Below are 72,089 nucleotides of genomic sequence, written 5' to 3'. Positions count from 1 at the left end.
CAGTGACAAGCGAAGAAATCCCGCCGCAATCCAGGAAGAGACCGGGGAAACACTGCCCACGCTGCTGCTGGGTGCGATAACCGGCGGTCGCAAGCCGAGTGAATGACGTATTCATGGGCGGGGCCCAGTCCCAGAGCTGTTTTTTTTTTTCTGGTGCCCCGCGTGTACAAGTTGAGGGGGGAGAAAAGGAGTGTAATTTTTAATCGAAGTCTATGACTGTGTTGTTGTTGATGCTAGCTCAAAAATTCTTGTGACGTGTGGTGGAATGCCTATCTCTCGTCGGCCTTGCGTACCCTCAATTGATTTATTGCATAGCTCCTTTAAGTTAGCATCCGGATCCTCCAAAGATCTAGCGCTCGACTGACCGATGGTTTGGAGCCGTGCGGCACACCGGGCGTGTGACCTGCGGCCGTCAGCGTGAGGTGGCGCTTGCCTGGACTGTTTTCTGGCACGCTTCACCATCGAAGGCCGTGAAGAAGTCAATTACACGTTCATATTAACCTCAGGTTATTGTGTGATAGTGAGCTCGTAACGTTAGGCCTTTTATAATAAACCGTGATTAGATTCATAGCACTTCTGATGCAGCTTCGATGTGAAGCACGCTAGGCCTAATGATACTGGGTAAACGGCGCACTACTGTGGCGCCTGAGCCTGGCGGGTGGCACAACACCACAAAGAGAGAGAGAGAGAAATAACCTTTGTGCGCACCCGTTAAATATGATGGGGGAGAAGGCTTCAGCCTAAACACCCGTTCGTTCCTCTAACCATTGGCCGGAATCCCTCGGGGTGGTCAGAGTGAGACCGATGATTTGCGTTGCTGTCCTGCTCTGTGGTTGAGGTTTCCCAAGATTTCTATCCGGGTCGTTATAGGAAGGGCAGGACCAGACCATGTGGACTAGATCGTCAATACAAGTGCAATGCGTACATCTAGGATTACAGGGATGCCATTTACTGTACAGAGGAGGGTTTCGAAACACCCTCCTCATGATTTCCTCTTTTGTCTTATGACCAGGCTTATAACAAGAAATGATCTTGTGGAATGTCCTAATTTGAGTGATTGCATGCGCCTTCTCGTTACCCCGCAGGCACTGATGAGCTGGGGACCAGGTCTGTGAGATTTACTCTGCTGGTATTTGCCCTTCTCTCAGAATTTTGGCGGCTCCAGCAGAGATTCTGTCCATATCATAATTCTTAATTGCTGCCTTGTATCATTTTGTGTTATGAATAGAGCAATGGTAACTTCTGCATCAGTTGCAGTTGTGTTCTTCTTAACTGTGCAGCATGAATGAGACCGGGTCTCCACTCTCACGAACCACTACCGCTGTGTGTGCTGCCTTGCTATCATATTCAGCAGCGTCTGTGTGGAGCACATCGGATCTACCTTCAAATTTGACCTGTAGGGCCTATCTTTGCGTCTGCTTTCGTGAAATACCGATGCACATTCTTTGGCAGCGATGGAATTCTGAGTCTATCTCTAGTTGCTCTAGGTGCGTTATCTGTCCGTATTGAACACTCCGAGGGTTTTTGACCCCAGGCGCTCTCTTCCAGTTGTGCTTCTTGAAAGTGTGTGATGCTGTGACACCGTGGCGGCTTCATTCAGAGTGTCGGAGATACTGAAGAAGCTTTAGTGTCGAAGTGTTTGGAGGAAGACCCAGTGCAGTTTTGATCCCTTCTCTGATGACGATGCAAAGAAATGTGCTGCTAGCGCATAGTCTTTTCTGGGGCGAACGCCATGCATACAGGACGCGTTAGCAGCTCTGCAGCACGGCCTGCTCATGATTCCAGGCGGAGTGAGGCGACATATTGTCGCAGGCAGTTGTGGTCCACTAGCTGCCAGCGTAGCGTACCAGGTGGCCAAAATTATGCACACATGAAGAGCAATCCTTTTGGCTGACTTATTTTAATTTTTTCCCCCCGAAATACCGAAATACCGAAATCTTGCCTTCGCATTACATGCCCTGCCCAAGCCCACTTCTTCCTCTTCATTTCAACTAGGATGTCAATAACCTGCGTTTGTTCCCTCACCCACTCCGCCCTCTTCCGATCTCTTAACGTTACACCTATCATTTTCCTTTCCATACCTCGCTGCGTTGTTCTTAACTTCAGCTGAACCCTCTTTGTTAGCCTCCACGTTTCTGCCTCATAGGTGAGTGCCGGTAAGATACAGCTGTTATATACTTTTCTTTTCAGGGATACTGGTAAGCTACCATTCATGACCTGAGAGAACCCGCCATATGAGCTCCACCCTATTCTTATTCTTCTAGTTATTTCCCTCTCATGATCCGGATCTGCGGTCACTACCTGCCCTAAGTAGACATATTCTCTTACTACTTCCAGCACCTCGCTACCAATTGCGAACTGCTGTTCCCTTGCTAGGCTGTTGAACATTACTTTGGTTTTCTGCATGTTAATTCTTAGCCCCACCGTTCTACTCTGCCTGTCTAGCTGATTGATCATGCTTTGCAGTTCTTGTCCTGAGTGGCTTAGCAAGGCAATGTCATCAGCGAATCGCAAATTACTCAGGTATTCGTCAATAACTCTTATCCCCAGCTGTTCCCATTCCAGTCCCCGGAATACCTCCTGTAAACAGGCAGTGAAGAGCATTGGCGAGATCGTGTCTCCCTGCCTGACACCTTTCCGTATTTGAATTTTATTGCTGGCTTTATGGAGAACTATAGTAGCTGTGCAATCGTTATAAATATCTTCCAATATTTTCACATAGCACTCTTTCCACACCCTGATTCCGCAATGCCTGCATGACAGCTGAGGTTTCCACTTAGTCAAATGCTTTCTCGTAATCAATGAAGGCTATATATAGGGGTTGGTTATATTCTGCGCATTTCTCTATCACCTGACTGATAGTGTGAATGTGATCTATTGTCGAGTATCCTTTACGAAAGCCTGCCTGATCATTTGGTTGACTAAAGTCCAAGGTTGTCCTGACTCTATTAGCAATTACCTTAGTAAATACCTTGTAGGCAACGGACAATAAGCTGATCGGTCTGTAATTCTTCAAGTCCTTGACGTCTCCTTTCTTATGAATTAAGATAATGTTAGCGTTCTTCCAAGCTTCTGGTACTCTCGAGGTCACAAGGCATTGCAGAAGAATGGCCTGAGGGGCGAGTTGGTGCATGATGAAATGAACGGCGGCGCAACAAGGACACAACAAGAGAGGGGACACCACATGCGCACACTACCAACTGTTTTATTGCATGGAAAAGAGGCATATTTAAACATACAGCTCAGGCATGACACTAATCGCATTATCGCTCAGAACCCAACACGTGGAAAAGAAACAGCAACATCAGGATAAAAGACAAAAACCCTTAACCTGTGCACAAAAAACTAAAAGATTTTGATAACAGAACTTTGAGCAGGCCATCTCGTAGCAAAAGCAGAGTCAAACAATCGTAGCAAAGGCAGAGTCAAACAAGAGAAGCAAAGGCAGAGCCAGTGCTTAATGGAATAAGGATTCTCGGCAGGAGTCGCGATCAGGTGGCACGCGAAATTTTTGAGGCCTTTATGATCAATAAGAAGGGAAGCACTTGTGTTAGCGACTCCTCAGTATCCCTCCGTAGAAATGAAGTGTCCTTTCTTGACAGTTTTTTGTAACGCCATGTGCTGTGCATCTTTTCAGCCCTGCATTTCTAGCGGCCGTCTGTTGTTTGTTTTAGGCGCGTTGTTAACTTTGTTACTGTTTTTTGCTTTCCGTTTTGTTGTTTCTCGGGTTCTGACTGCTTTTGCTTAATACGTTTGACTCTGCCTTTGCTACGATTGTATTTTTTTTACTGCTTTTGCTTCTCTTGTTTGACTCTGCCTTTGCTACGATTGTTTGACTCTGCTTTTGCTACGAGATGGCCTGCTCAAAGTTCTGTTATCAAAATCTTTTAGTTTTTTGTGCACAGGTTAAGGGTTTTTGTCTTTTATCCTGATGTTGCTGTTTCTTTTCCACGTGTTGGGTTCTGAGCGATAATGCGATTAGTGTCATGCCTGAGCTGTATGTTTAAATATGCCTCCTTTCCATGCAATAAAACAGTTGGTAGTGTGCGCATGTGGTGTCCCCTCTCTTGTTGTGTCCTTGTTGCGCCGCCGTTCATTTCACAAGGCATTGCGTATGCACGGCGGCTAGTTTTTGTAGCACAATCCCTCCTCTGTCCTTCAACAAATCTGCTGTTACCTGATCCCCACCAGCTGCTTTCCCTCTTTGCATTGCTCCTAAGGCTTTCTTTACTTCCTCCTTCGTTACTGGCGGGATGTCCCATTGCTGTGCTCGACTGCCTCCCTCAGTAACTTGATGATTACATTCGCTACTGTATAGATGTGTGTAGAACTCTTCGGCTAATTCAACTATCTTATAAAATATTGCTGATGACATTGCCCTGTTTGTCTTTTAGCGCATACATCTGGTTTTTACCTATCGCTACAAAAATGAAACAAGTGAAAGGAGTAAACCGCTGGAGAGGAAAGAGGAAGCCACGAAGCTGGTGGAATATGGAAATTAAGGAGGCCATCGAACAACGACGGGTGGCTTCAAGGGAACACAGAGAAGCAAAGAGGGCGCAGTTATCTGAAGAGGAAATGGGCGAAAAAATGGAATCTTGTTGACAAAAGAAACAGCAAGTTCAGGTCCTAGTCTAGGCTAAAATAAAGCATTCCAGTGGTCACTGGATGGCTGAAGTTCACAGTGCAACTAAAGGAGGTCCAAGAAAATTGTGGAACCGTATAAGCTGGCTGGGTAAAAAGAATCCAAGAAAGGAGGAACGGATTCAAGATGCTGAGGGAAGATGTTTAGAGGAAGACAACGCTGTGAACTACATTACATCAGTTATAGCTGAGTCATTTAGGAGCTATGATAGGGTAACCTCCCCTAATGAGGGAGCAGCACAGGACAGCACAATAGAGAACAGCTTAGAAGTGACTAGGCAGGACTGAACAGCGCACACAGGACGAGGACACAGAAAAGAAGCGACAAGTCACGAGCGCTGTGTCTTGTCGATGCATTATCAGTTTTTGCAGAAGGGCCTTGGGGCACTGACAGTCGAGGACCCTTTCGTTGTGTCACACTCGTCTGCTCTTGTGGAATATTTGGCATGCCACAACCCTGTAGGGCCTTCAGTGTAGATGTTCCTGTAGTATTCGCTTCCGCATGACCATCTCTTGGCATGTGTTCGCAAATGTATAACAGATGACAATGATGGGCAAAACTTCATCCACATTGTTGGCATATCTGTGGAATCTTTCCTGGAACTGTTGTCCATATACTTGCAGTCCACATTTTTTCAGTTTGAAGGAAAATTGTATTTACAGAAAACTGGCGTGTGCATTGGGTCAAGTTTGGCACCAGCTTTGAGTGAAATTTATCTGTTGACAAGGGCGTCAATAACAACATACCCGCCATTGTAAAAAAAGTAATCAGGTACATCGAAGATTACCTTCTTTTCGTAAGAACGCTTGACCTCTCGAAATGCGTCGAAGGCATTCTGGAGATATTTCACGAATGTGGAAAAGGCTTAAATTTCGCTTTCGAAACCCCGTCTGGGGATATGCTTCTGTTTCTTGATTTAAGGTTGAATTTAGTGAAAAACCATGTTTGTTGGTTGTATGCACCAAAATCGAAGAAGCCTGTGCTCAGTTTCAAATGCGGCCATTCCAAGTTAGTTAAGTGCGGCATAGCCGTTTCATGCATAGGTTCGGCAGTCTTCAAATCCTGCGAGCATGCCATTAAGAGTAGCTTTAATGAGCAGGTGCACAAATTGAGGTCAGCAGGCTTCCCTGACGATGTGATCTTGCTCGCGTGCAGTAAGGTCCTGCAGAAAGTTAAGGCAGTTCTACTAGACGACAGGCATCTGAAACAACCTGTCAAAAAGAAGAAGCAAAATGTCGCAGTCATACCGTATGTCCATAGTATGTCGCATCGCCTACAAGTTTGACATAGGTACGGAGCAGAAGTTACACTTTCTGCACCCATTAAGCTAGGCAGCATTTGTCCTAAAGTAAACGGGAAAATAGATGTCTAGAAAAGCTGTGCAGAGAATGGCAAATGCCAGGTGGAACACGAAGTATCCTTTCTTCCGCGTGCAAAAGGGGTTGCGTACAGAGTTCCATTCACACGTGGCAAGAACTGTATCGGTCAAATAGGAAGGTGAACGTGAAAACTCCTTGGGAACAGCGTCCTCCTCGAACCTAGCACTACACCATCAGGAATGCAGCCACAAGCCCCCTTTGCACCTTCCTGGCATGCCTTCGTTCAGTGAGCTTTGTACAAGCACAGAGAAAAATTGACCAGGGAATTGAGAGAAGCCTGCCTCATTGCATAAGCACCCCTTCGGTCATCATTCAACCCCGCGAAATTGCATATTTTTTAAACAAAGCTGCCTGATGACAGGGATCCTATCAGCGAACCATGCGCACCTGGTTGTCGGAATGTTATTTTGTGCATATACATGTTACTCCAATTAACCGTTGAGTTGGTGGTCAGCACTCGTGTCTGGTCGCTTCTTCTCTGTGTCCTCGTCCTGTGTGCGCTGTTCAGTCCTGCCATGCACCAACTAGCTCCCCTCTCCGTGCTTTGACTGACTAGGCTGAAGCAAATATGCCTAATTTGACATCCGCAGGGATAGGCGAAATTCCAATCAAGCTGATTAATGAACTTGGCCCAAGATAAAAGCATTGGAGAGAGTCGTAACAAAGAGCACAACTGGAGACAAAGTAGACAGAGTAAAAAGAATTTGAGATGAACATGAAATCCTTCCGACCGCTTACGATCACATCTGTTATATACAGGCTGGCAATGCAGGCGGTGAAATTAAGAATGCAGTCGTGGGTGGAAGGTAATCGGATACTCGTAGAACTTCAGAACAGGTTCAGAGGGGTGAGGCGCTTAGATGATAGTGACAAGAAAATTGAAACAGCGCTAGAGAGCTGGACCCGAAAGAGGAGGATACAAACATGGCGCTGAACTTAAAACTGATCTATTTGAAGAAAGATCTCAATATATACCTACAAAAATGGGCACACGTGTGCACAGTAGTGCATCGAAGTTCCGATGAAAACTACAAAATGCCACAATAATCGCACGTAGCTATATATTGACATTGGCCTTCGCCCGTAAGTTGTCATCGAAGGCTCAGCCTGACGACAGACCAAGGTGTGCATCGGAGTGTGCTGACGCGGTAGCCAGTAGCAGGTGCCTTAACCATAGGTTTCGCTTGTTGGTGGATTTCTAGTGTGAGAGTCGTTTGTGCATCAGGCAATGCGACAATGAAGGCGTCTTTGTTGTACTTTCCGAGAAGCAATTTTCAGATAAATCATGTGAGGCCATAAGGAAACATTTTAGAGCGACTAGAAAGGATCCGGCACAGAATAAGAAAAATGTCGTTTCATTATTGAAAGGCTTTGGGCTTCTAAGTTTGCAAATAAGGTTAAGGATGCAGAGCATTCTGTGCTTGAAATCTTCTTTTCGGCTAAAATGCATAAGCCTGGCGTTCCATTTAGAGCGATAGTCTCAGTGTGTCAAACTTGGCAAGTAGTGGTATCGTCATACCTTAATAAGCATTTGTCGTCACTCTCGGAGGCAGTTGTAAATTTTCTCTTGAAAGAGAACCCGGCTTAGTGCTCTGGGTTTGGCATAGACGTGGTCGATTTATTTTATTCTCTTCCCCATAATCAACTCCTGTATTGTGTGCATCTCAGAGCAAAATGATGAGTGCTTATTCCAAAATGATTGTGGCATTTCCATTGGGTCCTTCCTGGAACTTTTATCCTTTTATTTAGAGAACACCTATGTAATGTGGGAAGGTAAAGTTTTTAAGCAAAAGTCGGGCGTGTGTATTGGTGCCAAAATTGCCCCAGTTCATAGCAGCATTTTTCTAAGTTATGTTGACAGGAAAGGAGAGAGTGACTGAAATGGAAGGTACATTCGAAATTTTCGGTATGTGGACGGCTTCCTGGTTCTAGTTAGGTCTCTGGGTGCTGAATGTGTGCCTGAGGTACTTGATGTTTTTTCACGCCATGGGTCTGGATTGAGGTTTACACGCGAGATCCCTGTTCTTAGACCTGAGTTTGTCCTTCTTGTCAAACCATGTGTGCTGGTTCCAGGAGTGAAAAGCCTCTTGTAAACTTCGCGTCTTGGCTTGTGACATTCGGAATTGTAACAGGATGTATTGGTATGGCCATCAAAAAAATCTTGTATGCATCAGATGTTTAGTAGTCTTGCAGTCGATGTAGGGAGGCTGGGTATCCTGATTCCGTACTTGTGGCTGGTGCAGATAAGATTCTTAGAGCACTGAGGTGTTCGGGACAGCCCAAAGAAAGTGCTGACCGGGAAGGAAAAATTGTTGTCATGCCTTATGTGCACACATTGTTTTAAGGTTGTTTTTTCTGCTCCTCATAAGCTGGGTGCGTTAGGGGCAGCAGTTGAGAGAAATCAGGAAGGCGTCGAACGGAAGACTGCCTGCAAGGTGAACAAGTTCAATAATTGCAAGATGGGCGTTGTGTACCAAATTCCATTATCATGTGGTCGTACCTACATAGGCCAGACCGGCTGTTGTATTAGACTTATGTAGCATGCCAGTTCATTGCAGAAAAAAGACACGAACCTGGCCAGTCACTGCAGTGTGTGTAAATGCGTACCATTCTTTGACGACATAGAATTGTTATTTTTTCATAGTGACAAGTCTACCAGAAAAGTCGCCGAAGCATTCCACATCATCAGAAAATCAGAAACGGTTGCGTCAGCAAAACTTCTTTAGTTTTGTCAGCGAAAGAAATGAGATTGCTGCACAAAGGGTAGCTTGGCAGGCAGGTACAACACGTGCAATTATACAACACGGCAGGTACAACACGTGCAATTATCGTGGCATTTTGTAGTTTTTATGTGAACTTCAGTGTATAACTGTGCACACGTGTGCCCATTTTGGTAGGTATATACATATTGGCATCTTTCTTCAAATAAATTCAGTTGTAAGTTCAGTGCCGTGTTTAGTCTCCTCCTCTTTCTGGTTCTCTTGTCTGGCGCTGTTTGGATTTTCTTGCCATCATGAAACACCAACTCGCCCAATCTGCCGTCCCACTTAGATGATAGCCTATTCATGCTTACCCAATGCCTAGAAGTCAGAAAACAGACCTCTGTCTTTAGTCTTCCTGGACGTCAGAGGTGCATACGACACTGTGAACTGGGAACTCTTGTGGAACATTTTAAAAGATGAAGTGGTCATGAGTTAATCGATTTTATACGGGAAATCTAACAAGATAATAAAGTTGAAATGCCATGGGAAGGGGTAAAAAGTACCACAACTGTGGGGGTGCACAAAGGATTAACGCAAGGCTGTCCTCTATCACCGCTGCTGTTCATGCTTGGTGGGATAAATATGGAAAGAAGGGTAGAAGAAAGTAATCTAGGTTATAATCTGTCGTAACGATACAACTGATCAAGTGCTTAATACAAGGCCATGAAATACCCAGAGTAGCCGAATACAAATATCTCGGGATATGGCTAAACGAAGGGCATGCTGGGATAATGAAACATGGGGCATTATGGGGGTACAACAAATATGAAGTACAAAGAGGCATTGGGAAAGGAATCATGGTGCCGGGGCTTACTTTTGGAAATGTGGTTCTGGGCTTGAGCGGAGAAGTCCAGTCGAGATTAGACGTAAATCAGAGTAAATTGCGTTGTGGGGCTAGTTGATCCATTGCTTGGTTTATGGTTTATTGGGTGACATCAATTTATCAGAACATGGAATAGTGTTGCTACTGCAGAAACTCTAAGTGAGCTCGGCACCTGGCCCAGACCACATACCGGATTACGTTCTAAAGAACTGTGCTGCTTCTGTTGCACCGTTTTTAGTATATATCACTTTATACTGGCGCCTCACCTGATGATTGGAAAAGTGCCAGTGTGGTCCCCGTTTATAAAAGTGGCAACAAAACTGGCAACTGTAAACTACCTACCTCTTACAAGTGTAATATGTAAATTGTTAGAACTCATTTCTCACACCAGTTTAATTAGCCATCTTCAAGACAACTTTTTTTTTCCCCGTGCAGCATTTTTAGGAAGGGCTTTTCCTGCAATATGCAATTGATAGAATTCACACATGAAATTGCCGTGTCAATTAACAATGGTAATCAGGTTGACTTTGTTTTTTTTGGATTTTCAAAGAGCGTTTTATTTGGCCACACACAATTTCCTGTTACTGAAGTTGTCTACAGTCAAAATTCCACGTGTCCTGCTGAAACGGCTGGAAGCATATCTTGTGGGGACCAAGCAACACATCACTGTCAAGGGGGCTGAGGCATTGGACATTGCAGTCCCCCAAGGATCAGTTTTAGGCCCTCTTCTGTTTTTGATATTTATAAATGAGATAGCTGGTCAGGTGTCTAGTGCATCTGCCGCGACGTCACTCCCATCCATTGCAGTCTGACCTCAGCTCTTGTCTTAGCATGGGGCAATGCTAAACTTTTCAAAATGCCGTGTTGTTCAATTCACAAACAAAAGCAACCTATAGCTACCCAACATTTTCTACCCAAGAGAAGCACCTCAGTTGTTTACCACATCGCTGCTAAATCTAGTTGTGTATTAAATTTTTTAAAGCGCAGTTTCAGGCAGCTGCCCTCTAAGTTGAAAGAGGCACACTCTTTTTGACAAATGCTTGTCCCATCTTAGAATATGGCTATGCGACTTGGGACCCTGAAACAAAAATGCTTACCGGCGAACTTGAGTGAATTCAGAAACATGCGGCACGATTTGTGTCCGCAAACTACGATATTACCCACAGCTCCTCTCTCTGGGGTGGCGCCTCGTGCAAGACAGACGGCTGAAGCTGTTACCTTTATAGGTGCCACAGGTTTGATGAAAGATGCATGCATTAAAGATCCCAGCCATGAGACCACACTAAGGAAGCTCACTCATTCTCTCCCAAAACAGTCCGTGATTGGAATAGATTGCCAGAGGAGGCCCTGTCACCATATCTACGTTTGGCAATACTTTGGCCTGTCTTTTCTTAAAATAGTATTTCTCTCACTGCTATGCATTTTGCCTTAGTGTGGAATTTCTAAACACAGTTTTTATCTACGAGCGACATGGTACCGTCTCATTTTAGCTGACTGTTTTCGGATAAGCCGGTACTGCATTTGAGTTTTAATTGCTCGCGTATGACAACCTAACTTTACCTTGCCTTCTTTTTTTTTACCCTCCCTTAGTACTTGTTGCCAGATTAGGATGTGTTGTATTGTTATATTTACTTGTGTTCTTTACTCTTTTCTACATAGTGTGTCATCTCTATGGAACTGTATTTTTTCCCTTGTATCCCCCCTACAATAATGCCCCCAACGGGCACTGTAGGTATCACATTGAAATAAATAACGTCCCGAAGCAAGCCAGGCCATGAGGGACGCCGTAGTGAAGGGTTTTTATTTTATTTATTTATTTCCACAATACTGCAGACCCTCATTTGGGTCCAGGCAGAGAGGGCAGAAAAACACATTCACACAACAGTGTAGCACATATACAATCTAAAATAGCTCACAAAGGGCGTTGTCAAAATCAACAGCCGATATCACTTGTAGAGGCAGGGCGTTCCATTCGTCAGTAGTTCTTGGGAAAAAAGAAAATTTAAAAGTATGCGCGAAGTATGGTGCTAAAGTGTGATTATGATGACGACGAGTTCTGCGCGTTTCTGAGAACTGCACATAGGGGGCTGGAGAGATGCCTAGTTTTCCATGGATGAGTTGGTGAAAGAAGGATAGGCGGGCTGTCTTGCGTCTGATGTGGAGAGGTTTAGTATCATTTGCTGCCATTAACGAAGATGGGGAATCAGTTCTGTTGTACTTATTAAAAAAACGTACTGCGTGCCTCTGTATTTTTTCTAATTCTCTTATGTCTTTTTTTGCATGTGGGTCCCAAACGATTTATTTTATTTATTTATTTACAAGTACTGCGTTCTCAAGGAGACCAAGCAGGTCGGCATGTGTTCAACATTTTCATTTCATTAACATCAAGTGATAAGTTACTCTCTTGTAATTCTTTGGGGGGGAGCAGCAAAAAGTGAACAAAAATGAACAAGTTCGCATTTCAGTTTTGCACAATAACGACCTCTGATATGATTCCAAAACTCTGATATGATTCCAAAAAATCTCTGATATGATTTCAAAACTTAGCAGGATTAGTTTTTATGAATTGCGGGAGACATTCTGTGAAGTATCGTTTCTCATATTTGAAGAAAGTTCAGCCACAGGTTCTACTAAAAGATCTGTGTTTGGCTGTTTCGAACGCTTTAGGCACATGACTTTACGTTTGAGATGAATAATGTGGCAATTCATCCACGGATTCTTTTTCTTGACGCGTTTCTTCTTGTCTGGAATGAAATTGAGCTGACAAAATTCACAGTGCTCGTTGAAGGTAGCCCTCAAAACCGAGACACCTTCACCCAAAAGTCTGTCGAAAGCAATGTCTAAATAATCAAGTACTCATTCATCATTTGCACGTGAAAAGTCTTTTGCAACTTTAAGCAAATTTTTGCATGGTTTATCACAAGAATAAAATATTAGAGAAACAAGTACCAGTCTGTGATCTGATATTCCCTCCAATACAGACGACATGTGCACAGAAAACAAGCGGCTGACAAATACCAAGTCTAAAACGGAACTGCTCATCCCTCGTACCCTTGTTGGCTCAGTTACAACTTGTTAGAGTGGGCGTGTGAACAGCATCGTGGCACGGTTGCTTGACAGCATGCGTTTGTTCATGCAGATAGCGGGATATCTTCAGATCTACATGGCATCGACCGCTCCAACAGACACCGCATGGATTGCTCCTGCACCTTATTGCTGTTATGCTGACCTGGCTTCACATGACCCGTCCTGGCAACCCTCTTGGACCGTGGCTTCTTCGCAGAAGTTCAGCTCATCGCCTACGACATCACCATTTCCTCTGGATATAAACGAACGCCAGCGGCCCGCGCCTTCCAGTGGGCGTGTGAACAGCATCGTGGCCCGGTTGCTTGACAGCATGCGTTTGTTCATGCAGATAGCGGGATATCTTCAGATCTACATGGCATCGACCGCTCCAACAGACACCGCATGGATTGCTCCTGCACCTTATTGCTGTTATGCTGACCTGGCTTCACATGACCCGTCCTGGCAACCCTCTTGGACCGTGGCTTCTTCGCAGAAGTTCAGCTCATCGCCTACGACATCACCATTTCCTCTGGATATAAAGGAACGCCAGCGGCCCGCGCCTTCCAGTGGGCGTGTGAACAGCATCGTGGCCCGGTTGCTTGACAGCATGCGTTTGTTCATGCAGATAGCGGGATATCTTCAGATCTACATGGCATCGACCGCTCCAACAGACACCGCATGGATTGCTCCTGCACCTTATTGCTGTTATGCTGACCTGGCTTCATATGACCCGTCCTGGCAACCCTCTTGGACCGTGGCTCCTTCGCAGTTCAGCTCATCGCCTACGACATCACCATTTCCTTTGGATATAAACAAACGCCAGCGGCCCGCGCCTTCCAGTGGGCGTGTGAACAGCATCGTGGCACGGTTGCTTGACAGCATGCGTTTGTTCATGCAGATAGCGGGATATCTTCAGATCTACATGGCATCGACCGCTCCAACAGACACCGCATGGATTGCTCCTGCACCTTATTGCTGTTATGCTGACCTGGCTTCATATGACCCGTCCTGGCAACCCTCTTGGACCGTGGCTCCTTCGCAGAAGTTCAGCTCATCGCCTACGACATCACCATTTCCTCTGGATATAAACAAACGCCAGCGGCCCGCGCCTTCCAGTGGGCGTGTGAACAGCATCGTGGCCCGGTTGCTTGACAGCATGCGTTTGTTCATGCAGATAGCGGGATATCTTCAGATCTACATGGCATCGACCGCTCCAACAGACACCGCATGGATTGCTCCTGCACCTTATTGCTGTTATGCTGACCTGGCTTCATATGACCCGTCCTGGCAACCCTCTTGGACCGTGGCTCCTTCGCAGAAGTTCAGCTCATCGCCTACGACATCACCATTTCCTCTGGATATAAACGAACGCCAGCGGCCCGCGCCTTCCAGTGGGCGTGTGAACAGCATCGTGGCACGGTTGCTTGACAGCATGCGTTTGTTCATGCAGGTTAGTAATGACGTTCCTATGTTTGCAAAGAAATCTAGCAATGTTTGTCTTGTGCTGTTCCCACGCCCACAAGTGCTATTAGGTTTGTTTGTACAGTCATTTGATGTGTGTGCTCAGCTGGTTCTGCAGTCGGGTGATGTCGAACTTAACCCTGGCCCTGGTATGCGTTCTAAGAACAGTGAAACGGATGACTCTGTACAGGAAAAGCTTAATGACGTGTTAACTTTACTACAGGACGTTAACTCACGCACTGCTAGAATGGAAACCGAACAGTTACGCTTAATTGCTTCCATATCTGAAATAAAAGAAAATCAGCAATCTATGAAAAAGAATATCTCCGATATCGATGCGAGGCTGTCGGCAGTTGAACTTCAAGCTTCTGCTTCTGACGAAGCTCGACAAGAGCTGCTGACCCTGCGCGAACTCGCTGATAACCTGATTAGCGAGAATGCCAAATTCCGGCTTAGTCAGTCACAGCTTGAAGACAGGCAGCGAAGAGACAATCTATTGTTTTTTGGCTTACGTGACAGTCCAACGGAAACATGGGAAGGAACGGAAGACGAGCTTTTGAGCGTTCTCTAACTGCTTCAGTCCGGCGCTTACGAAGGATGCGTTTGAACGTACCCATAGGATTGGTACATTTACGGATGATAAATGTCGCCCGGTCATCGTGAAGTTCTGCTCCTTTAAAGCAAAGCAACAAATTCTATCCCGGTCAGCCAAACTTAAAGATGAAGGTATCACCGTAAGTGAAGATTACTCATTGGAAACGCGTCAGGCCAGGAAAAAGCTGCTTCAATTCGCTAAGGGTCAGGACTCATTTTACAAGCTTAGGTACAACAAACTGTACATTAAGAACAAATGCTACAGCTATAACCCTGCTCGCGACTGCGTTTTCATGGAAGCTAATCTTCGGGCATCACCAACCTCTCCTGATAGTAACTCAAGTCACGGTGTCGCTGCTTCGTCACATGCTGAGCAGACTGATCGATTGTCTCCTTCGCCAGTCCACAATCAGCAGTCAAATCACGGTACCTCTGGCTCGACCTACACGCCGTAGGGCTGCGCGAGGGGCAGTGGGCCGGTGTCCAATACTGGCAACTCGCTTTCTTTTCTTTTTTCCAACATACGAAGCTTACTACCCAAGCGCGATGAACTTAATCCTATCATTGATTCGTGTGATGCTGATGTCGTCTTACTAACCGAAACATGGCTTTCTTCGAAGATAGCGGACATTGAACTATTTGACTGCAAAAAACGCTATAACGTGTTTAGATCTGACGGAAGTGAGAGATGTGGAGGAGGTGTTTTAATACCTGTCGCGGATAACTTTGTAGCATCGCCTATTAATATTCCAACTAGCCTGGAACTGGTTTGGGTGGAACTTAGTGTACGTTTTAAGAGAATAATTTTGGGTATATGTTACCGTCCCCCGTCCTCGAGCCCAACATTCGTTGATTATTTGCATGATTCCCTTAACATGATCACTGTACGATTTCCGAGTACACCTATTGTCTTAGCTGGCGACTTTAACTACCCTAGTATCGTGTGGACTAGTACATCACCTTATCTCAGCTCTTTTTCTACTGAGTGTAAAAAGTTTTTGTCAACTTGTATGGATTTCAATCTTTCGCAGTTAGTCTCTAAAGCAGCATAGCATAGTGGGCGAGTTGGTATTGCATCTTTAAGGAACGAAACAGCGCAACTAAAACGAAGGACCAAGAAAAAGAGAGACACGAACACGCGCTGACTTACGGCTACTCTTGAAAATGAAAACAAAGAAAGAAAAAGTAGCTGAAAATGACACTGGAAGTAAGAACAAAGGGGTGGTAGTCCCATATGTGCATCGGCTGTCTCACAGATGGAAGATAGCGGCGAAGTTTGGGGGCAAGGTCTTGTTTTCAGCGCCTAATAGGCTGAGCAAGGTTCCGGCGTCAGTGAAACGCAAGAAAGAAAACGGCAACGCCACAGAAGGGTGCGGAGTCCGTCATGCCACTCAGTTTGTGCAGTGCAGAGTTGGAGTCGTTTACAGGATTCCATTCTCGTGTGGCCATTTCTACGTGGGTCAAACAGGCAGGTGCCTGAACGAACGCCTTTTGGAACACGCTAATTCTTTGCGTGGCTCCGGTTCGTCAAAACTGGCTGCACATTGCAAATCTTGCCTATGCACTCCGTACTTTGACAACACTGTTGTGCTGTATCGCCATAAAGAACAACTGGTACGGGAAGTGGTAGAGGCGTATCATATCTGCACAGAAGGTGACTCTTGTGTGAGCAGCACTTCGATAGCCTTGTCTAAGCGCGAGATATATCTGTTGGAAAAGCGTGGGAGCCTGTAGGTGCTTACCTTTCGCCAATGGTTTTCCTTTCTTTTTATGTTAGTGGTTTGCGATGATGACGTGAGCCTGTGACGCCGCGATTAGAGATATGTGGTTTATATTTATATGTGGTTTTCCGATTAAAACAGTCAGTTGTAAGTCAGCGCGTGTTCGTGTCTCTTTTTCTTGGTCCTTCGTTTTAGTTGCGCTGTTTCGTTCCTTAAAGATAGTCTCTAAACCTACTAGAATTACTTTATCCTCATCGAATGTTTTAGATATTGTTCTAACTAACGTGCCTGATCTTATCCCTTCAATTTTTTTACCTACCTGGTCTCAGTGATCATTCTTTGCTGCATTTTGATGTACAAATTCCTGCGTGTATCCGAGTTAGTCAGACTAAACACATTAGAGATTATAAACGGGCTGACTTTAACGATACTAACTGCGAACTAGCTGGTTTTTTGGATGATTACTTACTAGGCTTTTCACAGCGTTCTCTTTGCGCTAACTGGGATTTGTTCAAGGATATCGTTGAACATCTCATTAACACTTTTGTACCATTAAGATCTTTGAAGTGTGATCGGGAATCACCTTGGTTTAATAATGTTTTAAAAAGACTCTCCAATAAAAAGAAGCGCTTGTTCCGCTCTGCGAAGTTGTTGAATTCTAAACAACGATGGGAGGCCTACTTTTCGGCAGCTGCAGAGTACAAAGGTGCGCTAAAAAACGCAAAGGACACATTTTTTAACCACACACTGCCTGCTATGCTGGTCAATAATCCTAAACAATTTTGGAATGTAGTTAACAAGAAAGACCCTTCCACAATACTACTTACTTCTTCTGATGGTGTTGCCTTTCCTCCATACGAATGTGCTTCTGTTCTAAACAATATATTTGCTGCGGCATTTTCTACCAATGTTTCTCTTGTTCATCGCGTGTGCCCTGTTTTTGATGCTCTTCCTATGGATCCAGTTACATTCGACGCGTCAGGCATCCAGTGCATCATAGAAAATCTTAAGGCTTCCTCTTCCTGCGGTGTTGACAACATTAATTCGAAGTTTTTAATTAATACAAAGTACTATTGTTCCATAATTCTTACTAAATTGTTTGAACAGTCCCTTGCAACAGGTTGTATTCCCAATGATTGGAAAATTGGGAAGTTGATTCCACTGCATAAGTCCGGAAGTAAACATTCTCCTGATAACTTTAGACCTATATCGCTCACTAGTATTCCGTGCAAGATCATGGAACACGTCATATATTCTCATCTTATCTCTTTTTTAGAATCTAACTCCTTTTTCAGCATTGCCCAGCATGGTTTTCGTAAGTCTTTTTCATGCGAAACTCAGCTAGTATGTTTCACACATGACCTTCATTGCATCCTTGACCACGGGTCTCAGGCAGATTGCATATTTTTGGACTTCTCGAAAGCGTTTGACACTGTTTCACATGAGCTTCTCTTTCTTAAATTAAGCAATCTTAACATAGACCCTAATGTCCTTGCATGGCTACAATGCTTTCTTTCTAACCGTTCACCATTCGTAACAGCGAACAATATAAACTCTCATTCTTTTTCTGTCCGTTCCGGCGTGCCTCAGGGGTCAGTTCTTGGGCCCCTCCTTTTTCTCATCTATATAAATGGCTTACCGGCTAACATTTCTTCTTCAATTAATCTTTTTGCCGATGATTGTGTTATTTACCGCAAAATTAAAGATGGTAATGATGTCTCTTGTCTTCAATCCCATATTAACAAGGTTCTTGACTGGTGTTTTACTTGGAGCATGCAACTAAACATTAATAAGTGTAAACATGTACGCATTTCTCATCTCTCTAATGCCCCTTCTTCTTATCACATTAACAACGTGTCTCTCGAAACCGTGTCATGTTATAAATATCTGGGTGTTTACGTTTCTTGTAACCTGTCTTGGAAAACTCACGTTGAATACATAATAAATAACGCTGATCGCATGCTTAGGTACCTTCGCAGAAATTTCTCACGTTCATCTACTTCAATAAAATTATTACTTTATAAAACATTGGTACGGTCCAAGTTAGAATATGCTGCATCTGTCTGGAGCCCTGGCATCGATTCACTCGTTTCAGATTTGGAAGCTGTGCAGAACCGCGCATGCCGTTTCATTCTTTCTAATTATCACCGAACAAGCAGTGTTACCGCCATGAAATCAAGTTTGTCCCTACCACTTCTTTCCCACCGCAGATCAATAGCCTCATTGTGTCTTTTTCATAAAATTTGCCACAACAGCCTTCTCAACCCTAAGTTATTGTCAAGACCATGTTACATATCAGCACGCATTGATCACCGTCATAAAGTTGCAATCCCATCTTGTCACACCAAATGTTTTCATGACTCATTCATACCCCGAACTTGTGTCAGCTGGAATCACCTTCCCCACGACATCGCAGGTATTTCTGATAACAATGCATTTCGTAAAGTCCTTAATGTTTCTTTCTGAGTATGTGTCGTTTATTACTGTATAAAAATTGCCTTTCACTGTCTACACACTGTTTTAATATATCCCCACTGCATTCTAATCTCATTGCCTTCCTGTGTTTTCACTATTTATGTATTCCTGGTTTATATTTGTTTTCTCTCCTTGTTGTTGCTGTTTAGGTTGAATTTATGTATTCCCACTCCCCTCTGTAATGCCTTCGGGCCCTGAGGGTACAATAAATAAATAAAAAGTCATGAACAATCATTAGGTCTGAAATTAAGTCTGCATTTTCAGAAGTTTTAAAAGATCCAGTAGACCAATTCATGTTTGGAATATTAAAGTCTCCACAAATAATGATTTTACTGTCCCTAAATCCATGCATGTGATCCTGCAATTTGTGCATATAACTTGCGAGTATGTTTTTGCAGGCTAGTTGGTGCCTAAGCATTCTGTGTTTTTTTGCGCAAAAGACATGACACAAAAGAAACGAGGTAGACAGGACAAGCGCTTACTAACAACTCGGGTGTTTATTGACGGAACATTTGCTTAAATACAGCAGCTGCGCTTCTTTCCCTCTTCTTGTTTGGTAAGAGCAGCTGCTGTATTTAAGCAAATGTTCCGTCAATAAACACCCGAGCTGTTAGTAAGCGCTTGTCCTGTCTACCTCGTTTCTTTTGCGCAAAAAACCCAGAATGCTTGTGCATATAGTCAGTACCAGAATCTGGAGGCCTATACAGTGCGCCCAGAATGAAATTGTGATCAGCGTAATGAATTTCTGGAGCCCTCCACTACGGCGTCTCTCATAGCCTTAGTCGCTTTGGGACGTTAAACCCCATAAACCAACCAACCAACCAACCGTAATTAACCTTTAGGAATAAACTTTCATGGCGGACATTTCAATCAGCGGATATATTTTCAATCAGCGGATATATTTCAGTCAGCGGATATATTTCAATTAGCGGATATTTCAACCACTTGGAGTTCCTTGACGGGCACTGACGTGCACGGGCAGGCCTGTAGAATTTCTCCTCCAAGGAAATTCAGCCGCCGCTGCCGGGATCGAACTCGTGTCTTTCGGGCCAGCAGCTGAGTTCCGTGACCACTGAAGGTGCACTGCATTCTCAGAGATCTTTTAGTGCACAAAAAAGACGACACGTGAAGTCGGGACAGAGCCCTACTTGCAACTGATTTTATTGGGAAAAAAATCAGTCGACTTATAGTGTACCCCTGGAGGGATGGACAGGCACATGCCAGGGCAACAGATCAAAACCAGAGAGGGCTCAGCTTGAGTTGCTGAGCATGAAATGTTGTGTGAAAGCACGGTTTTTTGCAGGTGGACACTGTACCTGAAAGTGTGGTTGAGGTGTCCACTGACCCAGGAAGCCACGCCTCTAACATTTTCATCGTCCGTTTCCCCATTTACGCCTATGCTCCAGTGCTGCATTTCTGCTTGTCCACCTAACTCTGTCACTGCCACCACATAGCTCGAAGCGCCAGTATTAGTTTGGTATTAGAGGATGAAGATGTGCAGTGCACAGCGTGTTGCAGTTTAACACGAGGCTAGGTGATGAAGTTGGCATCCCAGACCACAAGCAGACCCAACGGAATAGTGCTTTTGTGCAGAGAGAGGCTGGCAGCATAGCAGTCTCTCCTGCCATCATTCACACATCCTTCCAGAGATTGAGCACTCATCACAGGCAACCATTCAACTACATAGCTGGAAAGCAGCCACTCTTTCGTATTGTTCACTCTGTGCATGTTGGCAGAAATGCCGACAAATGTCTTACCTTTTCCTTGTGGTACCATGGAAAATAAGAAGATGGATGGTCACACCACTCAGAAGAGGCACTGTCAAAGCACTGGATGCGAGCAATAGAGAGGCACAGGGGATGGTGGACACAGAATGCATGCTGCAAAATCAGCGTGGGCAGCTGCAGTTTCAGTCAGCTTCCTACATTTGCCCCGATCGAGGCTTTCTCCTTGGGAAGTAAAGGAAGCTCACACAGAGAGAGACATTGCTGTGCACATGCTGCTTCAAAGGAGCGGCAGCCATGGAGTGTGATTTACTATTTAGCAGTGGACATGCGCTCATTGATAAGATGAGCAGATGCAGCCATGCGTTGATGCTAGATCATACTGCCATGTTTGTGCAGCTGATGTCAATGCTCTATGCTTCTGGCATCTCTCTCTCTCTCTCACTACCGCCACTTAGCTCAAAGTGCGCATATTAGTTTGGTATTAGCAGGTGTATTGCGCGAGTGTCTTAACACAAGGGGTGATTGGCTGCGGCGATAGCCTCTCGTGCAGTGGCCAGCAGTGCTGAACTGTTTGCATCACCACGTGCTCGAATCCCAGTCACGACAGTGTTTATTTGATTTCTTTTTACTTATATTTATTTATTTCACTTTGCACAACCCACATGCATCACAAGGGGTTTACGCATCGGAGCAGGGCACAACCACCCCACCAATTCAAAGGGGAAGCTCCTGTCTTCCCCTTTGTCCCACATGCGAGCAGATAAAGCTCGTTTGCTCAGAAAGCCGTCAACGTCCTAGTTGTAGTAGTTGGCACAACGTGTCGGAAATAATCGGGGGCTGCGTAAAAACATTCATATCATGCCAACCGTTTGCCGCATAATATTCTGGATGATGTCACATGAGTCAGCGTTTCCTGCAGAATAAACTTACTAGTTAAGTTAGAGCCTAGCTCATAGCAGAGATTTGAACCGGTGACAACAAAAACTACCATGTGCTAAACTCTGTTACTGTGGCATTTTGTTTCCTAAAAAAAAAATTTTAATTTATCCAAGGGCAAGGCACACTGAACAGGTGATGGGGTCCACTCTGAAAGCTGAAGCTTAAGCGTCCTTCTTCTTATTTCTTCTTTCACTTCCTCCTTTATCTGTCCATTTCCTTTCCTCAAAAGTCAATTTTCATTTTTTTTTATTACGCATTCCATCCATCCCCACAAAGTGGCCACTGGGACTAGTCTCATTTTGAAGCCAAGATGTCCAGGTTACTTCCTGGTGCAGTGGGAGCAGCTTGGCTGTTGTCCTTTTTTTAGTCTGTGCTGTCGGCTGCTGCTGGTGCAGGGTCATCGTCCCCCCAGGCGCAGCGCAGCTCCAGGCCCCAGTCCATGTGCGAGTGGCGCCACCTGGCCAGGGCCAGGACCGGCGGCAGCACCTGCGACTTTCCGGTCAGTGCTCATCGCTTGCTTACCGCCTATCTATGCACTTGCACTGCACAGCGCTCACTCTCGGGGAACCAGTGCGGGTGAAGTCGAGCGGACGACGTGGGCAGGGCGTGCAATGTGAAGGCAAGGGGATTCCCTCAAGGAGGGGATTGCCAGAGGAGGGGGCGGCAGAAAGTTAGCTGGGCAGATGAGATTAAGAAGGACAGGGATAATTAATTGGCACTGACCCCACCTTGCGCCAAACCAGATAAGCTGCACCGTCCTGATAAGCATCTCGAAAATTGTGCCAAATTGCTCCAGACTTGATGCTTTCAAATTGGGCGGCACCGTGCGCCAACTATGCAGGCTGGCATAGCCTTTGGTGTTGTGCCGTTTTTTTTTTCATTGCCTCCACGGAGAATTTTTTTTTCTTTTTATTTGTTGCTTAGACATTTGCCTAAGAAGGGGCTGAAGCTAAAGGCACGATGTTGCCTGACAGGGCCTCAGCCCCCGACTACATGATAAACAAACGTACAAATTACAAATTATAAAAGTCCGGTGGGCCAGTACAGAATAGTATCGTTGATAAGGAAGAAAAAAAAACAAAATCAAAGAAAAGTAGGCACAAAAGTAAGCGCTATACAGAGGAAAATACATACGGAAGAAAATACATACAGAGGAAAATATATACACACTCAGCAAAAAAAGACAGAAGCGCTTGACAAAAATTCGCATCATAAATGTACGATGAGTACATGAATAGGAAACAAAGACCAAGACATACATGAAACACTACATCAAATAACAAAGTTCTACTTAAGGCTTATATTAGCCAAATGAAACACAAGGCATTATTGACATATAAGCACAAACAAGAGTACAGAGATGCGAACACAGAATCAGTAACTGTGAAGAAAAAAAAAAGGACTACAACTTGCTTGCATAAGAAATTTTAGCGATTGCTATAGGTGACATCGCTACAGAGAAGAGCTCCCTTACATTCATTTTTGAAAGTGGAGAAGGGTTTGCTGTAATTAATATCTATATCTCTTGTATTGAGAATTCTGATAACTTGAAAAGACAGTGCTTGATGACCACAATTTGTCCTTATCCTCGGCATCTCTATTTTCGGGTCCCTGATAGCGTACAAGTTTACTCTTTCTGTGGATTTTCTTTCGTTCAAATTGCATAACCAACTAGCCCCGCAACGTGTTTTACTAAGTGATCTTTCTGTGGATGTGACATACAAACGATTTTTATGTATCCATTGTAGCAACTTAAAGTAGTATACCTTATCTGCGCTCAGCATATTGTATTTTTAAAAAAGTGGATGTGTTCTTAGTTCCCTTTTCTCGCCATGATAATTTTCGCATATGCGTAACACTTTCTTCTGTAAAGTAATTAATTTTTTGTATTTGGAATCAGTTGTGGTACCCCACACTAAAATACCATAACTTATTCTAGAATAGAATAGCGAATAATATAGTGTCTGCTTCATCCAAGATGGAATCAAGTGCTGGAATCTGTAAAGACAACCAGTGACTTGTGATAAATCGGACTTAAGGTCGGTGAGGTCTATTGAAGTCCACTTATAACGAACAAAGTTTGCAGTAAGTGGACAAAAACAAATGTTGCAATGCGGACTGCTATGATGATTTTTTTTGTTATATGCATGCGCAAGCTTTCTTTAGACCTGCGAAGTTTTGATGCATGTTTTTGAGCCACTGTGCATTTCTTTCTTGCTAACAAAACCCGAGCAGCACTTGCATCGAGATGTGGGCCAATTGTTGTCCTCAGACTTGCATGTCTTTAGAATCTCTCTTTCATCGTCGGGACTCTGACTGGGATACCGATTAGGCCTAGTATGAGTGAAACGATCGAAGGCTGTAGCGTTGCAGTTGTGGTGCAGATATAAGGCGCGTTCGATTCACCTGCACCAGTTCTCTGAAGCGGTGCCGCTTTGCGAGTGTGCTGCTCCAGTTCAAGTGCAGCCGGGCACTGGCTGCCTCCAAAGCTGAGTGCAGGCCTGGCCGTCCGCTAGTCTTGGCATCGCCAGCAAAGTGCCACCCACTGCAACGGCCACCAGCATTCCAGACCGCGTGAAGAATTTCCGAACACAACATTGTGGGCTACCAGCCTCGATGCATGGGCACCTCACAGCGGCTGGTGCAATACGTGTGGGGCCCTTTGACTCAACGCCCCTGAGGTGTGCGCCCACCAGTGTGACTGTGATGGCCAGCAGGCGGGGCATGGTAATGTTTGCAGCGCAGAAGTGTGTACACACATGGTGTATGCGCACACGGGATGGCACAGCTCACTGTGCTGTATTACCTCAGGTAGTTACAGCCCTGATAAGCCCCACTCCTTATGAATCGGGAGGAGCACTCTTCTCGAGCAAACCTGAGGTGTGGCTATTCTAGGCTCCCATGGCGACTGCACTGAGTTTCCCTCTCTGCATTTTTTCAAATGAATGGCATCGTGCAGAGGGCACTGGTGAAACAAATGGCTGAGTGAGAACCAGTTCATGTAGTGCAGCTGAATCGAACGGAATGATAATTCGGTGGTATAATCCACACAGACAGATATGGCCATTTCCGCGTATATGGCACACTGCATCTACCAGAATTTATTGTCTTTGCTAACTATGGTATTCCTGTATACTGTTACAGTTTGGGTCAGAACAAGAAGACACCGAAACCCGTTTCTCCGGCCAACCGCTGACCACCGTCCTCCTGCCACTCTTTACCTCGAACACGCGCTGGCCCCCGCGCTTTGTCCTCCTGCTGCGGCACGGCCTCTTCCTCTTTGTCCGTTACATCTGTCCACCGGCCGGGGGGTGGAGGAGGGCCAAATGTGCCCGGACACACTCGGACACAAAAGCACAGACTACCCAGGGAATGGCAGAACAGAAATCCTAGTCCGGGGAGGCCGTCCGACTACCATGAGGTCCCGAAGCGATGCAGTCCCACGGGAGGCGGATCTCAATTCAGTGGGACCGGTGTTGCTGTGGGCGCTCTTCAAGGCGTTAGCCAAAAGCGACGGGAAGGTTTCTCTTCAGTGGCAAGGGCTCCAGTGATACGATGTCGCCGCACGTGAGGGGTGTGCCCTGCAAGCAGCTAGTGTCTGCTGCACCACGCACTCTCTGTTGTCTCTGTCTCAATTCTGCTGGCTACCGGCCTCCGAGCTCTGGACCTCGCGCAGGCACACATCAGGAATGTCGGGAGTGCAGGAAGAGCCTGCGACACGGTCCCGTTATGGGGTGGTACGCTGCTGTGAGGAAGGCTTGGAGACAGGAGTCATTGCAACCGACGAGCGGGGCCTGGTAGCCAAGTCGGGCTTATTGCGGGCTCCGGAGACATAGCGCTTCATGTGTGACACATGCTGCGGAAGAACGAGATGCACTGTCGCGTGGGTCATGCTTGGGCAGATCTTCGAGACGGTATGTCATGGGACCGAGCTGGGCCACAACACGATAAGGGCCGTGGTACTGGGGCAAAAGCTTTCCGGCGTGGCCAGTAGCGCGGATGGTGCGGCAAACGAGGAGAAAGTCGCCGGGTCGGAAGGAGGGGAGTGGTGGAGCGGCCTCATTGACCGCTTGTGCATGCGCATGAGCCGTGAGAATGTTGCGCTGGGCATCGAGGCTGGCGCAGCGAAGCCATTGGGTGGAGTCAGGTGGGGGTGCAGTAGGGTGGGACAGTCCCAGCTTTGTGTCGAGGAGGATGGAGGGCGTTCTGCTGCAGACGACGGAGAATGGCGCCACCTGTGTAGTTTCCTGCGCCGCAGTGTTGACAGCGAAAGTCTCAGCAGGAACAAAACGGTCCCAGTTTGTGTGGGGCGGAGTGGCGTAGGATGCAAGTTGAGGGTAGTGTGCAGCTCCCAAGTTTTAGGATGAGGACAAGGTGCGACCTCCACCAAATGTGATGGGACCCTTAGCTTCTCTCCGGCAGCCAGAACCTCTCATCCTGGTGATGCCTTACATTGTCTCCTGGTTTCTCCTCCAATCCTTCACCAGTTTGACTCCAATGCACTGACCAAAGTGCATACTGACACTAGCGGCGGGGGCCTGGGCACCGTTCTCGCCCAACGAAAATCGGGATTTACAGAATATGTTGTTGCTTACACCAGCCGCAGACTAACTAAAGTGGAATTTAACAATTCTGTGACTGAAAAGGAATGTCTAGCCATCATTTGGGTGCTAAGCAAATTTCACCCTTACGTGTACGGCCGCGCGTTTGACGTCGTCACAGACCATCACGCCCTGTGCTGGTTGTTCTCTCTCTGGCCATCTCGCCCGTTGGGCTATGCCTCTCGAGGAGTACATCATCTATGTGCACTGGACGCAAGCATTCCAGCGTGGGTACCCTCTGCCATTCACCACTCCCATGTTATCCCGCTTGGTCGTCATCTGTTCTCTTCACTTGACATTGCTGATACGCCAGCCGAGAAGCGGAAGGATCCTGGCCCCCCCTATCTTCGCCTGCCTGTCTTCTCTCCTCCATCAAACACCACTTTGCCATCCACGACCAACTTCTATACCTCTTCGACGGGCGGAAAGGGCTGCTGGTCATTCCCTGACATCTCTGTGCCTCATTTCACTCTGACCCCCCACACGTAAGCGTGTCGAAGACATATGCTCGTCTGCTGTACTATTGGCGCAGTATGTACCACTTTGTTTGTCACTTCGTCCGCCCATGTCAGTGACCACACATTGCAGCCATTGCCTTGCCCTGGCTGAGGAAGTTATCTCTATGGTCTGCTTCTGACCACTGCCGCTAACAGTCGCTGGGTGATCATTGCCATAGATGATCGGATGCATTATGTGGAAATGTCGCCTCTGCCTCAGTCGACGACGTTGGGTCCTTCACTGTCTCACTCTGCACCCCACCAGAACTGCTGAGTGATGTGCGCTTCTTTCCAATGCTGCTGAAGCCCAGAGGTGCAATATCATTCGTTGATCCACTGCAGCATACCACCCTCAAACTAACTGAGCGCTTCAGCCGCACTCTGAATGACATGCTCGCCATCTGTGTTGACACTCCAACTGGGGCCAGGTTCGTCCCTTTGTCACGCATGCCGGCCTGTTGGGGCCGGCGTGCGTCCACGTCTGCTATTCTCCACTGCAGCCCTGACTCCTCTGAAACTGCTCCCCTAGCCCGCATGTGCGCCGAAGAGCGCTGCCAGCTTGTTCGCCACTCAGCACACCGACCCTGCCCTAATGTATCTACCTGGCTGCCTCTGGGTCCCTTCCACCACTCCTGGTTTATTGACTAAACTGCTTTCCAGCTACTGCGGCCTTTATCGGGTCATTACACAAACCTCCCCAGTGAACTATATTGTTGATCGTCGTCACTGCAACTGCGAAACTGTACACATTGAGTGCCTTAAACTTTATTATTGACCCGCTCATTTTTTACGCCCTGTCGTAAGCCTCCAAGATGCCTTCTTCTTCTCCAGCGGGTGGGTATTGTAATGGATGAGACTGGCATCAGAGAGACAGCTGAGAAGACAAGGAGAAGCGGTGGCAGCGTCTCCGAGGATCACACAGAGCTTCTTCTGGCTCAGCAAGGAAGCCCTGGGATTGAACCCCCCCACATCACACTACGTGTGGCTCTGCCGATGACAGGATGGCAAGCCACCATGTGACTGGCTGAAAGGCACTTCACGCGTTGGTCGACTTCTCCTACTATCGAAGGGCAATTAAAAAAAAGAAAGGAAGACGGGAGCCGGGACATTCATTCCAATTTAATGGGGAAGTCGGCCACACACGACAATAATTGCAAGTTTCAATAAAGAACGCTTGGAGCATGTAGATAAGTTCCCACGGGCGAGAGTGCACCTTTAACCCCTCGTGGCCCAGTGGTCCTTGCTTGTGTGACCCAGGTTGCCCTTGTGGACCGATGATTGCATCAATGGTCTGCTGGTGGGCAGTCTGCTGGTGGTGGGCAGGTCACCCACTTAGGTTGCTTCTCTGGGGATGGATTTCTTGCTCACCGTCAACGCCACAACATTGGCGCCATTTTTGTAGGGGATAAGTGCATTTTATTTAATTTCATTTATTTCATCTTTGAGCGAGACATGGATATGTTTTGAGCAGCTGATGGTTCTTTTTTGCTGCCACTGTGGTGTGTGTGAAGCACTTGTTTGTTTTGTTTTCATCAATATGGGCCATAGTTGTTGTGTAAGTGGTGACTTGTTGCACTCTAAGCAAAGCAGAGGTGCTTTGGTGCAAGATGTTGTCCAATTTCATTTGGCATTTACCGTAGGCTTAAAAAAACATTATAACTCTCCAAGAAAGAGGTCTTGAAACATCTCTCATGGCAGGAAGGATTTGAGTGAGCCATTTTGGGTGTGGAAGCCACCTGAGAGATGCCATTGTTCCAATTTCTTGCAGAGCCGTCAGGTGACAACTGGCCATCATCCACATAGGGACCAGGATGGAGAGGACATCTTGAGGTGAGTCTGGTTGCTGAAGGGAGCCTGGCCATGTACCATACGGGAGACTGGGCACAGGTTTTACACGACAAGCACAGGGCATGCTCAAGTGCTTTCAACCCTACGGTTGCACAGCGGCAGACTCAGCTTAGTGCTGTCCAGTTTACGGTCTAGCTTGGGTCTCTCTGGCGGTTAATCCCCAGAGCTTTTACCAGCTGGCTTTTCACTGCTGAGCTGAGGAAAAACGCCATAGTGGTCAGATGCTTGCAGACTTTTTTTGTCACACCTCCCTTTCAGAAGTACTTGTATTTGGGCGTGTTGGTTCATAACTTTTCAGGAGGACACAGGGGCGCAACAAAAGACACGGACATAGAAGTAGACAGGGACGAGCGCTCCCTTTCTTTTCTGCAGCCATTCAGTGGGCAGCTCATGCCAAGAGGGGGCAGTGTGGCACCTGATCCTTCTCTCTTTTGTGGGCCAAAACATTTCATGCTGTAAGGACACTGTGATGAAAGCTCTGGCAGAATCACTGACTCCCCTCCTCCTCTCGGATTGCTGCTGATCGTTGCTGCTCTCGTGATGTCACAGAGGCCGCTCTCACCCCGTGCAGCAGCAGCTGGCTTTGCACGGTCGGCTAGTGTTTGTCCCTGCTGGGGTCGAGCACAAGGGCTTCGTGATTCACTCCAGGGAAACTGGACAAAGCAAGCGCTGGCTTTTATTACGGGAAGAATATATGGTTACAGAAAATAAACAAAATTGTATGTGCATGCGTACCAACGCTAAAAACATGTTGTTGAGGGAGAGATCCACCCTAAACGCGTCTCTATGCTGAGAGACAGCGGGGCTGATTGGGTTTTAGTGGGGTCTTGTGCGCGATCCAGAATTCACGGGACATGAAGCGGGTACGGTCCTTGTTGACAACACAGTGTGCCAGTTTCCAGAGGCCAGGATCATGGTGTCGACCCCACATCATGAAGGATGGTTTGGTTTGGTTTATTGGGGTTTAACGTCCCAAAGCGACTCAGGCTATGAGAGACGCCGTAGTGGAGGGCTCCGGAAATTTCGACCACCTGGGGTTCTTTAACGTATCACACAGCACATGGGCCTCTAGAATTTCGCCTCCATCGAAATCTGACCCCCGCGGTCGGGATTGAACCCACGTCTTTTGGGTCAGCAGCCGAGTGCCGTAACCACTGAGCCACCACAGCGGGGTATGAAGGATGGCTAACAGTGAAGTGTGTAGAGAACCCGCTGTATGAGTTGATTATTGGAAATATTGCTGGGGCTCGAAGTGCTGATGATCCCGAAGTGAATTGTAAGATGCCAGTACGTACAGGGATGTCAGTGAAGAGCATTCGTTTGATGGACAAGGGTCATCAGGAGGAAAAGAGGGGAGGAGGGCGGAGCTCTCTTTGGCTGGGATCGACCACCACACCCAGACCAAGAATGGAGCTGAAGCAGTTGGACAAATGTTGAGGGGAATCCCCCAAGGTGGAGTAGATTTGTAACAAGGGAGTATTTACTCACTGACATCCATACGGCTGCGCTCGGGTGGATGCAATGAGTAAATACTCCCTTATTAGCTGAAGCTGTTGAATGTACCAATAGGGCTACACCTAAATGCCACTTTGGAGGTCCCTGCCAAACAGCAAAGAGAGGACAAATCGCTGAGTGACTGCTTCAGCAGAGTTGGTGATGCACTGCAAAGAAAGGGGAGCAACACGACACATCAGTTCCTGCTTCAAGGCAGGAAGAGAAATCACGCAGTTAGTGCCTCCAGAAAATTTGAATCCGGAGGTTTACGCTTGGGCCATGACTCGATTTTAGCTGGGCACCAGGGGGTGAAGAACACCGTATGCAAGATAATGGAAGATTGGCCAGGGATTCAAAGTGAAGTTGGAAGATATGTGAAGTCATGCGACATCTGCCAACATGCAATGCAGAAGGGAAGGCTGGGTCGAGTACCTTTGGGAACCATGCCCATCATTGGCCATCCATTTTCGAGAGTAGCTGGGGACAATATTGGACCCATAACAGCGGCATCCAGTGGAGGCAATCATTGCATACTTACTCTAGTGGATATGGCCACGAGGTTTCCGGAAGCAGTGCCTTTGACACGGTGCAGGTGGCAGAAGCTTTCCTCGAGATGTTCTCGCGTTACGGGGTGCCAAATGAGATCCTTAGTGATCGTGGATTCAGCTTTAGGTCTGAAGTTATGAAAGAGATTGATCGCCGGCTGGCTGTTAAGCACTCATTCACTTCACCGTATCAGCCCATGGCAAATGGTGTGGCAGAAAGGTCCAGTGGTGCCATCAAGTCCATGCTGAGGCAGATGTGCCAAGAAAAGCCAAAGGACTGGGATGGGTATTTTCCCGCACTCATGTTTGCCTGTCGAGAAGTTCCGCAGGGGAGCCTTGGTTTTTCCCCTTTTGAAATGTTGTATGGACGAAGAGTGCGTGGTCCCTTGGCAATCCTCAAAGAGATTTGGAGCAACAGACAGTTGTAGAGGATTCAAAGACTACGTACAGCTACGTGCTTGAGTTGAGGGAAACACTCCAAGAGACTTGCAAAATTGCGCATCAGAACTTAGTGCAAGCTAAGGAGAGATATAAGAAGATATTTGACAAACGCAAAAGTGCGGTCACTGAAGCTTGGCCACAAGGTGTTAATGCTGCTTTCTACTGAACACAACAAGCTGTTGATGCAGTGGAAAGGGCTGTTTGTAGTGACACAACGAAGGAATGATGTTGACTCCTGGTTAACAACCAGAAGAAATTATTTCACGTAAACGTGCTCATGAAGAACAAAGGTGTGGGGCAGGAATGGCGTGCAGTGTGGTTCACGAAGAGAAAGATGTAGGCAGTCTTTGACACCAGAAAGACAATGGGCTGGAAGAAGGTTCAGACTTGGATGGGGAAAAGATCTCGGAGATAAAGCAACTGTTGCAGCGGTATTCAGACATTGCTGCAGACGGTCCTGGGCAGACTAATGTTATCAGCGGTAGAGTGCAACTCTCTACGGATCAAGCCGTTATTAACACTTGCTGTACAAGACAGAATAGAGAAGGAAGCAAAAGAAATGTTGGAGCTTGGCGTGGTTGAGAGGTCAAATTCACTGTATAAAGCTCCTCTAGTGGTTGTGAAGAAACCGGACGGTTCAAACCGACTGTGTGTTGACTTTTAGTGCTTGAACTATGTTTTGGTAGCGGATGCTGAACCTATTCCGAGACTTGATGTTGTCTTCGCTGAAGTTGCAACCAAGAAGTTATATTCGAAGCTGGATCTAGTGAAGGGCTACCCATGGAGGAGACCTCAAAGAAAAAGACTGCGTTCTCTTGCGAGCGTGGACTGTACCATTTCAAGTTCATGCTTTTTGGTCCGAAAACTGCAGCAGCTGTTTTAATGAGGAAGGTGGTGCAAGGCCTTAAGAATGTAGACCATTATATCGACGACATCTTAGTGGCGACTTACTCATGGCCCGAGCACCGCGCCCCCCATTCCGCACACGTGAGTTCATTCTTCTGCTTCGGGTGTCAATGCACTAGAAATTCATCGTGCCAATGTTTGGCAACCTCGAAGTGTGCGACGGAGGAGGTGGAGATGCGTGGCCTTGCTACATTGATTGTCTTAAAGCTTTTTTCGACGCAAATGGCATCGCAGAACAGAAAAAGAAGTCAGTCTTCATTAGTCACTGTGGACAGAAAATGTCTGCTCTGTTGCGGGATCTCGTTAAGCTTGCCAAACCGCAAGGCAAAACCTTACACGATGTTCTTTCTGTTCTGGGTGACCATTACTGCCCCAAGCCATCTGCTGTTGTGCAGCTTGTTCGCGTACAGGGCGAGTCTGTCAGCGACTTTGTGGCATCGCTCAAAAGCCCTTCTGAGCTTAACAACAGGATGAGGGACCGCGTCGTGTGCGGCATCAACGACTCAGCCGTGCAGACGAGGCTGCTCGAGAAAGCAGAAAGCTGCACTTGCAATGGAAGGTGCCGAGAAAGATGCTGGCGACATAGCGGGCTCAAGCAGCAATTCACTTCCCACATATCAAGTTGTGGCATCACAAAGGGGCGTGTCACATGCTACCGCTGCGGGGACCAACAACTCGCAACCATGTGCAAGCATATTAGCAGTACTTGCAATTACTGCAGGGAGCAGGGACACATTGCTCGTGTGTGCAAATCAAAGAAAAAGCAGGGTTCATCACGGAAAGGAAAGTTCACAAAGCAGCATGCGTCCGCGCCTCCGACTCATGTGTAACGCATCAAGTCAACACTGTTGACAGCAGCGCTTCTGCCGACGTGTTTGACATGTGGCCAGTCAACACCATCACACCTTTGCCATCCTTCACGATGTCCATCAGCGTCTGCGGTAAGCCACTCCATATGGAGCTGGACACCGGTGCAAGCGTTTCAGTCATGGGCAAAAAAACGTCTTCAAGAGCTGCTACCGTCAGTACCAGTCATGCCATCTGACGTACCCCTGCGAAGCTACTCTGGTGATGTCACAGTGCAGTTCCGCGACAAAAAAGCAGTGCTACCTTTATTCCTGACTGGGGAACGTTCACCTGCAATTATGCGGCGAAACTGGATTCGAGGACTGGGCATTGACATTGCTCTCGTCCAAGCTGACGTTCATGCTGTTTTTGATGTTGAGGGTCATGTTCAAGCATTTCCTGAGGTGTTTGAACAGAGCCTTGGAACTTTCGGGGGTCCAAAGATCAAACTCCACGTCCTACAAGATGCGGTACCCAGATTTTCAAGCCACGGCCACTGCGCTTTGCACTGAAGGATGGGGTGTCACAAGAGCTTCAGCGCCTACAGAGGAAAGGCGTCCAGGAGCCAGCTGCTTCTGCGGGCTGGGCTGCACCTGTGGTTCCAGTGGCCAAGATTGATGGACGCGTCAGGATTTGTTGAGATTTCAAGGTTACCATCAGTCCAGTCACTGTGGTGGAAAAGTATCCAATTCCAAGAACTGAGGACTTATGGGCCATGCTGTCAGGAGGTGAGAAGTTCACCACGCTGGATTTGAAGCACACCTACCAGCAAATGGTTGTTGATGAAGACTCCAGAAAGTATGTCACAATCTCCGCACACATGGGATTATTCCAGTACACACTTTAGGTGTGCCATCAGCACCAGCTTTGTTCCAAAGGGGGTGGAGAACCTTTTCCGGGGGCTGCCACAGGTTGCAGTGTATTTCGATGACATCCTCGTCACTGGCTCGAATGGTGCAGAGCACCTCCCCAACCTCAGCGATGTCCTGTCTCGACTCCATGATGTTGGGCTTAAGTTGAAGTTCGACAAGTGCCATTTTTTTGCCGAACAGGTTGAATACCTCGAGCACATCATGAGCAAACAGGGGCTGTCTGTTTTGTCGCCCACCTGCACCCTGTGATGTTAGGCGTTTTCTACCAAACCTTCCTGGTCGCCTGCTTCCTCTGCATTTCCTTCTTATGTACGAGAAGACATGGAAAAAAAGTGCAAGAAAACACATTCAGTGCAGTGAAGCAGTGTCCGCCCCAGTGCATTTCGACCCAGGGAAGCCACCGTGTCTCAGCTCCGATGCCTGTCCATGGGGGATCGGCGCAGTTTTGGCACACCGAGAATCGGATGGTCGAGAACTGCCCATTGCTTCTGCCTCCAGACGTTTGTCTCGTGCAGAGCAAAACTACAGCCAACTCGACAAAGAGGCACTAGCCTGCGTATTTGGTGTTGCAAAATTCCACCAGTACTTGTGGGGCATTTCTTTCACTGCGTATACGGATCATAAGCCGTTACTACTGAGTGATGACAAACCCGTACCAGTGCAAGCGTCAGCAATTACCTGGTCTGGACATGGGTCATGCTCTGAGTAGGTTGCGATTGCCAGGAAACGACAGCCTGCACCTGCTGAAATGTGCATGCTTGAACCCAGGATTGCTGCCACCCAAGCTACAGAAAATGGTTCACTCCTGTGGTGTCCTGCGAGAGGAAGGACTGCCAGCAGGAAATCCATTCACAGCAGGGAACTCCACGAAGGTTGCTTGCTGTCCCGAGTTGCTGTCCCAAAATCCTTGCAAGCCAAAGTGCTACTTCATGCTGGGCATCCTGGCATTGAGAGAAGCAAGACAACTGCCCCAAGCCACGTCTGGTGGCCAGGAATCGATGGCGACATCACTAAGAGCTGTGCAACCTGCCAAGCTTACTTGTGTGCACATTGAGCATACGCCATGGCCATTTCCACAGAGGCCCTGGTCAAGGCTTCACATAGGCTATTGGGGTCCGTTCATAGGTCATACTTTCCTACCCAAAATGGGTCGAAGCTTTCCCAGTGACGTCAACGGGTGTTGTTATCAATTCATTCTGGACAGCATTTGCACTGCATGGACTGCCAGACCTTATCGTGTCCGGTAATGGACCTGCCTTTGCAAGTGAGCATTATTTGGAATTCCTGACACGTAATGGAATATGTCGCATGCTTGTGCCTCCCTACCATCCATGCAGCTTCGAATGATGCGGCAAAGCGCGCCATACAGACTGTCAAGAACAAGATCAAGAAGAGTGGACCTGGATCATTTGAAACCCTGATTTCACAGTTGTTATTTCATTACAGAATCACACCACACCGAAGTCAAAGGCAGAGCACCGTGTGAGATGCTCATGGGAAGGACGCCTCTGGATGTTCTTTGCCCAAGTCTGCAGTGCTGCTGAGACAGCTTAGACAGAGGCTGCAGGCCAACAGAGGGTGCTGTTCTTCTCCATTGCCAGACGCCAAGAAGGGGCCACCGTGGGTGTACCACAGGTGAAGTGAAGTGAAGTGAGGTTTATTTTGACATCGATTTGTCAGAGGTGACGGGACAAAAGGCAATTCATTTTTTGCCTGACGTGGCCCTGTCACCCGTTACATTGCTCAGGGGGGTGGCAAATTACACAGTAAAGTACACCAAGCAAAAACAAGAAAAGTAACAACATCGCATACGTACTACATGAATTATATGTAACGATCAATGACTTACACATAATTAACACAGATGCAATGAAAAATAAAGGAAAAAACAACGCATAGCAAAAATGTAGCTAGGACAAAACAAAAAAATTGAAATAGCAAACAATGAGATGCATAGAATTAACTACAGGCAAGGGGAGAAATAGCACGCAAACCAAAAACAATGAAAACCGCATTGCATGCCTCCTACGTCTTTAGGACAACAAAACCAAAAATAGCGAACCTGGACATACACCCAGCGAGTAAAAAAAAAAAAAAACTAGAAACTGGACATTTTATGGAGGAGATAGGGACAGAAGGTACATTTTAACATTGTTCTTGAAGTTACGGGGGGAACGAGGCTGCTGCAGAAGTTCCATAATACGTGGGTGTTTATTAAGTAAATCAGGAATTAAGTAATCAATGTGCTGCATACCATAATTCGTTCTCATCAGAGGCATTTGAAAATGACTATACCTGAAATCATAAGGTTTATTGTTAGGGAAGTATAAAGCATAAAAGGAAACTGGGTCACGGGTGACTTCATGATAAACATGATATGCAAGCTTTAGTTGAAATAGTTCGTTTATCTTGAGTAAATTATGTTTTAAGAATAATGGGTATGTATGTTCTAGCGGACCTACATCTTCTATGCAACGCAGAGCTCGTTTTTGCAATATCTCAAGCCTGTGCAAGTTTGTCTTGGTAGTGGTGCCCCAGATTAACAGACAGTAATGTAAATGAGACTGTACTAAAGCAAAATACAACTGACGTTTAATAGAGCTGGGAACCAAATATCTCACTTTATACAAAATGCCTAGAGATCTAGAGATATTTGTGTGAACCTTATTTATGTGAGAAGTCCAGCTTACGTTTTCCTCAAATAAGACACCTAGGAACTTATAAATGGAAACGCGTTCAAGGGCTGAGTCTTGGTACTTGACCTGGATATTAAAATCTTCAGGTTTATTTCGCGGCTTAAACATTACGTACTTTGTTTTCCGAACGTTCAATTGCATTTGGTTTATCCGGAGCCAGCATGAAAGCTCATGTAGCCAGGTGTTCGCGAAGGTTTCTAGTGCAGATAACTGTTTTCCTGAAAAAAACACACTGGTGTCATCTGCATAAAGTATAATATCGGGTGTGTTTGGTATGAGGACAATATCATTAATATAAATTATAAACAGCAAGGGTCCCAGGATTGAACCTTGTGGAACACCATATGCAATCGGTTCTAGAATAGAAGAATGTCCATTAAGGCTTGTAAATTGGTATCTGTCCGTCAGGTAGCTGCGAATCAGATTGAGAGCAACGCCACGGATTCCAAAAAAAGGAAGTTTATAAAATAATATTTGATGTTTAATAGAGTCAAACGCTTTTCTGAAATCAAGGAACAGACCTAGCGTGAATCGGTTATTTTCAAAATTATTGATAACCTTGTTTTTAATATTCAGAAGGGCTATTTCAGTTGAGCTATTTGGACGGAAACCATATTGCTGCCTCACAAGAAGCTCTCTTTCAATACAGAACTTACTTAGGCGTGATTTGTTCACTTTCTCAAGCACTTTAGAAAATAATGGCAGAACTGAAATAGGTCTGTAATTGTTAATGTCATCATGCGCACCACCTTTATGCAAAACTACCACCTTTGCTATTTTCATGCTGTTTGGAAAGATTCCTGTAGCTAACGAGCTATTGCATATATGCTGCAGAGGACGAGATATGAGGTCAACAACAGATGCTATAGGCAGAGCCTTGATATCATCGTTCCCTGGGGCAGCATTTTTGCTTAAAGAGCTAAGACAGCAAATAATTTCAAGCTCACTGCATGGAGTAAGGAACAATGAATCAACCACACTAGGAGATATGTATTTGTCAAGTCCATCAATATCTACCACCTGTTGTGTCGTAGCCCCAGAGTTTACAAAATGAGTGTTAAATTTATTGGCCAAACAAGTGTCCTTATACTCAACACCATCAATTTTAAGAACGTTAGGTATCTTGTTGCTAGTTTTTCCAATAATGCCTTTGAGGCAGTTCCATACCTTTTTAGTATTACTGGAGATGGCTTCAAACTTTTGCGTGTAGTATTGTAACCGGGCCTTCTTGAGATCTGAACTGAGCTTGTTCCTGGTTCGTTTATATTCAGCTAAGAGATCAAGGTTCTTTGACCGAACAAACTTGTCGTACAGTTTATCGCGTGCCTTTATTCTTTTATATAACTGTTCGGTTACCCAGGGTTTTCTGGATTTCTTGCAAACTTTGACCGGCTGCAAAGGAAATGCTCTGTTATAACTTTCCTTTACCTTAAGTAGGAAAATATCATAGGATAAACTTGGGTTTTCCTCCGAGTAAACATCATCCCAGTTTGTCGCTTCTAACCCAGTACGGAACGTAGCTAGCGCCTCAGCACTATAATTACGATGAAAGATTGGAGCGAACCGGTTACGACCTCCCCTTCTTTTTTCCCATGGAAAAAAAACAGAATATGGGTAGATGATCGCTAAGTGGCAGTGTTAAAATTCCTGAAATAGTTTCCTTGTTACTATGGCTAGTTATGCACAGGTCAAGCAGTGTTTCTGTGTTAGGTGTTATCCTGGTTGGTGCATTGATAACGTTACAACAGCCAAACGACTCGAATGTATCCCGGAAACGTAGGCAAAGAGGGCTTTCAGATGACAGATCAATGTTGAAATCACCAACGCAAACAATAGGTACATTGAGAAGTAAGGCATGTTCGAAAATACTAGAAACAAAATTCAAGAAGTGATTGATATCACCAGAAGGTGGACGATAAACTGAAGCAATTAGGGTCCCATGAACTATTACGGCGACAGACTCATAGTGGTCGCATACAACAGAAAACTCCGGCAAGACTTCATACAAATGTTTATCTTTAATGTAGAGTGAAGTTCCACCCCCTTTTCGAGTTCTTCTGTGCACGCCTACTTCTTTATAGCCTGGGACCCCGACAACCTCAGTTTCGTCTAAAAACCACGTTTCAGTGAAGGCCAAAATATCAAACTCGTGGTTCAGAGAACTCAAAGATAACTCAGTATCGTTCCATTTGTTTTTTAAACTTCTGATATTAACATGAAACAATGACATCTTTCCACTTTCAGTCTGTGCAATGCGTGTAAAAGACGAGCAGTCATGATAAGTATTTACTCGGGGCTGTGACATCAGAATTTAGAATGAACAACACAGCAGGAAATAGAAAAGATTCAGCGAATCTTATCTAGATCTGCATGACCTTCAATACGAATAGTTGCAACGCCTTGTGCCTTGCGCACAAACAACTTTCCATTGCTTTGCCAAGCGTACTGATAAGCCATTTCAGCAGCCTTCCTCTTCATTGCCCATAGCAGCTTTTTGTTATATGCTGTCAGATTGTCGAGCATATGCACACCTGTATTCGTGTCACTGAGAGCACGCCTCTTCGCCATCCACTGGTCCCGTGTTGTACGTGACACAAAGCGAACAAGTACCGCCGGCGATTTTCCTTTTTTCTCGGGCAGCCTGTGCAGGCCATCGAGCTCATGTTCGGACAGCAGAGGAAGTTCTAGTTCATTTGCCAGTGCATTTATTTTACCAAGCAGGTCTTCATTACTATCGTGCTTCAAGCCATGAATTTCCAAGTTCTGTCGCCTAGTGTATTGTTCTAAGCTGTTCAATTCTTGCCTGAGCTCCTGAACTTCCTGTCCGGTGTTAGTAGCCTCAACCTTTTCCACCCTCTTTTGAAGAACTGCGATTTCAGCTGACTGCTGTTTCATTTCTACAAGTACCTCATCGTACTTCTCAGACATATGTTGAACAGAATGTTCCATTCTGTCTACAGTTTCTTTAATTTGCAGCAGTGTCTCGACCTTGGCTTTTATCTCCGTTATTTCTGCCAGCTTCTTATTTATCTGTAGTAAAACGTCCTGAAAGGCCGGTTCCTTTTCCGGCTTTTCTTTCCTAGGTGATGCAGTGCCTCGAGCCGATAGAATGACGCATGTTTGACACGTCCATTCCTTCCTATCTGCGAGACTTTTAGATTTAAAGGCAGTTTTAGAAACTCCGGAGCAGGATCCTAAGTGATAACCGTAAGCACATTCACAGCACATCGGATACGTGCCGTTTTCCGGTAGCAGCTCATTGCAAACCAAGCAGGAGTCGTTTGCAGCCATGTGTAACAAAGCAAAAGATGCAAGACACACAGAATGTACTTCAGCAACAGCGGCGGTGGCGGGGCAGGTAGTTTGCAAGGAAAACTACAGAAAAACCCAACTAACCTGCGAAGTATGAATACTGCTGTTAGCGGAGGCCGCTGCGTTCGGTGCCACCGCAATCAGAGAGGTCAATCAGCCTCTCTCAGTGACGGTGACCACCTTTGCCCTCGATTCCAAGGAGTCCCCGCTGGGCCTCCTGTGGACGCTTGCAGCTATCCAGCAACTGTGCGGGACCTGGCTGTTTCTGCCCCGACTCGGGGCGAGACTAGTGGCAGAGACCTCTCCCAAGTCAGCACGCTTGAGTTGCCAAGAAGCGCTAGAAGAAGCCCCCTCACTCACCACACATGCTCTCCTCCTCCAACAGTCTAATGGGGGAGGACAGTGTTGTTTTCCGAATTGGAAAAACAGCGCAATCAAAGACGAGACACAAGAGAAGGACAAAACACCAGCGCTGACTAACAACCAAATGGTTTGTTGCTACAGGTGAGGCAGCATATATATGAAATGGCACGAGTAAAAACACAAAATAGGCATGAGAGAAAGATACCGCACAACCACACAACTTGACTAAAGAAAGGCACGTCACTGATTAAGATACGCAAGTTCCTTTGATAGTAGATTTATCGATGGGCTGCTGATGCAGGTGTTACCTAGCTTCTTGATATGGCAAGCCTCCGAAGTGAGCCTCATTTCGGAGCCTCATTTCGGAACTACCAACTAGCCCAAGTCAGGTTAATATCTAAAAACTGTAGCTTGTCATGTTCCGGTAGCTACAGTTTTTAGATATTAACCTGACTTTAACACCAGATCACGTTTGCTGGATGTACTTACCACGTGCACGGAAAGACCTGTTACCGTTCAGGTCAGCACATTCCAAGAATGTTAAACGAGCTATCGGAACCTATTGCCTGCAGGGCGCCTTGTCTAAGTCTTGCGCTCACCTGGTGCACGAGAGCCTCAATAATCAGGTAATTAGGATGACGAAGGCTGGTTTTCCTGCTTCAATCATTGTTGCAGTGGCAGAGAAGCTTCTGCGCAAACTGAAAAATAGGACGTGCCGGGATAGTGGCCGTTCTAAGGAAATGAGGCCAGCGGTTCTACCGTATATTCACAGAATTTCCCACAACTTGAAGAACGTGGCGAAACGGTACGGCGTGCCGGTAGTTTTTACCGCCCCATGCAAGTTGGCCTCATTGTGCCCTCAGGTCATGTCCGGAGGGAAGAGGAAAGCAGACTGCGAGAAGCGTCATGCCACTCGTTTTGTCAGGTGCCAGACGGGTGTCGTTTACCAGTTTCCCCTCACCTGTGGCAGGGTATACATCGGTCAGACAGGCCGATGTCTGAATGAGCGCTTAAGGGAACACCAGCTTTCCATGAAATCAGGGACAGGGTCGAATTTACCCCTGCATTGTGGCGCATGCCCGGATGCTACGTGCAATAACCCTTGCCTGCCTTTGCTGACAGATACAAAAGTTTTGAGGAGGAGCTGTGACCAGGTGGCGCGTGAGTTGGCGGAGGCGTTTTGCATCAAACAGAAGGGCAAAGACTGCGTAAGTGACCTTTCAATCAAACTGTATCAGAATGAAAACAGGTTTTTGGTTTCCACATGTCTGTGATGTGACAGTTTTGAAACTATAAAAGGAGTGTCGTGTTTTCAAATAAAGTTAGTCGCGAGTCTGCGCTTGTTGTGTTATCTTCTTGTCCTTGTCTTTTTGTGCGCACTACCCCCCTTGTATTCACCATGATTGACCGACTAGCCCAACAACGTACGCTCATAATGGTATATAATTTTCTTTTTCTTGGGTGATGGTGAATTCAACATATGACTGCAAGTAGCGAATGGTCACGTATTCCCGGCAGGTATCTGGTGTTCGAAATGAAGTGTGGTGCATTTGTTAGCAATAGGTCTTAATGTATTAGATGCGGAAACTTGCTGGCTGGATAATAACTGCCTGTGCCAAGGAAAAGTCGGAGCAGACAGTGATTGGCTGTCACTTGCGGTAATACTGGTGCATGACCAGTTTAATATCAGGAAGATTGAAGTCGCCAAACAGAAGATTAGGAAATCTATTGCTAACGGTATTTAAGGTGTCACCAAGATTTTTGCAAAACCTGGGGGGAGCGCATGCCCAGCACTTTACCCACTTCTGAGAAGCATGCATGCACATATGTCAGTGACATATGTGAAAGATTCGGCTGATTTTGTTACCAAGCTTAAGGTTGCGGCGGTTGACGACGATGACATCATGGTTTCTTTTGATGTGAAATCCATGTTCACATGCGTTCCTGTGCATTTCGCTCAAGAGTCTGAAGAACAATCGAAAGATAGCAATCCTTCCGGCCAACAAAGGAAACGCAACCATGATATTAGACCATACGCAATGTATTTCAAAGATGTCCGACCTGCTGCAGGATGCACTAACACACGCCAAGCTGAACCGGGATCCCACGAAAAAAGTAGAAGCAGAGCTTCAAAAACTGCTAACCGATGTGTTCAAGTTTGTCCCTCCTTCAAAGAAGTACATTTACTACAAATTGGTATGCCACAACGGCTCAGCGCCGTTACCGGCTTACCGAAGATTCATAAACCGGACGTGCCTCTCAGGCCTATTGTTGATTTCACGCGTTCGCCATTGCATAACCTGTCCAAGTATCTGCATCAAGTCCTTAGGCCCTTCATTGCACGAACACTGACATATGTGAAAGATTCGGCTGATTTTGTTACCAAGCTTAAGGTTGTGGCGGTTGACAACGATGACATCATGGTTTCTTTTGATGTGAAATCCATGTTCACATGCGTTCCTGTTCAGTTCACTGTCGAATGCTGCGAGCGGGTACTGGAAGAAGACGCATCACTGCCATCCCGAACGGCTTTTGAAACAGCTGATCTGTGCCGTCTCCTGAAATTCTGTTTGTAGAACACATATTTCACTTTCAACAACGAGTTCTACAGGCAAATCTTTGGCACGGCTATGGGTGCGTCGGTATCCGTAACCTGTGCCAACCTCGCTCTGGAATCTATTGAAAATTCGGCCCTGCAATCGTTCCGTACTCGTCCGAAGCTCTTCTTGCGGTATGTGGACGATTGTTTCTGTGTAATTCCCCGCAAGGATGCCAAACCGTTTCTGGACCACCTAAATTCTTTTCAACCGAAAATTCAATTCACAATGGAAGAAGTTTCCGAAAGGATTGCTTTTCTTGATGTCCTTGTTCTCTGCACTCCCGATGGTCTTGCCACTACTGTTTTCCGGAAACCCACACACATTGGGATTTTCAATCCGCCCACCCCATTGGCCACAAACGTTCCGTCGCGTCAGCTCTATACAACCGTGCAACTCGCCTTTGCTCCCGTCCCGGTCTGCGCTGTTCCGAGCAGGAAAAAGTCCGCGTCGACCTCGAGAGGAATGGCTATCCTCGACAACTGCTGCACAACGAACAGCGTCGCTCTCTGCAACCCCGACTCATCGGACAACAGAAGCGCGCGCGAGGCTCTGGCACGGATATTTTCAAAATACAGCGTGCGCATTGCGCACGTGCCGTCCAGCAAGCTGAAACAACAGCTCTGTCATGTAAAAGACCGTCTGGAGCGCCCACGTTTCCCCGGAGTGGTGTACAAAATCCCCTGCAAAAACTGCGATGCATCATAAATTGGTGAATCAGGCGATTTCAGAAGAAGATTAAGAGAACACAAGAACGACGTCAACAAATGTCGCACCTCATCGAACCCGCTGGCCATTGACTGGGAGAACGCCACAATATTAGATACCATGAAACCCACATCGTCACGACTGCTTTTAGAATCTTTTTATATACAGACCACGGATCATGTCATTAACAGGACGAAGGGTAATCTCCCGGATAACTACGCCCACTGACTGCGCTGTAAAGTGCGCATATAAGCAGCGGCCCATTCCGCCCATCTTTCATTGTGAACAAGGGACCCGTAGGGGTCCCGAAACGTCAAGTTTTTTAAAAAACCATCTTTTGGCGAGTGTATGTTTTATTTTACCACTATGCCTCTCCCTCGCCAGACAGGATTCTGTCGAACCCTTGATTAGATTGTTGATAAACACCGATTTGAACACAGATGAATTTGAGCCAAGTGTCAACATTGATGAAACTGCAAACATTCCAAGTTATCAGAAAGGGCAATCAAAAGCCCACCTCCCTGCCGGAAGGAATGATCACAGCGAAATGCCAAGAAGCATTTTTAGTACGAAAATTTCTTCGTTTCAAACAGATTGATTTAGCCACGTTTCTGTTAAGATAACGATATCAGTGCAGGTAGCGCCAGTAGTGGAGGACAGTTCATTGCGATTTCAAATGGCGCTGCGTATGTTTGTGGAGAGGACGGTGATGTTGTTCTGCGAATCGTTTGGCTATGAAAAAAAATTGTGACATGCACACTCGACATATATGTCTTAATCATGGATGCTGTCGGTTGCTGGACAGTACATGTAACATATGCTCTTTAAGTGAAGCTTGTTATAGCATAGTTTAAATGATTGTTCTGGTGTGGTTGGCTTAGCGAATTCTATGGGTTTTTTTTTTCTCTGGCATGTAAAGTGGCAAGGCAGAGACAGAAATCTTTTACTCTTTCAACTTCGATTTAAGTCTGAGCACTTTCTTTGGATTTACGGCAGTTTTCACTGTTCCAATGACCAGAGCACTAAAATGACATCACGCAGGGGGCTCCCGTTGATGGTGTACTTGCACCCTTCCTCCCCCACGGGAGGGAGTAGTAGTAGATGGGTCTGTCTCCTGTGCAGCTCCCAGCAGCAGCAGCAGCAGCTGCCCACCTACCAGGAGGTGCTGGCCCAGACGGAGCGGATCACCCGCTGCATCCAGGAGCTGCTGGTGTGTGCCCAGGAGGGCAAGCAGGACGCCTTTCTGCCGTGCACCCACGCCATCCTGCAGGTAGGTCAGGGGTGGGGCACTCCTCCTCCTCAGCTGGTGTCGTCAGCCACACTCGTCAGACCGCTGGATAGCCCCAGCCAAAACTTCAGTCTGCTATAGGCTTCCTCTGTATGTACAGTCATCCATGACCATGAAGTGTTGGATGCAGCCGACACTTAAAATATATTGTAATTCAGCTCCAAGGAGTCCTTAAATGCTCCTTCTCACGATCGAGACCCATCACTAGCACGACAGTTTGAGACATAGGGCTGTGGGAATGACATCAGGGAATAGTAGTAGCATCACGGCATTGACCAGGTGGGCGACTCGCTGTGCTGATCGGCCAGTGTGCTCTGGCTGATGCACCAGCCATGCAGCATCGACGGCCAAGCGAAACTTTCACATCGGTCAGACTCTTGTCTACACCTTCTCTGTACTGTGAATAAGCGACTACTGACTGTTGTGTCAGTCAGAGAAAATTGGAAAAAAAAACCTTCCTCGGCCCAAAACTTGCACAAAATAGCTCAAAATTTGCACAAAGGTGGCATTTGGTAGCGCCATCTGTGCTCGCCAGAGGAATGAGCACTCTCCCATTGAGGCTGTGTCAAAACGCAAGGAGGTGGGTGGGGGGTGGCTTTGCGTTTGGTTTAAAAGTGCTTTCTCGGCTATTTTATCAAAACGCAAAAAACGCTGTTGCACCCACATGGCCCTCTCCCCACACCTTTTCTTTGCAGCCTCCCTGCATGGCAGAGTGCAAGATGGCACCACTGGCATGATTGCTGCAAAGCTCGCAGTTTTGGCTTGCTCTCACCACAGACAATGAAGAATTCCGATCAGTTCTGACCAAATCAGGCAAACACTCCACCCAAGCGTAGCATAAATGCACAACCAGCACAAAAGAGAAGAGTCTGTTTAAACAAAGTAGAACACAGCTTGCATTTCGTGCTGAACTAATGTGCAATTGCTTCCTGTATACAGATGCAGATATATGTAAACAAAAATAGCGCCGAGATGTAGTTGTCGTCATGGGCGCATTCTTGGAGGAATATGTACCATTGATGATCTGATTAAGAAACGCCGAAGCATGAAAGCACCCAACCCTCCAGACAGAATAGAACTGCAGAGCTGTCAAAGTTAATAAATCAGTGTGAGATAGCCAACATAAGAAAGTTTAACATGGAGAAAAATCCTGCATGCTCTAAAGATCAGAGGTAGCCTAAAGACACTGAAGAGGAAACTAGGCACAGGTAGAAACCAGATGTATGCGAAAAGAGACAAAGAGGGCAGTGTCATTAGCAATATGAATAAGATAGTTAAAGTAGCCGAAGGATTCTATACAAACCTATATAGTAGACAATGTAATCAGAACATTGATGAGAGAAGCAGTAGCGCACAGCTATGGGACATCCCGCCAGTAATGAAAGAGGAAATGCAAAGGGGTAAAGCAGCTGATTGGTTGGTTGGTTGACTTATGGGTTTTACATCCCAAAGTGACTCAGGCTATGGGAACGCCGTAGTGGAGGGCTCCGGAAGTTTCCGACCACCTGGGGTTCTTTTAACGTGCACTGACATTGCACAGTACACCGGCGTCCAGCATGTCGCCTGCTGCGAACTCGCGTCCTTCGGGCTGCTGACCCAAAGGACACAGGTTCGATCCTGGCCGCGGCTGAGGATCAGGTAACAGCAGATCTGTTGAAGGGCAGAGGGGAGATTCTGCTGGGAAAACTAGCCACCCTTCATACTGTTGCAGTGGGGGTCGGCACAAAAAGACAGCAAAACTGCCGCTCGTTACCTCGAACACACGGTGGCCCCCGCGCTTTGTCCTCCTGCTGCGGCACGGCCTCTTCCTCTTTGTCCGTTACATCTGTCCACTGGCCAGGGGGTGGAGGAGGGCCACATGTGCCCGGACACACTCGGACACAAAAGCACAGACTACCCAGGGAATGGCAGAACAAAAATCCTAGTCCGGGGAGGCCGTCCGACTACCATGAGGTCCCGAAGCGATGCAGTCCCACGGGAGGCGGATCTCAATCCAGTGGGACCGGTGCTGCTGTGGGCGCTCTTCAAGGCGTTAGCCAAAAGCGACGGGAAGGTTTCTCTTCAGTGGCAAGTGCTCCAGTGATACGATGTCGCCGCACGTGAGGGGTGTGCCCTGCAAGCAGCTAGTGTCTGCTGCACCACGCACTGTCTGTTGTCTCTGTCTCAATTCTGCTGGCCACCGGCCTCCGAGCTCTGGACCTCGCGCAGGCACACATCAGGAATGTCGGGAGTGCAGGAAGAGCCTGCGACACAGTCCCCGTTATGGGGTGGTACGCTGCTGTGAGGAAGGCTTGGAGACAGGAGTCATTGCAACCGACGAGCGGGGCCTGGTAGCCAAGTCGGGCTTATTGCGGGCTCCGGAGACATAGCGCTTCATGTGTGACACATGCTGCGGAAGAACGAGATGCACTGTCGCGTGGGTCATGCTTGGGCAGATCTTCGAGACGGTATGTCATGGGACCGAGCTGGGCCACAACACGATAAGGGCCGTGGTACTGGGGCAAAAGCTTTCCGGCGTGGCCAGTAGCGCGGATGGTGCGGCAAACGAGGAGAAAGTCGCCGGGTCGGAAGGAGGGGAGTGGTGGAGCGGCCTCATTGACCGCTTGTGCATGCGCATGAGCCGTGAGAATGTTGCGCTGGGCATCGAGGCTGGCGCAGCGAAGCCATTGGGTGGAGTCAGGTGGGGGTGCAGTAGGGTGGGACAGTCCCAGCTTTGTGTCGAGGAGGATGGAGGGCGTTCTGCTGCAGACGACGGAGAATGGCGCCACCTGTGTAGTTTCCTGCGCCGCAGTGTTGACAGCGAAAGTCTCAGCAGGAACAAAACGGTCCCAGTTTGTGTGGGGCGGAGTGGCGTAGGACGCAACTATATCTGTTAGAGTACGGTTGACGCAGCTTCATGAGGCCATTGCGGTGCGGATGGTTGACGGATGTAGTGGAATGCACAATGCCGAAAGAGTGGAGGGCTCGCTCAAACTCATGTGACATGAAGCAGCTGCCATGGTCCGTGATGAGGCGAAAAAGCCTGCAGAGGTGGCTTGGGAACTCGTGTGGATGGCTGCCTATACTGGCATGACTGGCAGGATGCCGTGTGTTGCTTAACGTCCCTGAACATGTTAGGCCACCAAAATCGCCCTGGCACTCGCTCATAGGTCTTGCCGCAGCCAAGGTGACCCACCGTGGGAGCGATCGCAGTGGTTCCAGCACCACTGGCAACCACACGGGAGCTCGACCATGGAGCCGCTTCACATGATATAAAAGGGCATTCTAAAAATAAAGAGGCACCGACCAAAAAGGTGTAGTCAATAACAGATGACAATAGGCCTCTTTAATTTTAACATGTATTCACCCGACCAGGCGAGATTTCGTCAAACCTTGGATTTCAAAAGGGCATTCTCCTCCCTATAGATCCGATGCAGTTTGCGGTGGCGTGGGCTGGCAGTGTTGCTGAGGGAGTGAATTATGATGTCAATGTCAGGATCTTGCATTTGCGCAGTCAAGGCGGTCACAGAACAAGGGTAGTTAGTGAGACAGGAAATCAGCATCTTGATGGGCTGAGCCACGCTGATGCACTGTCATGAAATCGTACTCTTGAAGTTGGAGGGACCAGCGTGCAATCTTTGCATTCAAATTATTGGCAAACTGCAGACCAAAGGGCATGCAGTTAAACTGGTAAAGGCTGTCGGGCGTCACAAACGCAGTATTTTGAGCGTTGTCAGGGTGAATGGACACCTGCCAGCTGCCCGAGAGTAGATCCGAGGTGGAAAAATAGTGGGCCCCTTTCAGTTGGTCCAGCATGTCGTCGAGATGAGGCAGCGTTGAGGTGGCACGGCCGACCTGCTCCACCGGGGTGCCGTTAAAGGCCAAGAGCCAGGTTTTGGAAAAAGCAGATGGGGGGGGGGGGGGGGGGCGTTGGCAACCAGCGATTTGTCCAACACGTTGACAGCCGCTCCTGACATGCCCTGACATGCCGGCCAAGCAGGGTAATGTCAACCAGCATGGAAGGCGTGTCAGGCGTATCTGAAAGTGATGAATAGAGAGGACGCGGAGAATGAAGAAGTGTGGGATGGAAATGGCGACCTTATTCTGCTTTAAAGAAGACTGGCTCCTATCTCCCGGACCATTGCCAAAAATGCACTAAGCAGAATAAGGTCGCCTGTTTTCCCAAACGCTTATCGGACTGTGGAGTATTGTTGAGAAGCTGCGATCAGATTGAATGGGAACTGGTGGAAGCCTATTACATTAGAAAAAAAGGAGATAACTGCATCAGTGATTCATCTGTGATACTTCGCCGATCTGAAATGGTTTTCTTAGATAGATTTCTGTAATCGCCTGCCTTTGGATTTCTTTTGTGTTCTCTGGTACCCACGTGCTTGTGATTCGCACAGTGGCGCTTGGGTAAAGAGAAGGTATATGAACGGTCTACGTCGAATAAAGCCTGCTGATAGTAAGCGCTCGTCCCTGTCTGCTTCTTTATTGCGCCCCTGTGTCCTCCTGAAAAGTTATTAAGTAATTTGCAATTCGCTGATGACATTGCCTTACCAAGTCACTCGGGAGATGAACTGCAAAGCATGATCAATGACTTACACAGGCAGAACAGAACGGTGGGGCTAAAAATTAACATGCAGAAAACCAAAGTAACGTTCAACAGTCTCACAAGGGAACAGCAGTTCACAGTTGGTAGCGAGGTGCTGGAAGTAGTAAGGGAATATGTCTACTTAGGGCAGGTAGTGACCGCAGATCAGGATCATGAGAGGGAAATAACTAGAAGAATAAGAATGGGGTGGAGCGCATACGGCAGGTTCTCTCAGATCATGAATGGTAGCTTACCGATATCCCTGAAGAGAAAAGTATACAACAGCTGTATCTTACTGGCACTCATCTATGGGGCAGAAACATGGAGGCTAACGAAAACGATTCAGCTCTGCCTTTGGTTGTAGTCATGGGAAGAAGTATAGTTTCCGTTGTTTCTGCCCGTTTGTGTGTTGGTGAAATGGCTAAAAATGACATCGACTAAGCATGAGGTGATATCCATTTTTGTCGTTGAGAATTTACTTTTTTTTTTTCAAGTGCTGGCTTTTCTTGGGGTGTCTTGTGCTGTCTGCTTTGGCAACACGCCAAGATGCTGTGGGCCTGTAACATCGCTGGCTGCGTGTTTATCTTTTGATGGGAGCTCCTGCGGTAGGGGCTCGCTCAGCGAATCGAGCAGTGTGACATGCGCTCCGTGTGTGTTCCTGTCCCGTCATCTTCGCGCAAGTACCTTACCGTTCAAGGCGCCATGCGTCCTTGACAGGAGCACGGGTCGCGCTGGCTAAATGCATGGGGCAATACCTACAGGCTTGTGGGAATATGTATGTGTGTTTGTTCTGCCGGTCCAGGTACAACAATGATCGGTTGTAACGATTGGATTGTCTGGCTTTGTTCCATGTCTCACTCTTGTACCTTGTATCATTGAGTCATGCACCAGCTCGCCCAACAGTCGATTTTTCTCAATGCCGTTTAAGTGGACTGTGCTGTAGATTCGTTCGTTTTCGAGTAAAACCCAATTTCACACAATACTTTTGCGCCCCGAACGTGTTTCTTGAAAATCAGGTTAGACGCCAAAAATCAGCCTTCTAATAATGTTGGTTTTCTAGGTCACGAAGCTGAAGACACTGCATAAAAAATTTGTGGATGTCTCGTGCTTGTTGCAGAGATGTGCCTACGGTCAACTGGAGATTGCATTTGAGGATGAGTTCAGAAAGGGTGTAAAGCAAGAGGCCAGAACATAGCTACCGAACACAAATCTTATCGGAATCACTGTATTAAGTGCTATCCATGATTCAGGACACCCTGTTCCAAGGACCGGGCTCGTTTAAAATGGTTGCTGAGATGTTGAATGTCTGCTCTGTACAAATAAAGACAGGCCAGTCTTGCTGACACTTGGGAGTGCTCCTCAAGAGATTTGTAATGTATGCAAAAAAATATTTCTAATAGACTTGAAAAGAATAACACTTGGTCAATAATTTTTATAGGTGCCTGCAATTTCCATGTTGTTTATGGAAGAATGAGCAAAAAATAGTGCATCTTATATCTAGCAAAAAAACAAACTGTCTTGTCGTGCAAAAAATTATTTGGAAAAAACCCGAACTACGGATTCTTTTATTGAATAACCTGATGTTTACCTTTATTTAAGCTCGAAAAATATGGCCTGATTTTTTTAACCCCCCCCCCCCCCTTGAGTTCTGGCAAAAATAAAACCCTAAAACGAGGGGCCCTAGGTACATATTGCACGTTATGAACTCGGTAGAGTTTTTTTTTAGGGCGTAATTTGCGCACGGTCTGTCTCTCCAGATGGTGTTGATGAAACCAATGACTGTGCAGGCGGTGCTGTGCATGAGCTCGCTGTTTGGCGGTGTCCAGCATCGGCCGCCCTGGGAGTGGCCCTCTCGCGGCTGGTGGCGAGTGCCCGGCAGCTGCAGCGCTGGGCCTCCGGGGGCCTCGAAGGGGGCCTACGAGGTGGCCAAGGGGGCCAAGGAGCTCGTCCAGGCATACCCAGTGAATTAGGACGCTGCCCACCTCTGGGCAGAGTCTAAGTGCGAGACCTCCACTCCTCCCGGGGGGGGAGCTCCCTTCAGTTTCAATTTGTTCCCACGTACACATGGTGAGGGCCGAGGGGAAAAAAGCCAGAAATTGTGGCTTGACGTGCCCCTCGGCCCCTACATTGCAGGGCAGCAGGTAGCCTATGAATGTTCTACACAAGTAGCATCTCAAAATGCAAACAACAGTTATCGAAAATGGTTCTGCGTATTATTAGAAAAATGACAAGGAATGAAGTGTACAACAAAAAATGGTAACAAAAAAGGAAACAGAAAAGTACACGTCATCGAACAACAGGAATTTGGTTACTCAAATGAGGTCAACACTATACGGAAATGAAAGAGATAAAGAAGCAATGAATCTATAAAGTAGCACATACATCGTGTATATGTTCGGTGAGCTCATTATCCTTTATTGTAGTGCTTTATTTTGTGCCACATATTCTTTTTTTTTTCTCTTTTCCTGTTGTTATTTCCACGTCGTTTCTTCTTCTCTACTAATTTGTTGATATATTGTTTATCATGATGTATGTTCCCCTTTTGTTTCCTTTGGTTATTAATGCACTGTATAAATTTATTTCTTTTTTATCATGATCGTATGTTTCCTTTTGTTTCCTTTGGTTATTAATGCACTGTATAGATTTTCATTTCATTTCATTTCATTTATTTTTCCCTTAAAGGCCCGAGGGCATTACATAAGGGGGGAGCAAACTCAAGATTTGTACGAACAAGACAAGAACACTACAAAGAAAGAAAAAAAAATAACATTGAAAAGGAATAGAGATGTACAACAGGTAAGGGGCGTCGAAAAGGTTATACAATATGTAACAAGTAAAAAAAAATTTAACACATGAGTAAACAAAGGCTAAGGAATGAAAAAAGCAAGGACACTTGTCTGTCTCAAGCACAACATATAATTGAAAAGATTGCACTCACGAAAAATGGTCCTTTAGTATTTCACGGAATGATTTGCGATTAGTGCATGATACAATGGTGTTTGGCAGGGCATTCCATAGAGCTATTGCTTGCGGGAAAAAAGAAGAACTGAGTGCTAACGTGCGACAGTTGATGCGAGCGATGCTATGATTGTGGTTCAAGCGGCTAGACGTCCTATGGGGGGGGTTCTAGTTTTGCGTGGCGTGAGCGCGGATGATAATAGAAATGATGCAGAAGACAGAGGCGAGATATGATGCGGCGTGACACGAGCGATGGAATGGAGACGGACTGTTTCAGTGCAGTGATGCTGGTTTTTCTTGAATAGGAAGATGTTATAAAGCGGATGGCGCGGTTCTGTACGGCTTCGAGGTCGGCGGCGAGATAAGCTTGCGATGGATGCCAAATGGATGACGCATATTCTAATTTCGGGCGAATGAATGTCATGTATGCTAGTTTCTTTATTTCAGGGGATGCGTCCTTCAAGTTACGTCGTAAGTAGCCGAGTGTGCGTGAGGCTTCTGCGCAAATGTTTTGAATGTGGGTTACCCATGATAGTGATGGTGTTAGGTGGAGGCCAAGATATTTGTATGATAATGTGGGGTCGACAAGAAGTGAACCAATGCTGTACTGATACGGATTCACAGTGCGTTTTCTCGTGAAAGACATAGATTTGCACTTGCTAATGTTTAACGACAGGAGGGACGTATTACACCATGACGCGAGTGTGTTAAGATCGGTTTGAAGTAAATGGCCGCCTCAATAACTCTGTATATGACGCAATCATCTGCAAAAAGCCGTAAATTAGAGTTTATGTTACAAGGGAGATCATTAATGTAAATGAGGAATAGAAGCGGTGACAGTCCAGCGCCTTGAGGGACCCCTGATGTTACGCTGGTGAAGGGTGAGTGGCTATCGTTTGCGGAAGTGAACTGCTTGCGTCCTGAAAGAAAATTTTCGATCCAGTGGATTAGGTTGGCGGGAATTCCTAGCAATGAAAGCTTTTGAAGTAAGTGGTTATGGGGGACGCGATCGAATGCTTTAGAGTAATCGAGGAATATGGCATCTACTTGAAGGTTATTGTCCATAGATTCGAGTAAGTCATGTATGAACTCGGCAAGCTGTGTTTCGCATGAAAGGTGTTTCCTAAAACCGTGCTGGTGAGGATAAAAGAAGTCGTTAGATTCTAGATGTGCCATTAGGTTCGTGGATATAATGTGCTCGAGAAGTTTGGATGGGATACTGGTTAATGATATAGGACGGTAGTTAGAGGCTGATTTGCGGTCACCTGCTTTAAAGACTGGAATGATTTGGGCAACTTTCCAATCATCCGGGACTTCCTCCGATTGCAAAGACTGGGTGAAGATTAATTCTAATATCTGGGACGAGGTTGATGATGTGTTTTTTAATAACTTACTGTTGATGTGGTCACACCCAGCCGAGGAAGACAGTTTAAGAGAATCAATGAGGTTGCTGATACCGTCGGGATTAATCAGTATCTTACGCATCGTAACCGGTGAAGTTTCTGGTGGAAGTGAGGTGGTAGAGTTGTGTGTGGGAGTGAAAACCGATGTGAAATATTGGTTCAGTACGGTAGCGCACTGATCTAGGTCCACTGGGTCACCATCAGTTCCCATGAGTTCTATTTGGTTCGGCCGAGACCTAGGAGAGAGAATACGCCAAAATTTGTTGGGGTTGGACTGTAGGATTTTGAGAAGGTCAACTGAAAAGAATTTGTGTTTTGCCGCACACAGGCTTTCGATATAGGTTTTTGCGCACTGATAGGATTTCTTTTTTATCATGATCGTATGTTTCCTTTTGTTTCCTTTGGTTATTAATGCACTGTATAGATTTATTTCTTTTTTATCATGATCGTATGTTTCCTTTTGTTTCCTTTGGTTATTAATGCACTGTATAGATTTATTTCTTTTTTATCATGATCGTATGTTTCCTTTTGTTTCCTTTCGTTATTAATGCACTGTATAGATTTATTTCTTTTTTATCATGATCGTATGTTTCCTTTTGTTTCCTTTGGTTATTAATGCACTGTATAGATTTATTTCTTTTTTATCATGATCGTATGTTTCCTTTTGTTTCCTTTGGTTATTAATGCACTGTATTTTATTTTTTTTCGCCCCCTTACACAGTGCCCAATGGGCCTGTAAGGTATTTGAAATAAATAAATAAATACATATAACTTGGCAGCATGCATGTGAAAGTACAACTTTTGCAGTTTGGAACTTATTTAAAATATGGGGCAACGTGTTTGCTGCACTATGTGTACCATGTATTGTGTGGCAGTTTGGAATGTGCCACAGTTAGCTGTGTCTTCTGGGTGCCGTGCGTGGTGGGCACTACTACCCCGCACCCGTGGGCCTCTGTCTGCCTGAGGGAAGCATGGCGTCACTACTGAGACCAGCACCACCAGGCAGGGCCACTGCCAGTGTGGGCGTGTTTTCCCAGGGCCCATCCTCCATGACTCCACTCTGCCCTTTGTGTTCATCTGCACCTGGTCAGCTTGTTTCCAGAGGTCTCCACAGGGCAGCAGTCAGAACAGCGCTTCGAGGTTTTCTCTTTTGAGCAAAGTCAGTGCCTCACTATCTGGTCGGGATGTACGAGCGCATTGTAGTGCATCAAAGCAAATAATGCACTAGTATTTGATTGGAGCTCCAAAGCAGGGTGGCACTATTTGGAAACCTAGAATATGTTGGAAATTCTTACAAGTTCAAGAATTAACGTATGCTGTTGATGGGTACAATAGAACAAGTCAACTACATTAGGCAACCTATAATTAGGGATCCTGTGTCACAGGAACAGCGCTGTGCTTCCCATATGGAGGGCCTGAAATAGAGACTAAAGTGACAAGATAAGAGATAACTATCAGTGTGTCCAAAGCAAGCGCTCTGTTGGCTTTGGCTTTCGTACTTGCGATTGCTAAGAGCTACACGTCCACCATTTCATCCACGGTTATGCACTGACTCTGTGGGAGGTCTGTAAAATGAGGAAATAGGGGGGTCAGCCATGCATTTCCACTCCGCGGATGCAGCATTTCCGCTCACTAACCGCGGAGGGGCTGTGTGAACACTCATATGCTATTTATTACGCTTTCACTGAATAAGTATTGCTGAATAAAGGTATTTACTAAGGTAATCGCTAATAGAATTAGGACAACCTTGGACTTTAGTCAACCAAATGATCAGGCAGGCTTTCGTCAAGGATACTCGACAATAGACCACATTCACACTATCAATCAGGTGATAGAGAAATGCGCAGAATATAACCAGCCCCTATATATAGCCTTCATTGATTACGAGAAAGCATTCGACTCAGTGGAAACCTTGGCTGTCATGCAGGCATTGCGGAATCAGGGTGTAGAAGAGTGTTATGTGAAAATATTGGAAGATATTTATAACGATTGCACAGCTACTATAGTTCTCCATAAATACAGCAATAAAATTCCAATACGGAAAGGTGTCAGGCAGGGAGACACGATCTCTCCAATGTTCTTCACTGCCTGCTTACAGGAGGTATTCCGGGGACTGGAATGGGAACAGTTGGGGATAAGAGTTAATGGAGAATACCTGAGTAATTTGAGATTCACTGATGACATTGCCTTGCTAAGCCACTCAGGACAAGAACTGGAAAGCATGATCAATCAGCTAGACAAGCAGAGTAGAACGGTGGGGCTAAGAATTAACATGCAGAAAACCAAAGTAAGAAAACCAAAGTAAGCTGTAACGCCTCCTAGGCCTTGAGGGTAAATAAATAAATAAATAAATAAATAAATAAATAAATATGTATACTTAGGGCAGGTAGTGACCGCAGATCCGGATCATGAGAGGGAAATAACTAGAAGAATAAGAATGGGGTGGAGGTTCTCTCAGGTCATGAATGGTAGCTTACCAATATCCATGAAGAGAAAAGTATATAACAGCTGTATCCTACCGGTACTCACCTATGGGGCAGAAACATGGAGGCTAACAAAGAGGGTTCAGTTTAAGTTAAGAACAACGCAGCGAGCTATGGAAAGGAAAATGATAGGTGTAACGTTAAGAGATCGGAAGAGGGCGGAGTGGGTGAGGGAACAAACGCGGGTTAATGACATCCTAGTTGAAATCAAGAGGAAGAAGTGGGCTGGGCAGGGCATGTAATGCGAAGGCAAGATAACCGCTGGTCCTTAAGGGTAACGGAGTGGATTCCAAGAGAAAGCAAACGTAGCAGGGGACGGCAGAAAGTTAGCTGGGCGGATGAGATTAAGAAGTTTGCGGGGATACAGTGGCTGCAACTGGCGAAGGACAGGGTTAGTTAGAAAGACATGGGAAAGGCCTTTGCCCTGCAGTGGGCGTAGTCAGGCTGATGATGATGATGAATACATAGAGTGAGCCAGCTAGCTACAAAACATCGACGAGGCATTCCTCGGAGGTAGAAGGCTACGTAAGAACGGCTTCTGTCTTACCGGCTGGGCAGGGGCGCAACTTTAGAGATATCGGCGGCAAATGTGCCGACAATGGCGGCTTCTCGTGCACACCGCATTCTTGGGGCAGAGCCATCCCTGAGCTGGGGGAGGTGACGAGAGCATGCGGCTGCAACCACTCGCGTCACTGGCCCGAAGAGACTCTCACCAGCTCTGCGGAGCTCCTTGGAGGTGGCGCTCCCGTCCCGTGAAGGAGATTTCCTGCTCGCACAGCTGGTGCTGTCCTGACACACGGCGATGAAGAAGGTCGGCCGCGTCGAAAGAAGGAGGGAACAGGTTTTCCACAAAAATTAATCACGTCCGAAATATCTCTCTGCAATTTTATTGCGAAAGCAATACTACTCGCACTTTCAAGCCTTCGTGTGACCCGGCCGTCGTTTCGTTTGACCTTTAGCAGAGTGAATATGGGCAACCAACTCGCTCCTTCAGATAGCCCGGCGGCAGGTACGCCGTGTTGCGCACCTGTGACGCTACTGCCGCGGTGACGTCATACCAGCTGTAAATTATGTTTTCTTTCTCTCAGTCATAACAACGTCAAAAACAAAATATAAAAACAATTACTGAAGATGCTTTGAAGCGTCGCGCAGCAGCGGCCGGTAGCCACGCATGACCTGTAGACGCGGCGCACTGCGTTCGTTCAGTTGGAGGCGCTGCGCTTTTGCTTTCGCAACCTACCAGGCTTAACCAAACCTAAGCCCCCGCCAATTTTTTATACTACAAATCAGCGGCATGTGAAGAATCACTTAGCAAGGGCTCGAGACTACAGTAGACTACAGGGGTCTTTGGCTAGCTGCTGGTTTTACATTTCCAAACGCTATTTTAAAAGCATTCATGTTTAAGAGAGTCCTTTAATACATTTATCTCTTATCTATCTTTGCCAATGAATGATATACACTATGAAATAACTTTAGTTGTAATTTTCATCGTCTAACGTCCAGCACCTTCCAATCTGATTCTTGTTTTATTCTTGTACTGCTGCACTGCCGTTTGTAGTTTCCAGTGACAAAGCGTGCAGCCATGTTCTGTATACGCTCTTATTTTTGTTTATCTTGTAGAGCTGGTGGATCCCGAACAGTGCAGGCATATTCAAGGACCGATCTTACATACTGGTCGTATAAAGCAGATCCCGACAGGCTAATGGGAAATTTCGTGTGAAGAAAGCCCAATGCACGACCCACCTTGGCTACAGTATAGTCGACATGACCGTGCCAATTTAACTCCACCGCAGTGGTGGTTTGAGCATCCGCCTTGCATGGGGGAGGGTTCAGTCCCCACCCACCAATGGGTGCAAGCTTTGCTCGGCTTATTCAGGGTGAGATGTTTGGGAAATGGGTCTTTGACACTACCTTGAGTAAACGAAAATACCTTGGAACTCATTGTATAGTGCGATTCTAGTTATCTTTTTGATTTTGATGCCCTGGACATCGTGGTGGTCCCAATTCGATCGCGCGCCTTGATTATCCCCCCTGGTGGGATTTTACCTGGTGTGTGTATATAAGTGCGGGTTCAGTTTTGTTCAAATAAAAGTTGGAAGTTCAGCGCTCTGAGCTATCTTCTCCTTCTTCTTCCTGTGTTGTGTTTGCGCTGCTGGTACACATGGGTCGCAACCAACTAGCCAGGCAGATGGTGTTACTGAAAACACCTTGTGCCCTGGTGCTGCTCTTTGGCCGCCGATGCCCTTGTGCCATAAAAATTCATCATCATCAGTTTAACTCTGGGGTAAAATACACACCTAGATACTTGCACTCAAATACATGGCTTAACAAAGAATTACTTGGGGTGTAGGTTCGAATTTGAGGGTTTCTTCTTTGTGTATATACCATATATATATATATATATATATATATATATATATATATATATATATATATATATATATATATACTGTTTTGTTCAGGTTAAGTTTCTAGAAAAGGGTTGTGGCGCCGAAACAGACGACACACAGCAAGCTAGACGGGACAGGCGCTACAACCCTTTCGGCTCTACAACCCTTTTCTGGAAACATGCACCAACTAGCCCCCCAACAAGTATTACGCAGGTTAAGTTTCATACAACATTTTGCGCACCATGACAATATTTTGTCTAGATCCTGTTGAATTCTGTCCATTTCGGAAATGATTGTCCTGTAAAGCACCTGCAAACAGCCTCATATGGGATTCAATTCCATCATTGTAGTCATTAACGTAAGGCAAGAATAGTATTGAAAGGAGTACATACTTGCGCGAAAGACGGGACGAAAACACGGAAACACAAACGACATGTACAAGGCACAACTTCCAGTGGTGTTTGCTTCCTTTGGATGCAATATGTAAGAAATCTTGCTGGGCAGACCGTGCTGGCAATAAAATTAACGCACGTGATGGCTGGTTCCAGTCTTCCGAGTGAACAGAACAGTGCCCAATGTAGGAGAAACACATGTCGTTTGTGTTTCCTTGTTTACGTCCCATCTTTCACGCAAGTTCATATTCCTTTCAAGCTATGAACCAACTCGCCCAAATTAGAGTTTTAATTAAGAATAGTGGTGGGCCCAAGACGGGTGATGCGAGTTATCCTGCCGTGCTGTGTCATCAACTGCCGCAGGCAGCACTCGAGCATCTACCCATCGCGTCATCCTGCATGAAATGAAACCCGTTCATTTTGCTTGTGTTACCAAGAGGGTCAATCGGAACACAAATATGCCGCTTGAGATCACAACAATAAACTGGGTTGTTAATCACAAGCATTCTCGACCCAACGTATATTACTTGAGGATTAATATTGTCAGCATACATTTTTTGATTAAGCAAATTATGGGGTACAGTATCGAATGCTTTCTGAGTCAAGATACATACAGTCCACTGAGAGCCACTTGTCCAAGGCATATCTGCTAATTCGTGTGCAAATTGAGTGAGTTGTGTGACACAGGACAACCCTTTCCGAAAACCGTGTTGACGAGTGTTAGGTAATGAGTCCACATTGAGATACGCGACAACACTTGTGTACAAAATGCGATCTAATATTTTACACGTGTCATCGATATAGGGCAGTAGTTTAGAACACCTGCTTTATGCACAACGCTCGCACTTCACTTGGCAGGGATGCCTCCCACAGCGAAAATTATCTTGAAGAACATGCAAGCGAATGCACGCACAGCTTGTACAAACTTATTTGTCAATCTGTCCGGCCCTTTTGAAGTACTCAATTGCCGCTGGAACGCCTCAGTCCCACATATGTTCCGACCACAATGTCTTCCATATCAACCAGATCACAGCCCTCTTCTTTCTTTTAAAGACATTACTGAGCACTATCGTGACGAACACCGGCGATACCCTGCAGTTCCTATGAAAGGACTGGCTAAAGCTGGCGACCTTTAATCCTTCTTTAATCCTTCTTTTGATGGCCACTGCTCATTCTGCGGGGAGGTGGCCGACACCTTCCACACGGGTTGGGCATGCAGAAAAAATCCTTCTCTTCCCCCATCACCCCTTCCCCTACCCGAGAGGACTGGGAGGAGGCCCCCCTTACGAAAATGGCAGATATGGGCCAGATATATTTTATATATGGCTGTATATACTCATATATGGGATCATATACAGTTAAATAGGTCCATATATGGTCGTATATACGGCCAGATATGACCATGGGAAACCTGATATGCCGCAATATACGGCTATATATGGGTGTATAAGACCACAAATACGGGCAGATACGGCCATAAGGTACCTTATATAGTGCCATATACTGCTATATATAGTCGTATTTGCGTCCTTATATAGATGCTCTTTCTTTATATGGGGACCTTCAAATCCTTATATGGAAACAATCTCGCATATATGGAACATATCCGACCTCATATATGGGATTCTTGTGCCATATACTTCCGAACTTAAATAATTAACTTTGTGTCAAACATGATATTATTGGTTAATTAAGATGGTGAAACACACCGCACAACAAGATACTAAGCTTTTTATGATTGCGGCTTCAATCAAATTAGACTGCTATTACGTAGTGGTGTTTAATTAATGTGAATTAAAGTACAGTGCTATAAATCACATTAAACTTTGCTATGATTTAAATGCACTAATACATGCATATATGCGCTTTCTATCTTCGGTGGACTTCGAACCTTCCTGACGAACTGAACCTTCCTGACTGGGTCTAAATAAGCGGATTACAAGTCCAGCGAGTTGGTTGCGATCGAAATCATAATTTCTAGGAACATTGATAGATTATAGAGTCCCGAACGTACAACAAGCGCTTGGGGATCGAACTCAGCCCTTTCGCAAACATGATGAATACTCAAACCATCAAGCCGGTGGTGCGGTGTACGTTCCTTCTTTGGGCGCTGTTCCCCAAAACTATGTCGTTCTTAAGGAAGGGGAAACCTGCATTGTTTGCGGTAATGCCAGACAATAAACGTTTGCAAAACCGCTGCAGCATACAGGCATTTCTTGTCCAGGAGCCTAAATAACACATCGCTGCTTGCGGCACAGGGATGAAGATTAAAACGCTCTGGTATAATTGTCAGAGAAAAAATACAAAATGTTTGGAAATTCATCTATCTAGAGTTGCCAGCAAAACGTTTACAATGCAGACGAGAAAAACTCTACAGCTGCACGCAAATCTTTTACCCATCGCCTGTTCCGCGCCGCCGAGTCTCCGTGGTGTACTGACCAAGCTCGCCATTCTACTCCGACTGTTGTGCCACAGCTGAACAGTTTGTAAAAAATCTTCTGCAAATAGTTTTTGATACTATGCGCGTTGGTCTGTTTCTTTTCACCTCAACTTTTTCTTCCCTTCATAATCCACCCTCCCCTGCCGGCCGATATTCAGATGCCAGTTCTGAGACCGGCAGTCACGGGGAAGCAAGACATACTTTATTTGCGTAATAAATGAGTCGCCGCTGTGTCCACGGTCAGCCACCACTCACGGCAAAAATGTTCCTTACCCTACTGAGCGAGAGATGGCGCTGCTGAGGCGGTGAAAAAGCGGACCCTCGAGAACCCCCCTCCCAGAACAGCAGAAAAGCGACACATTGCCGCCTTCGGCAGTGCTCAGTTAGACGATAGCTGGCGGGTGGCTAGTCCAGCTCCGTGTCACTTTCTCTCTTTCTTTCGCTCCGGAAGGCACGCCGAGGGAACCAGAGCTTGGCAGAAGGGCGCTACAAGCGCGAGTGAAAAGCAGCGTCTCCCGCGCCTCCCCACAATTGACCGGACAGACCTGTCACCCCTCCCATTGAGCCCTTTCTTTTGAAAAAAGACCAGTTCCGCACATGCTTTACACGTGTTGGACTGCCTGGAAATCTGTTTGCGCTGAGGCTTGCTTTTTCCTTCGTGCTAGAACGCACTACCACCACCACTAGGAAAATGTACAAGGGCGATAGAAAATAATGTGAACAGCATGTTGCCTACGCACTGCGAAACTGGAATTCATGTCTGTAGCGTACTTATGTTCGAATTAGCGCCGCGCTGTTCGCATTTCCTTCTATCGCGACAGTACCCTCTCAGGTGTAGGTTTCAAGAAAGAGTGGTCAGCGATTTTTTTTTCTGCGCCGACTTGAAAAAAAAAAAAGAGAACTGACAGTGCATCAGGTCCACTTCGTGGAGCAGATTGTTGACGAAACCGTCGTTACCGTTGCGGCGAAATGTGTGTCGCAAGAAAATGGCAAGTTTATTTATGACGCGGAATTCGAGCTTAATACCATTTTTTTATGGCAGGGAAATTTTCGCAAAATACTTAATTTTGTTGGTTAGCTGAGCAGTTCGATGTACGCAACTTTCTTTGCCAAATAGTTGGAATTTCATTACGTTTTTCGCTGAATAATAACGAGTATGTGTTTATTTGGACGTAAAATAAAGATAGGCGAGGCTGAAAAGAAAAACAAAACACGCGCGAAATGCGTTTACCAGATGCTGGCTGACGGCTAACAGAAAAAATGCTCTAGTTTGGTCAATTACTATGCAGTGGTTGTTACATTTAATGTAATGCCGATTGCAGCGCACGTGCATTCCCAAAAGAATTTATTTGCAGAGCCATCTCTCATATTCAAACGCTCGCTCATGTGCAAGCTAATATCTTTACTACTTTTACTTTGAGACATTTTTTACATCTAGCAAAATAACTTCGGAAATTGAGCCGGGCGTCACACAAAGGAACAATGAGGCGATCACTGACCTTGCCTCACACGCGTCTGCCTAACGCAGCTGTTGATGTCAGCCTCCAAAATATTTGTTTGAGTTACCTGACCGGCGGAGGGCTTTACTGGCAAAAAAAAAATTGTTTCCTTAGCGCGAGCTGTACGACTAAACACTGCATGCTTAGTGAATTACAATGAAAATTCGTCAGAAATAATACACACGCGCAACATACCAAACCAATTTAGCAAGAGAAAACCGCCTACTTCAGCTTGCGCACAGAAGTTATCCAGGCTTGCCGTCTCGTTCTCAATCATTTCACAGACAACAATTCCAAGGAAAACCATTTTTGAATGGGAAAAAGTGTATGAAGGCATTTTTTTTTATACACTGGAAGATTTCACTATACCAACCTCCCGTCGACATGCTTGCATTGTTTTTGTTTTTTTCTGTCTTGCTATTAAGGTTTTTGTTATCGCTCGATGCGAGCGATGGAAAAGTTCTGCAAGATTTTGCTACACATCGAAAAGATTCACCATTACCTCCAAAATTTCCTCGGCAGTAGATTACAAATTTCGAGTATTGAATTTTTTTTTCAGGAATGTGGTACATATGTCCAGCAAATCTATAGAGTTCCATGGGCTGCTCTTGGCCGTTGATGTTGTGAGAACTATTGTGGCAGCACCCGACACAACAATACGTTTCTTCACTCCCTCAACGTCGCGGCATTCGTCATGACTCACAACGAGCGGCAACCCCTCTTTTGTGCACCCACGAGCAGGATGGCACGTGCTCACAATGAAAGAGAGTGTCAGCAGCGCGAGCAGCACGGGTACCAGTCGAGGCGTTGCTGACTCCATGCGCTCCGCCGGCGACGTGCCCACACAGAATTTCGAAAATGGAAATGACAAGCAGGCATGAAAAAAGTGCAATATAATCGCTGTTTTACATTAGTTACAAGTCCGGATAGTGAAGCTGGCTGACTGGTTTCAGCATTGTAGTGAATTAAAACGAGGACGCAGCGATTATATCGCAGTTTTTCATGCCTCACTCACTGACGTCCCACTCATAGTTGAGTTATTGAACTTTAAACAGCAAGAGAAAAAATCGGTAATAAATTATTTAGCAGTTGTAGGAACACCACGTGGTACTCCATGTATAATAATGCCTCACGCATCATTACAAAGAAGAAAACACGCACCCAAAAGTTAGGTCTCCATACTCCTTTAAGTGCCCTTGCAGATTTAAGGACAGGTGTCTAATTCACTCACATAATGAAATCAGCCGCACACCTAACATCCACATACATAACATGGTCGGCTGGAATTGCGAAAAACGCATCGTTACTACACACAGACAATGGTAGTGCTATATACTAGATGTCTTCAGGATGAACACTGCTTTGTTTTATGTACATGTATTCCGCTCAGAGAAGCATTGGTGTAAGTAAACAAAAAAACTAAGCATTTCTTGCTGAGTGTGTTACAGGACTATTGTGTTAGGTATTTCCTCAGGGCATTAATTTAATTAGGGACAGCAAAGGAATTGCAAGTCAAAAACCTGTAAGCCTTACTTTGATAAAAGTCTGGTAATAGGAAAAAGTAGAGAAAGGTTAACGCGCGAAATCATTGAAGCCGAAAAGATAAATAGGTCAGGATGCTCGTGTGTAAGCACACCTTCCATTCTCCTCTCAGATAAAGAGCTCGTTTTTCTAAGAAATTGATACTGTTCGCACGTGTGATTACTGTTTTCTGGTGTATAAAAGTGTGATGCTTCAGGAGAATAAAGTTTGTTGGAAGTTAGCGCTCGTGGTGTTCGTCTCTCGTTTCTTGTGTCCTCGTCTTTTGCTGCGCTACAGTGTCTTTGAAGTATGTACCAACAAGCCCAAAAAGCCACGCTACTAAAGGAATTTGGCCGTGATGTATCGCATTGTGATGGTAAACTTCAGGAAGGGTTTAGAGATGTAAAATTCAATAAATTACGTTACAAAATGTAATGTATTTTCTAGTTTTTTTCTATTGATCCAGAAAAGTATTTTAGATGGCGGGAATTCACCGGTATCAATATAAAAATTTTAAATCCGCTCTTGCAACGTGATACAAACCCATACAGAAAAACTTATAAGCGAAACATCGTGAAAAACTGCATAAGCACGCTCAGAAAAACTACATTGTACCCACAACGCGCACGCACGCATGTAAAAAAAACTGCCCTAACCCGCTGAACCACACAGATGTATAAAAAACCGTAGTCTGAAACTAAAGATGTCCTCTCCAAGAACGCCCCCAAAAACCACTGCCTATTATTCAGCGCATTCCCTCTCTTTACTCAAAGAAACAAAACAACTCCTAGGACTCCTACCAGTGATGGCACCTTGAAAACACCTCAGATTATGTAAATCCGCTCCCAGTTTGCACTCATGAATTTAGCTCCAAAATAGACTCCGTTCCAGTGGACCCTCATATGCATGTTACCACCGGCCGACCTCTCCACCTTTCCCTCATTAAAATTCCTTTCTCTCTCTCTCATGGTCTCCATGAAAAGAGATGAAATTTTAATTTTGATATATAAACACAGCAGTAGGTCGACTTCCCATCATTAGCGAAATTTGTTTACGGTTTGGGAGGGAATATCTTGGCGCTCTCCTAGCTGACTGCAAACTGAACGAGAGAGCAACGTCCACCTCCCCCCCCCCTTCCCTGTTACCCAGATGACGTCACTCGTGCTCGCCAAACTGCAGCGCATGGTGCCTATACTTAACTTCGACATCCCAGCCGGCTATTAAAACCCCATTCGAAACACCATGAGAGAAAAAAAATGCAATGTATATTATCTACTGGTCACATGTTAATAGCCCATTTTGTTCCGTCTACAGCATGGCAAGCGAACAGCGCATGTGAAAAAAACAAAATATTTTGCCTGTCTACTTTCAACTGTAGTGCAGAACTAGCCTGATTCCTGTGTCTGGGTGAAGGGTCTACCGAAGTACATATTTTTAAACTGGCTGCAAGTGAACACCTCTCTGCAATGTAGAAAAAGAAGGCGATATGCGTGTTCGCGTTTCATTCCGGCTGGATTGTACAGCCTGAACCTTATAATGAACCTGACGCTCACGATCCTTCTGTTTGCGTCTTAGTATGATGACTCCCCATATTACTCCAAAAAATACTAAATCAGAGAAAGATAGCTTTTGTCTCTAGAATTGAACTCCATTGTGCACGCAACCAGACCATATCACGGCGCTTTCCGAGCTCTCCAGCGCCGTCATTAGCTGCTTCGATGAGACCCTTGCTTTCGACGAATAAGCGCTAGTCCGCATTGTTCGCGTATGTGGTCTCGGCTTTTGTGGAGAGCGAATACACAAGTTTGGCGAATGCAAATGGTCATAAGTGAAGTTTTGGAAACTGCAACCCTTAGCGGAGGATTGCTGATATCGCAAGACGAATAGAACGAACGGGAAGCACCGGTTTCACCCGGTATGCCGAGCATTGCTTTAGGGAGCCGTCAACAGTCGACCACTGGCGCCGCTCGTGGATAACAAATGAGATCATTTTCGTCGATGCGATTAATCGTCGAACATGCTTCTGGATAAAGCAGTTCAGCACCGAATATTTGTGGTATGGAAGAAAGCGGATCTACCACGACCGGAAAGCGCCAGTTCTCCGGCTATCAAGTGTTTCGTTGCAAACATCCGGTCTTCTTGCAGTGATCATGCTCTGTAAACAAGTACAGTTACAATCCGCGCATCAGAAAGGGAATATTTAACATAGCTTGCGTTTTATGCCATACAAACGATCACAGGTATGCAGACAACGGTGGTACTGCAGTGCAGTCGACATTTGTGTATTCCCGCTGAAATTTCACGCGCACGCTGTAAATGCTGAATGACGAGTCATTAACTTGAAGCACTAAATTAGCGACAACGCAAGCAGTGTGCTAAACAAAGAGAAGAAACAAGTGAGCAGCAGATGTCGAAATCAAAAGGGCCGAAGCAGTTGCGGGACGCGGCTCTCAGGCAAGATAACGGCCACCGCCAATCACAGGGGCGGTCTCTGTTCGCATTTCGTAAGCATTTGAAACCGTCGAATGTCGGCCGGACGCCGAAGAGTGCTCAACTTTCCGCTAAGATATCTTTTTCTCAATTTCCGCAAAGCTCCGTCGACTCGAGTGGCGATCGGTTCGACGGGATTTCAAGCAACGACGCAGCAGGGGTATCGTTAGTTATATTTATTTTGATAAAGATACACGCAATATAAAGCCCCATCTCGATGGACACTTCTAAGGCATACACGCGAAGCGCCTGCGCGCCCAGCACGTGCCGCGACGGGCGTCGAAAAGTGGCATGAACCTCCATGCTCCTGGTGCTGGCTCGCTCCCCCTCGGGAGCCGACTGAAAAAAATGTCAAGCCGTGAACAAGAGATGGTTGGGGATCTGCAAGGATTCCAAGAAAATTTAGGGGAGGCTGAAAGAGCTTCAAGCCATGAAGAAAAAGAGTCCCCGAGAGCCCCCGCGGTCCTCCCATTGTTGTAAACCGGACCCCGCTTCTGACGCGCGCGTGAGCGCCCGTGCGCAGGTGCCGATGTCTGACATGCACAGATATGCACAGATATCTGCTAAGGAAGGCATTGGTGGCGCCACCCTTGACTGTCGTCTGTTGCACAGAGCTAGAAGCCGGAATCTGCAGTGTGCTACGCACTTTCCTGCCGGGCGAGCAATTTCCGGTTATACCCGTTGTTGCATCCACTTGTTTTCCCTTTGAAATCATGGTACAGCACCACACTTGTGCGTTTTGAAGAAGAAGACACTTTTGACGGCGTTAAAATGACCTGCGCCAAGCATGCATGGGATGATGAGCCATCGGAAGGATCCAGGGTGCAAGTGAGCGGGAAATACCAAGGTTTCTGTGAACCTGCAATCATCAATATTTCAGGTAAGCGTGAACAACCATTTACTGTTTTTCCCGTATTGCTTTGTTGTTTACCTTTGCCAATGCTGTCGGCAGTTTTCGATGATAGGGCTATAAATTAAGCTAAATGGTATCATAATGCATGATTTATTTGTAAGCTGGGCTATGTGCAGTCGGAGAGTAATCTCTCATTTTTCAGTAGCGAAATTTTTACCGCCACCGGGTTGCGTTCCTGCCAGCGGTAGTTCAAGTGCATGACATGAATTGTGTAACGCAAAAAACATAGACTAACCTCACTAAGCACATTGCGGGGCTAGTTAGGGATGTATTTTCTAAGTAACGAGACGTAGACAGCAAGCTGTAATGGATTCTCTCATATGCACGTGTCAGGAACTGAACCCTTTTAATTGTCGTAAGTAATAGTGCTAATTCTATTTTAACACGGGATCAGCATTGCTGCGTTCTGCGTATCCAATTAGGTTACAATGGCCCCATTACATTTGCCACAAGGCTTGCGCTCTACAGCTAAGCAGGAGCAGTGGAATGAAGAGCTGGTACGCGTTTTATTTCGGGTGGTTAGTGCGAACGAACGTGTTTCAGAAACAATTGGCGTATACCTGTTTCTGTTCGCGGTTGTGCCAGGAAACTTTAATGGTAAAGCCCGAAAAAGGGGCATCGCGATGATTTGCACTGTACCAGTTGATATTATTAAATAGATTCATCATGCGTTCCAGAGACCAGAGCAAAAATAATTATTGAAATCGGGGCATGCAAGCGAAAGTTATTCCACTCTGAAAATTCGAAATGAAAAGCTCAGACGAAAACGCATTTCACTCTCCCATTTCACTCACCCAGTACCGACATTGGGCGCTACCAATCAGAACCGCGCCTAGCGCCCACGCAGCGGAAGCGTGCATGCAGTTGTTGCTTTGTCGGGGCTGTAGACAGCCGCACATTTTGACGGCGTCTTCCCCCCGTGTACGCGACGCTGTAGTAAGGGCAGGGGCGACTAACGACAAAGGAAGCTCCCCGAATTTACTTTTTTAGTCGGACTGTAAGGCTGTCAGCGGTAGCCCCCCTCCCCACCAAACTCGACTCCCGTCTCCTGTCCGGCCTTTCTCTTCACATTTTGGGCAAGGTGTGTCGACTGGCTTTTTTTTCGCTGCCGTCTTGGTATGGTCACGGCCGGTCTCGACGCGCGCGCTTTCTGGTCTGAGCCAACGTTTTTTGAACAGCGCTGGCCGCCATGAAGGTTTGAAGCGGAATCGAAAGTGTCGCCCCTAGCTGTATTCTTGTTAGTTTTCGTTCGCTTTCCCTGCTTCTTTCCAGTTTTTGTGGCATGCGAAAAAGCTTGCAGTACTCAGAGACATAATATTTTGGATCCATTTCGCAAGTATGAAGGAACAATATGCAAACTGGACGCCCAACCAATGAGAAAGGCAGCACCCTATCTAGATGCCACCTCATTTCCGCTGCCGCAAATGGCCGCCGCGTTGCGACACCATCGGCTCGAAACAAGCATTTCTAGCGAAGATTAAAATATCAAATATTATGATTTCGGTGATCTCATTGCGCGTTCGGGACTCACAATGTCCCTTACTCTGCATACAAAGATTAAAGAACCCATGCTTTATGTACGTCGCAGGGCACCTTTAATAGCCCACAATGGATTTTACGGTAGGCTGTCTCAGATTCAGTGCATAATTCTGCGCAGATTTATATCATGATCGCTCTAAATTATCTCCCACGCAGCCTACACAACGGCCCTGCCGACCAAGAAGGGGCGGGAGCTCTCCGGAAAGCTGCTGTTGCTGGCCGTGGGCACTAAACTCAGCGAAATAAGGAGCGAGAAAGAAAAGCATCGACGATAAGAAGCATACAGAACTATAGAACCACAAGAGCATTAAATGTACCCCAATAAAATTTCCTGCGCAATTTCTGTGTGGTATTTGTGTTACTTGTGTTACCTATGCTATATGATTATCAGGAGCTTTAGAGAAGTATAAAACCGAGTGGTTTTTCAATTTAAAGCAGCGCTTAGAGATGTATTGGATGACATTTTTTAACGTTTACAGATTTTTATTTTACAAAGTGCGAGAGATATGTTGGTTTGGTCAGTGAAGGTGGACCGTACAGCAAGACGGGCATTATGTACGTAATAGAGCTCAATAATCTGAAAAATGATTAATTATATTTAACTAATCAGCTTTCATAATTTTGATTTTGGGACGGAAGTCTGTATCGCGAAAATGAAGGCCGTCAATAAAGAAAGATAACCTTAGCTTTTAAATTTTCGTAATCGTTAATGTGGTTCGAAATACTGAACATACACACTTGCAAGCTCAGTGAATTGCCTTGTCCGCTTCGCATATTCAAAAACGCGTCGCTGCGCGTCGTATCATCGCCGAATTCAAAGAAACTTTTTCTACATCATAAAATACACAAACGGTGTCCGTGTTTGATGCATAAAAAAGTGACCGACAGTTTTATGCATTTTCAATGCGGGTAAACCAACTCAGCGAGCTTTGAAATGCGCAAAATCTGGCGCTCGATATTTCAAACTTCTATACCAATTAAAAAAAAAGTTAGAAACTGGGCTCACCTTTTACGATGACGGCCTTTAATTTCGCAACATAATATCGCCCCTTAGAATCAAAATAAAATGTTCATTAGTTAATGTTAGTTAATTAATTGTCTATTAAATCAGGTTTATCGCTTACATAATGTTAACCATCCTGTATAACCCCCCTACACAGCACCAACGTATCTCTCAAAGTTTTAAAATAAAAATCTAGGTCAAAAATTTAAGCTGTATTACATATCTGAAGTAGTAGCGGTAAGGACGTACTGCACAGTCGCTCACGTCTGCATGTGGCGAAAACGGCATATGTATGACAGCATTCTGCAATGGTTGTAACTAATTTCATTACATCTTTTGTTTGGCCGCCCTCCATCACTGTTTGGAGACGCCACGCCCCAGGTTCACTCTTTATTGGCTAATGTGATAGTAGCAGCCTGCAACATTGGAGAAGGGGAGACTGGGTGCTTGCAGAGATTGCAGATGAAGCGCGCCGCAAATCGTTGGATTTCTTCAATTTTTTTTGTACCGTCTCCTTCGGTAGATCTCGCCGTATGAGGGCACATATACATAGGCTGTCATTTATTATATATTTCCGTATGAAAGCTTATAAGGTTTTAATAAGGGAGTAATCACTCATTTTCATTCCGCCAAGCAGTCACACGGCTACAAAGGGACCTGACACAGCTTCCAGAGAAACTTTTGCTCTTTCTTAAAAAGATTCGTCCTGGTCTGGGGACATGGTGTATGACTGTGCTTGGATGGATGCGAATAAGTAATTAATACCTTAATGGAAGTCTGCTCTGCCTTAGGGGAAATTTCCTCTCAACATTTAACCAAAAGTATATAAGGTTATGTGCAGATCTGTCAGTATATGTTCGTATATAGAACTAGCTCCATATATAAGCTCCAGCCAAATATGGACATTACAGATTTATCTATATTTGGCCATATATGGCCCATATAAGTATATTCATCCATATATGACTGTTCGCAGATATGGCTATATACGGATTTGGCCGTATCTGGGTATATAAAGACCATATATAGAAATCCCGTATATGGGCTCCATCAGATATGGTCATATAAGGATAGGACATATCTGGCTATATAAGGACCATATATACATATATTTCCATATATAAGTTCAATCCATATATGAATATATAGGGAATTGGGCATATCAGGCTATATATGCCAGATATATCCATATATGAGTTCAATCATGATATGGATATATAGGGAATGGAGCATATCAGGCCATATATGCCAGATATATCCATATATGAGTTCAATCATGATACGGATATATAGGGAATTGGGCATATAAGGCCATATATGCCAGATATATCCTTATATGAGTTCAATCATGATATGATTATATAGGGAATTGGGCATATCAGACCATATATGCCAGATATATTCATATATTGTCATATATGAGTTCAGTCATGATATGGATATATAGGGAATTGGGCATATCAGGACATATACGACCATATGCACATATATGAGTTCCCTTCACATAATGGTATATAGGGAATTCGGCATATCAGGCTATATACGTCCGTATATTCATATAAGACCTTATATGCCCAATTCCCTATTTGTTCATATCTGGATTTTTTCATATCAAACCAGATATGACATTTCCGTACGGGCCTGCTCAGCTGCCAGGAACTATCGGCCCTACAGGCCCTCGTTCGGCGGACTTGTGTAGCGGTCATGACCAACGGGGTCCCGGAATGAGGGACTCCGCCTAGTATTGTAGGCGGTGAGACCCACTAGGGGCCTCTCCCCGAGCACCTCTGTAAAATACTAAATAAATGATTTTCACCACCACCACCATATCAGTTATCTCTATGTTGGCAACCTGCCCACTTGAGTCATCCTGCTCCAT

The 72,089-nt window shown here is 46.0% G+C and overlaps 1 protein-coding gene across 1 annotated transcript; it reads left to right on the top strand.

The window, feature by feature from the left end:
• The first annotated feature begins 14,856 nt into the window (after positions 1-14,856).
• Positions 14,857-45,383, top strand: LOC149325617 (uncharacterized). The gene is made up of 6 exons (XM_089564350.1): positions 14,857-14,870; positions 20,230-20,248; positions 21,960-22,091; positions 28,459-28,520; positions 44,441-44,588; positions 45,302-45,383. The coding sequence occupies exons 1-6, from the start codon at positions 14,857-14,859 to the stop codon at positions 45,341-45,343; spliced, it is 417 nt and encodes a 138-aa protein (XP_089420476.1). The 3' UTR covers positions 45,344-45,383.
• The last annotated feature ends 26,706 nt before the right edge of the window (positions 45,384-72,089 follow it).

This window comes from Amblyomma mixtum, chromosome 10, assembly GCF_055824585.1.
Source record: "Amblyomma mixtum isolate Tamu chromosome 10, ASM5582458v1, whole genome shotgun sequence".
NCBI classification, from domain to species: domain Eukaryota; kingdom Metazoa; phylum Arthropoda; class Arachnida; order Ixodida; family Ixodidae; genus Amblyomma; species Amblyomma mixtum.
Note: the sequence above shows the minus strand (reverse complement) of the source record. Positions and strands in the feature narration are given on the sequence as shown.

Excerpts from the sequence above, each read along its gene's own strand:
- LOC149325617 (XM_089564350.1), top strand. Across the intron at positions 22,092-28,458 it reads GCAGCACCTGCGACTTTCCG|AGCCGTCAGGTGACAACTGG; the intron begins GTCAGTGCTCAT and ends AATTTCTTGCAG. Across the intron at positions 44,589-45,301 it reads GCACCCACGCCATCCTGCAG|CCTCCCTGCATGGCAGAGTG; the intron begins GTAGGTCAGGGG and ends TTTTCTTTGCAG.